At 37.2% G+C, this 72,089-nt stretch overlaps 2 protein-coding genes across 4 annotated transcripts in view; one reads left to right on the forward strand and one right to left on the reverse strand.

Annotated features, from left to right (window-relative positions):
* Window positions 1-4,415: 4,415 nt before the first annotated feature.
* Window positions 4,416-28,411, reverse strand: ATP6V1B2 (ATPase H+ transporting V1 subunit B2). The gene is made up of 14 exons (XM_045458068.1): window positions 28,205-28,411; window positions 21,601-21,656; window positions 16,660-16,758; window positions 15,817-15,910; window positions 15,616-15,693; window positions 15,026-15,165; window positions 14,394-14,495; window positions 13,945-14,042; window positions 12,966-13,089; window positions 11,216-11,366; window positions 9,264-9,346; window positions 7,942-8,046; window positions 6,730-6,859; window positions 4,416-4,691 (listed from the first exon to the last, which is right to left on the reverse strand). The coding sequence occupies exons 1-14, from the start codon at window positions 28,338-28,340 to the stop codon at window positions 4,552-4,554; spliced, it is 1,536 nt and encodes a 511-aa protein (XP_045314024.1). The 5' UTR covers window positions 28,341-28,411; the 3' UTR covers window positions 4,416-4,551.
* A 22,806-nt stretch (window positions 28,412-51,217) lies between these two features.
* Window positions 51,218-72,089, forward strand: part of SLC18A1 (solute carrier family 18 member A1) — a 21,893-nt gene continuing 1,021 nt past the window's right edge. Inside the window, exons 1-14 of one of the 3 annotated variants that reach the window (XM_045449189.1) lie at window positions 51,218-51,440; window positions 52,074-52,437; window positions 53,035-53,093; window positions 55,711-55,794; window positions 56,934-57,026; window positions 58,595-58,684; window positions 58,933-58,976; window positions 61,253-61,313; window positions 61,397-61,492; window positions 68,094-68,172; window positions 69,073-69,124; window positions 70,626-70,689; window positions 70,949-71,068; window positions 71,288-71,421. In XM_045449189.1, coding sequence (XP_045305145.1) covers window positions 51,317-51,440; window positions 52,074-52,437; window positions 53,035-53,093; window positions 55,711-55,794; window positions 56,934-57,026; window positions 58,595-58,684; window positions 58,933-58,976; window positions 61,253-61,313; window positions 61,397-61,492; window positions 68,094-68,172; window positions 69,073-69,124; window positions 70,626-70,689; window positions 70,949-71,068; window positions 71,288-71,421 — 1,464 coding nt within the window. In that variant the 5' untranslated portion in view covers window positions 51,218-51,316. The remainder of the gene's footprint in view (window positions 51,441-52,073; window positions 52,438-53,034; window positions 53,094-55,710; window positions 55,795-56,933; window positions 57,027-58,594; window positions 58,685-58,932; window positions 58,977-61,252; window positions 61,314-61,396; window positions 61,493-68,093; window positions 68,173-69,072; window positions 69,125-70,625; window positions 70,690-70,948; window positions 71,069-71,287; window positions 71,422-72,089) is intronic. The other 2 variants (XM_045449209.1, XM_045449199.1) reach the window with 2 other exon arrangements.

Below are 72,089 nucleotides of genomic sequence, written 5' to 3' on the forward strand. Positions count from 1 at the left end.
TTCAAGCCCCGTGTTGGGCTCTGTGCTGAGAGCTCAGAGCCTGGAACCTGCTTCGGATTCGGTGTCTCCCTCTCTCTCTGCTCCTCTCCTGCTCATGCTCTGTCTCTCAAAAATAAACATTAAAAAAAAATTTTTAGAAAGCAGCATAATGGAAAAGTTTCCTCAGACCTGACTATGGCCTTGATCAAAGGCACTGAAGGAGACAGAAGTAGTGGACCAATGAGAAGGGGCTTTTAAGAAGTACTGTGTTCATGGTAGTTGAAGAAATCTAAACAAAAGAACTTTATTTTGAAATTATTTTTGCTTTACGTGCCGTGTTATTTTAACCACTCAATTAAAATACATAGCTGTTTTGTAAGTGTATGTATTAAGAGTTTGTAGTTTAAACTCCCATAATCTGGTATACATAGTATCTAGGGTAAGAAGCCATAATTGTTAAGGGATTCTATATGACAAACTGTAAATAGTTTTTCTGAGTGGTAGGATTATAGGATTCTTATTTCTTTTTACTTACCTGTACTTTTTGAGTCTTATCTGTACAATGAGTATCTATTAGGTAAACCATTAATGAAATTCCCTAGTGCTTGGGTTCCACCTGAGTGCTACTGAATAAGCAGATCCTGGGGGAAAGTACAATAGAACCAGAGAACAGAATGTCTTAGTTCAGAGCATATTGAGATTTCCAGTAGCCTAAGCTTGAATCAGCATCCTAGCCTCAATGGGAGTTAGTCCAAAAAATCATGTTTAGTGTTTTCATGATTTCAGTTCCAGAGACTACTTGATTCTCATGGGCTGAGCCTCTTGGAGAAACTTCTTATTCTGGGGACAACATAAAGCTTAGAACAGAAGTACAAAGATTCCCGTTCTAGAAGATCAGATGCGGATCCTATTAAGTTACTGAAAAATTCCATCACCCATAAAGTGAGGGGTCAACTAGAAAAATTTGACTGAAGAAGACTTAAAATTGGCAACTATCTTCAGAGCAGTGTAGGGTTATCACATGGAAGAGCCCTGGTGGACAGGCCAAGATTTAAAAAAAGAAAAGGTAAAGTTATCCAGAGGCAGTTTACCTTGACTTGGGTGCACCCCAACCATCAGAGAGGCTAATCCTTGAAGTAGACTGCCTCCTGAGACAGTTCCATGTTCACCAGAACTGGGGTTTCCATGTTTCCGATGCTTAAAAGGGCCTTCAATTATCAGGAGAGAGTTGGACCATATAGGCTCTGCAATCTTTCTAATCTAGAACTTCTGAGTCCAGTCAGAAGTTGCTCTTTGCACCAATTTTGGTTTTGGTTTATTTTTATTACAGCATGTTTCCTTGTAGCCCCCAGGCTAAGGTGTAGCCCCTAAAACACCATTTGATTCAATGAGTCATTGATTGTCCTGCTGCTGCAGGTGAAAAGTGTCCCCATTTCTGGGGCTCAGTGTTTAGCCAGAGCATGGCTGTTGAAGAGCTGTTGCCCTCTTGTGGAAATGAAGAATATAACTGGTCAAAAGTAATGAAGATGGACTTGAGGTTCTTGTCAGCTCCTACAACCCCGTCTCACCTCCCCTCAAAAAGCTTAACTTTTGGTGTAAGCTCTGAAATTCCTAACTCTAGCCCTTCAGGGCCACTCCTGCTGAGGATACAAAGCTCTGTGAGTGATTAGTCACTGAAAGAGATTTCTCATTATTTCTAAACAGAGTCACCTCCTCAACTATTGCAGGGCTTCATATAGAGGATGAAGACACCACACAGTTCGCTTAAGCACTAGGTAGGTGTTCAGCCCCAACTTGGTAAAAGGATATGGAATAAAACTACAGTTGATAGTAAGTCACATAACTTTCATTTTTAAAACCTAACACACAATGCTTTGTTGACCTCAGACATTTGAAAATAAAACAGCTTAGTGAGGTATTAGTCTGAAAACATCTTTTTACTTCCATGAAATCTCGCAAAGCGAAATGACAATCAACTAAAAGCAATAAATGTTTAATGAGTCATCTAGTTAGCCTGGCCTTTGAGAATACTTTTTCTCTTCCCAGAAGTCGACTGAAATATTTCCTTTTTTAAATTACATAATCACAAGGGTCCATGTTAAAGTCTCATTTTTAACTGGTCCTTTAATTAGGTCTTATCACTGGTACAAAAAGGTACATTAAGGGGCACCTGACTGGCTCAGTCAGAAAAGCATACGACTCTTGATCTTGAGGTGGCGAGTTCAAGCCTGTGTTGGGTGTGATTACTTAATTAAACTTAAAAAAAGGTACATTAATGTTTCCACTAAAAAGTAAGTAACAAGAGTGGTACTAAGTCAATGTTTCCTAAGTATTATGTAAGAATACTCAGTCAAATCTGCCTCAGTAAGAGTTTGTTAATAAAAGTGGTCTACAACGAGTGCCTACCAGGGACCGGGCACTGGCCATAGTCCTTTTAACAACCCTAAAAGGAACACAGGCAGAGTCAAATTTTTTAAAGACTACACAAGGTCCCATGAATACTGGCAGAACCAGAATTAGAACACAGGTCTACCTAGTTCTTGCATGATTGGGTCCCTTCCTCCTCTATATCTCCTAACAACTGCTTTGAAGAAGGGAGAGAAATGGAAGCCTCCATGATGCCACACCTTTGTCCTTAACCACCATGTTTTCTTTATATTCTGGATGTCTATTTAAGGTATTATTTGAAGCAAGTTTTGGCATGCTTCAATATGTGTTTCGTTTTCTATTTATCATCCTCTTTCATCCATTGCAGATAGGTTCTAGAGGTCTTGAAAAATGTTTTAACAATGCTGTAAAACACTTGTAGTAACTCTCAAGCTTGAATCAAAACACAGTATGTTGGAAGATATATTACTGTGGAAAGAGCTTGGAAGGTAGAAAGGTCAGCCTGAAGACAGGATATAAAACATGGGCCATATCCCTATAACACAGGAGGCTGGTGTACAACACTAGTTATGATGTTCAAATCTAGGGGCGCCTGGGTGGCGCAGTCGGTTAAGCGTCCGACTTCAGCCAGGTCACGATCTCGCGGTCCGTGAGTTCGAGCCCCGCGTCGGGCTCTGGGCTGATGGCTCAGAGCCTGGAGCCTGTTTCCGATTCTGTGTCTCCCTCTCTCTCTGCCCCTCCCCCGTTCATGCTCTGTCTCTCTCTGTCCCAAAAATAAAATAAAAATGTTAAAAAAAAAAAAAAAAAAAAAACTAAATCAAAGAGGTGATTATATATTATATATCCACTTGTTATTATTGTTTTTCTGATTAGAAGATACAGAGTCACTCTAGGTAACTTCCATTTAATTTAACATTTATTTTCATTTTATATCCAGATGTCACATTTTCTACATTAAAATATAATCATGCTGACTCCCCCCACCCCTACACCCTCAGAGAAAAAAGAACTTTACACAACTTGAAAGATGGAATGCACAGAGAAGTTGCTATTGCACCCAAGTAACAAAGAACACAAAGAGACTAAACAGTAGACATGGCAAAAGTGCATAGAAGACAGCTCAGGGCTCACAATAGGAAGGAGCGAGAATTAAAAGGCGAAAGCTTTTAAATGCTATCACTTGTATCACAAGATTAACCTGAAAAGGCAGAGATGGGTCAGAAAACAGGACCAAATAGGGGGTCTTCCAAAGGCTGCTGTCAACAGAGTTTAAAATATCCATACACAGAAAAGCTTTCTCTTCCCCACCTTGCCCTCAGCATCTGGTAAACACTTTAGAAATTTAAGCCACTGTCAGCATGTCAGAATGTAGAATGGATATGGGTTTTTCCTTCTTTTATTATACCCCAACTCTTTCCAAGCAACAGTTCTATTAGTTATTTTAATTATGATTCCTCTGCAGGGAAACCCAGTAAGGATCATTAAGACAAGGCATCTCACTACTATCAGACTGATGCCAGCTGTGCAAAAGCTGCAGGATTCTGTGTCACTCAGAGGGAGGGAGAACAGTAAAACACAGGATTCCCAACTCATATGGACTAAAGAGAAAAAGGAAACTCCTTTTCTAATTTAGTCATTAAGTAGGAAAAAGCAGGTGGACAGTTAAAACCATCTGCTTAGAGCAGCAGCACATACCTACGAGCACAGCAACAATCCAAAAACAAATACTCAGGGAAAAGGCTCTTGGCTCTTCAGACAGGAGGCTTCTTTTAGACCTGATCCTGGCCCTAACTTGGAGATCAAAGCGTTATAATTTCAGACAGTGATACTCTTGAGGGGGCTGAGAGATAAGCTAGAGGAGACCCAAATAATGAAGACATTATTAGGCAACTAACTGTACCACTATGTACAAACACACATCAGTAAGAAAAATTCACCTCCATCCCTGAAGCTACTTTAAAAAGAGCACTGATGACCTGGGTTTTCTCAACAGGGGATATTTTAAAGTCTGTTAGAAGTTTAAAACATTGCAACACTGGCACAGCATGTTACCTATTCTTTGTTTTTAATTACAGGGTAACAAGGCAAACTCCAACACAGAGATGGGGGATTAGGGAGTGCAAAAGGAATAAAGAAAACAGAACACTATTTCACAAGTGTATCGAGCCAGCGATAAAGTAGCAGCTAATGCTTTGCAGAGTCTCGAGGATAAAATTCACTCAGGGTGCTCTGAGGGATTCTCTTCAGCATTTCTTTGGGGAAGATTCGGAGCAGTTGCCAGCCAATGTCCAAAGTCTCATAGACAGTGCGGTTTTCATAAGGTCCTTAGAAAAAAATGAGATTGAATGAGTAACGGTAAACTACTTACCACTTATCAGTGTTATTCATTATTTATGCCACAGTAGGGCTGTGAGCATCGAGTATAAACAAAAAAAAAAAAACAAAAACAAAACCAGAAACAAAGCAGTTAGGTCTCCTAAGACTGAAAGCAACCGAATGTGTAAATGAGGATACAGTTAAGTACCATCAGGAATCAGAGAAAAGGGAGAGAGGCCTGCAGGCCAGAGAGGGCAGTCTGGTGTGTGGGGGGACATCTTTTTGGATAACTGGGTAGGATCCTAAATACCTGGAGCAATGGAAACTAGACCCAGTATTCTGTCCAGAGATTACAAGAAAGGCACTTTTCTAGAAACAGAGGATGAATTTGAGGGAGGGTTGTACACAATGAGAAACCTTAAATGTCAACTAAATACCCTGAATAGGTCAGTCATTTTCAAAGTTGTTACTAATTATTTTAATAGCAGAATCACTCTTATCCTCAAATAAATTTCATTTCTTGCCTGAAGAATCAGAGTGGCAGAAATTCTGGGTTCTTTTCTCTACTAAAATAACTTCATTTTAATCTTTCTAAGGTACTATGATTCTGCATTAAAAAATTATCCACATTTTTTTGGGTTTAATGTTAATAAAAAATGCATCACATACATAGAAGAGTGCACGGGTCCTAAGTGTATAGCGTGATGCATTATTCCAAAGAAAACACATTTGTTGTAAGTACCACTGAGGTCAAATGTAGAGTATTAGCAGCATTAGCAGGTGGCAAAGGAGAGACCAATCAAACAGCTTGAAAACCCTACATGTGCTATTTGATGAAAACCATTATAGAGCCTTTTTTACTAGAGGGACAATCAATAAAATTAGTAATAAATTTATTCTAGCAATGAGACGTAGAGAGTCAGGAAAAGTGATGAAAAAGCTGGCACTGATGACTAGGATGATGGGAAACGGGTATGGACTAGGCCTTAAGATGCAAAGTGTGGTCAGAGATCAGTAGCATCCACATTACCCAAGAAGTTGTCCAGATACAGAATCTCTAGCTCCATCCAGAACTACTGAATCAGAATGTCTAATTTAACAAGATCCCAGTTGATTCAAAAGTGTATTAAAATTTGAGAAACATTGGACTAATGTACTGTAATGGAAATGAAACCAGAATAGGATATCTTATTTATTGTTTATTTCCATTTATTTTGAAAGACCATGCACAAGCAGGGGAGGGGCAGAGAGAAAGGGAGAGAGAGAACTCCAAGCAGGCTCCGTGCTTAGGATATTTTAAATAAGAACACCACAAATTAATAAATATTTGGTCACTGGAGAATAAATGAATAAAAGTGAAGAATAATGCCTAATTACTGAGCTTGGGCTCAGTAGGACAATGCTCATGCAAGAGATAGATAAACTGAAAAGAGAACTGCTAGGCAGGTGTTCAGCAAAAAAACAAAAAACCCCAAAAAACTCTGGGTTCTGACCATGCTAAGCCTGAGGAGATGGCAGCATAAACAAAAGTATCCTAGTTGGTGATGTGGGATTAGAGCTTTAGAAAGAGGATGAGGATCCTACATAGCAATTTAGTCAACAGCATAAGAAAAAAGTTAAATCTAGAGGGAAAAAACAGCTCAGAAAGAACAGGAAGCTAAGCCTCTGAGAAGGAAGAGGAAGATAAGATATCAGAAAAAGAGATGAAAATAAGTGAATCAGAAAAGCCCCAAACCCCCAAAGCAAGAGGAGATCATTGCAGAGGGGTTAAGAGGAAGGAGAACCAGCAGTGGAGGCAGCAGAACAGAAAGCCAGGTGAAAGAGAAGGGAAAATTCAGATGGGAGCTGAATGGATAATGGAGTTGAAGGCAAAGGAGAAGGAGCTTGAGGGCTAAGTGCAAAAAGACATGATAGACAATTGGAAGAACCTCTTCTCTACTCAGAAGGAAAATCATGTAGAGACCAATGTAAATTGTCCAGACTGGGAAAGAAGTCTTCAAAACTATATATGAGGTTTTTATATTTGTGAGAAAACAGTCATCTTACCCTGAGCAATAAAGTTCCTCTCAAACTTCTGCAGAAATTCCAAGTAAAGAAGGTCATCTGAGGTAAGGGCTTCTTCTCCAACTACGGCTTTCATGGCTTGTACATCCTTACCAATAGCATAACATGCATACTAAAGAGAAGAAACGCTTATATGAATAGGGATAAGATTTTATAAATGTTAACAGTAATCTGGGCTATATATTTAGGAGTATTTCTATACCTATCTTCATGTAAGAGACCACAGAAGGAATTTCACATTATTTACAAACATAATTCACATAAAGTTCATATGAAAGTATAAGAAAAATTTTATTATAGTCTCACTGAGAAAGGAGTCTTCTGGCATGCAGTCCATAGGCACTACTAATATTCTCTAAAACATACACTTCCTCAACATTCAATGAGCTTACATTTTAATAGCGTGTGAAGTCAGAACTCATACCACAAAGAAATCCATCTCAAAGTTCAGAAAAACTATTTGCGGTATGAGGTTTGCTTTTTTTTTTTTTAAAGTTCACTTGTTCATTTTGAGAGAGAAAGTGTGATCAGAGGAAAGAAAGAGAGAGAGAAGTCCAAGCAGGCTCCATGCTGTCAGCACAGAGCCCAATGTGGGGCCCGAACCCACAAACCACGAGATCATGACCTAAGCCAAAATCAAGAATCAGACGCTCAACTGGCTGAGTCATCCAGGTGCTCCTAGGCTTACCATTTCTACTTTAAGGTCAAAAGTATTTTTCTTTATGGTGCTTGGTGTACAATCTCATACAACTACAAAAACCAAGGACTTCACAGAATATACAAGCTGTATCCCTTAGTGTTCTGGTGATTGCTTAAGATCTTAAGTAAGAAATTACAGTATCATTCAGGAATACTCTAATTATTACTAAGGTTACTAATAATAACTGAAAATGGACTTATGTTGTTGTTGTTGTTTTTTTTTAATTTAGAACTATCTTGTATAGCATTAGACATGGGTATCAAGCATATGAGTTTTAAATTTGGCTATCAGCATCTGTCCTTAATGGGGGAAAAAAAAAAGACTTGGTTCTAATGAATGATTATATATTCTACACAGGCAACCTTTATTAAAGTTCTACTTGGATTGGGAGATAAGTACAGTGATATGGGAGAAAGACAAGAGGCGTAAGACAGCAAATGGACTAAGAAAGGTATTCGTTTCTTTAAACACCATTCTTAAGATGACATACATACCAGCTGGTTAGATACATCAGCATGATCCTTTCTGGTCATACCTTCTCCAATAGCAGACTTCATTAACCGTGATAAAGAGGGCAGCACATTAATAGGCGGGTAAATCTTGCACAGAACATGAGGAAAAAAAGTACATTTAAATACAAAATTCAAGATTTACTGGTAGTAAAGAAGCATTTTGAAACTCATTATTATCCCTTAAATTATATAAAACTGCATTATTTGTTTCCTAGTTAAGTTCTAATATCTTTTCCTAGCAAGAAAAGGAAGTGAGACTTTATGGCATAGTATTTTTGAGAATCAAACTCAAAATGAAACCTACAAAAAAAAGTACAAGAGCATATTGAAAAACTAGAATTTTCAACATCTGCCTACAGTATCAAATGTAAATAGCCTTCTGAGCTCTATGTGATTCATATAATCACATATGAAATAAAAAGATTAACTAACAGTAATTCCACCCAAAAGCTGGTATTAGAAGCCATATCTATTACAAAACCATCAATCTTTTTTTGATTATTCAACCATTAAAAAAAAATCTTGCCATTTACAACATGGATGGGCCTTGAAGGCGTTATGCTAAGTGAAATAAGTCAGGCAGAAAAAGATAAATACTTTTATGTTCTCACTTATATGTGGAACCTAAAAAATCCAAACCCAAAAAACTGTGAGCTTACAGATATAGAAAGGAGACTGGTGGCTGCCTGAGATGGGCACTGGATGAAGGGAGTCAAAAGGTACAAATTTCCAGTTATAAAACGAGTAAGTCATAAAGATGTAATCCAGAGCGTGGTGACTACAGTGTGTATAATACTGCATTGCATATTTGAAAGTAGCCAGGTGGGTGGATTTGAAAGTTCTCATCATAAAGAAAAAGTGTTTTGTAACTATATGTATTGATGGATGGTAACTGGATTTACTGTCATCACCTTGCAATACATATAAATATCAAGTCATTACTTGGCACACCTAAAACTAATAAAATGTACTGTCACTGATACTGCAATAAAAAATAGAAAAAAATATTTTTTGTATTAATAATAAGACTGGTAGATTATACTATTATGGAATAGAATACCCAAGAAAGTTCTTTGAGACCTCTGACTCCATTTTAAGAAAAGTGGAAACTTCATTCTTAGTATTGGCATTCTTGTCCACAATAGGATTTAAGTATACAGAAATGACAATTTTATAGCTGTATTATAAACAATTCAAGTTGACATTTTCTGACAAAATAATTCCTAAAAGAAAAGTCAAAGTCACTAAAGAGAAACTGAAGAATAGATTTGTAAGATTTACAGCACTGCTCAAATGTCAAATACCTGTCTATTGTGCAGCTGTCTGTCCACATAGATCTGTCCCTCTGTAATATATCCAGTCAAGTCAGGGATGGGGTGAGTGATATCTACCAGAGGAAAACATCTGACATTAAAGTGTCCATATCATATGAACAAACCCACAAGAAGTGAGAGTACATTACCTATAGCATTACATAAAATGGTGCTCTTTAGAATAATTTTTCTGTGATAGAAAAGTTCTGTATCTGTGCTGTCCAATATGGTAGTCACCAGCCTAATGTGGCTATTGAGCACTTGAACTGTGGCTAATGTAAGCAAAAAACTTGATTTCAAATTTTACCTAATTTTAATTAACTTTAGAGTTTAAGCAGCCAAATGTAGCTAGAGGTTATCATATTGGCTGGCGTTATTTAGAGTTGCAGCACAGTTAGACATGTACTGGGCATTTAAGGTCAATTAGCTGCATTCAGAAAAAGTACCATGTCTCCTAGTTATTTCTCTCCAAAATATAAATAAAATTCCATTTTAAACACAAAGTTCCCTGGCAGAGGTTTACCAATTTAATATATACTGAGAGAACATGCTTCGTTCATAAGCTATTTCAAGTGGATACACACCATTTCAACACAGAAAGTATAGGAATGTTAGACAAGCAAACCACCACTATGCAGGCAGCACCAATAAAGTTCCACAAAGCAAGACGTTTTTAAGTTGGTTAAATGAGTAAGTAATTTTGTAGGTACTTTCTTGGAACAAGTATTTTCATGTGAGAGGCAGTATAGTGTGAATTATAAATTCAGACTGTCTGGGTTCTAAAGCTATCACTTCTTAACTTTAATAGGTTACTTTACCTCCCTGTGCCTCAGAGTAGAACATTTACCTCAAAACTGCTATGAGGATCAAATGAGGTAATATTTATAAAACACTGAAAACAGTGCTTACAGTGAGTTATTACTGATTCTGAAAATACTTTGTAAAAGTGCTTTTTAAGCACGGAGGTAAGGACAAAAAGGCAGTAACAGAAGAGGACTACTGAATGGTTTCACTCCCAAGCATACACTCACACAGGCATTGCACTGTGTACTTTCACAAAATAAGAGTCCTTTTTTTAATATTTAAATTCTAGTTAGTTAACATATAGTGTGGTATTGGTTTCAGGAGTAGAATTTAGTGATTTATCACTTACATATAACACCCAGTGTTCATCCCAACAAGTGCCCTCCTTAATGTCCATCACCCATCTACTCTGTCCCCTCACCCACCCCCCTTCCATTAAGAGTCTCCTATGGTTTGCCTCCTCCTCTAAAACAGAGTCATTTTTAAGCAGCCTTTGGTGATCACTCTGTCTCTAAAGTCTTGTGGCATTTCTTATTTGTGCTCTTCATTTGGCACTTAAGCTACCTTACTAGTACACATACATAAAAAATATCCAACTAGATCAAGTAACTTACATTAAAGAGAGACTGAATTAAAAACACAAAAGGAATTCCTTATATCTAGATCTGTGTCCCCAATAATAGCAGTCACCCAGTAGTAATTTAATAAATGAAAATTGAAAATTTTAATTATAAAGAAAATTGTTTTTCTTCTTCCACAAAAGGATGATTATTATAGGCAGTTATCAAATGAAAAATTTTATTTAGATACAAATCACTAAACTCTTGGAAGGATAAACTCTCAAAAGGATTTCAACTCCAAAACAAATGAACACAGGGGAAAAAGGCTAACCAAGAAACAAACTCTTAACTATAGAAAACAAACTGATGGTTATGGGAGGGGAGGTGGGGAGTGGGGGGAAATGGGTAAATTCTACACCTGAAAGTAACATTGCACTGTATGTTAACTAGCTGGAATTTAAATAAAAACTTTTTGAGGGGGTGGGCAGAATTTCAACTCAAAAAGGTAAATGTTCTTCTGTCTTAGAATCAAGTCCTTACAGTGATTAGGTGTGCTATAATCCAAAGACCAAAACTTACCATCATTAGGCATGGTGAGAATAGGGATTTGAGTAATGGAGCCATTTCTACCTTCCACTCGACCAGCACGTTCATATATTGTGGCTAAATCGGTGTACATGTAACCTGGGAAACCTCTTCGACCAGGAACCTCTTCCCTGGCTGCTGAAACCTGACAGTAAGTCAAGAAGGAGAATATCACATACCAGAATATGAAAAGTAAGCTTAGTTAGAACGTGTTTTCTTAAACATGACCAATTACAATGTGGGAAGTATCCTCTTTTAATTTTAAATAGTCTCTAGAAGATGACTTAAAAACCTAGCAACACAAGTTCAGATTATTCTGTAACAAAAATGTTGAAGGGGGGGCAGAAGTTTTTCTTTTTTCTTTTTTTTTTTTGCTACAATCATATCACCATAATGCAAATCTTCAAATATGTTGCTAGAAAAAAAATCTGCTTGTAATTCTATAAATCAAAGGAAGTTATTTTAAAACTAAGAGAACATTCTTAGTTCACAAGATTTATTTCATGCCACGGATCTTGCCATATTTATGTAAGCTAACTAATGCTGAAAAGGTCAAAAGGAAAGGAAATACATACCAGGGATCATTTGATGCAGCTTACATATTTAATTTAATCCTCACAACAATCCTGTGAGGAAGGTAATGCTGTTAACTCCAACTTACAGTTGGAATCAAGGGTTGGCTAAATAATTTTCCAAGATAACAGAGCCAGGAGTCCATTCATTACACAAAATAAGAATAGTTATAGTCTTTCTCTTAGAGACATGCACACTACAATATAGGCATATATATTAACCTACAACCACCAAGAATTCTAAAGTATTAAGCCCAACTTTTAGGTGTTACTTTGGCACCTCCAAAAGAGTGTGCTACAGTAGTGGTACTCAAAGCATGGTCTGCAGACCAGCTTTTATCAATGTGTAATGAGAGAACACAGAAAGTAGAATAAGTATTTAAAAAACTCTGATGGCAATCTGACATCTGTTGAATCTAGTAAAAGTAAAATTCCAGGCTTGTAAGTTTATACCTTCTTTAAAATTTGCTAATAACTCATTTTAACTGTACTTTAAAAAAGTACTGGTCTGTGATGGGTGGAAAAAAAAACTCCTATGCTGAAAAAGCACTGCAATAGAATGAGATATGGTGATGGATCATAGGGAGTTTTAAGAAGCTGGGTATTTATACAGCATGTCTCTTCAGAAGTCCTTTTTCCCTTTTTACATGTTTAAAAGAGTAACTTACTCAAAATTTCAGTAACTTGTATTAGAACAAACACCCCAAACTTCTGGGTGGTAACTACGAAAATCTTAACATTGTTCCTAAAAAAACACTGAGTTTTCTGAAGGAAAAAGTTCTAAAGAGGGTGCTATCAGAGTATGCTGTTTTATTTAAATACTAACATTATTAAGAATGAAATTCCGAAAAGGGTTAAAAATTGACAATCTGGACAAAGAACATCCTAGGAGAATAACTGAATAAACAACTTGCATCATTTGCTCTCTTTTAGAATCAAGTCTTAAATGCATGGAGCTGGTGACAGTATGATAACTAGGCTAATAATTTAAATCTTATCCTATAATAATTTCAACTAGGTTAACAAAAAAAAAAGTTGTGTTTTCCTTTCCAATTAAGGTATTTTACTAATATATGAGTGATGAAGCTTAAAAAAAATGATTAAAGAAAAATAAAAACTTGTAAAGAGACAAGATAACTCTGAAAAATAATCCATTTTTAGAAAAAAGTTACCTCTCGAAGTGCTTCAGCATAAGAACTCATATCTGTTAGGATAACCAATACATGTTTTTCACATTGATAGGCCAGAAATTCGGCTGTGGTTAGAGCCAAGCGAGGAGTGATAATTCGCTCAATACTGAAATGGAACATTAAGTCCTTTGTTACTCAAATTAAAAGGCCAAAGACTAAACAACATGATTCTGGAAATAACAGTACAGTTTCCCTTCAAAGTTTTAAATAGATTGCAGAGGATAAAGCAACTTTAAAAGTTCTTAAGTAAGCAGTAATTTTATATATTTTTATAGTAAGAATTACTTAATGATACAAAGTTAGATTATTTTAGAAACGGGCCCCTAATTTCTCAGAACTACATTGTTCTTAAAACAGAGAGAGAGAGAGGGGCGCCTGGGTGGCGCAGTCGGTTAAGCGTCCGACTTCAGCCAGGTCACGATCTCGCGGTCCGTGAGTTCGAGCCCCGCGTCGGGCTCTGGGCTGATGGCTCAGAGCCTGGAGCCTGTTTCCGATTCTGTGTCTCCCTCTCTCTCTGCCCCTCCCCCGTTCATGCTCTGTCTCTCTCTGTCCCAAAAATAAATAAACATTGAAAAAAAAAATTAAAAAAAAAAAAAAAAAAACAAACAGAGAGAGAGAAACAGGGAGGGAAGAAACAGGCAAGGGGCTAGGTTTCTCAAATAAGAGGAAAAGATCATTTACTAGGTACTAGGTAATTTATATGTATTATCTCACTTAAAATGCACAACAGTATGAGACAAGTATTATTTGTCATATTTTATGAGAGAGACAACTGAACTTCAGAGCCAAGGTGATTAACCCAAAGCCAATTAGCCAGCAAGAAGAGCTGAATTTAATTAAACACAGCTCTGCCATTCCTATCCCCATGTTGCTTTCACTGTAACGTTTTACTTCCCTTGGCTTAGTAACATTTTTGATCTAAAGCTTGAATGAGCAGAAAGAAATAGCTCTATTTACTTACGTTGGGTCATTAGCCAAGTTCAAAAAGAGGCAGACATTGTCCATTGAGCCATTTTCTTCAAAGTCAGATTTGAAGAACCGTGCAGTTTCCATGTTTACCTAAATAACAATAACTTCATCAGTGCAGGGAGAAGAAAAATTCTCAGTATTTATTTCTGATGAAGGCTAAGCTATGGATCTACACTGTTCCTTCTTTTAAAGTTTCAAGTACTCCCCCAAATTTCACAAAAGCCAACAGAGTAAAAACAGCCTGCTTTGGGCATAGAGAAAATTATTCTTAAATTTTGCAGTCAAGTGCTAAATTTTAATCCTGAGTTTACCCCAAAATGCCAAATTGCAACTTCTCTACCTAGAAATAAATCCAACAATGTATGTGTTGTTTCTGCACTGTTTTAATAACATAAACAATTAATTTTATATGTCATATTAAAACAAAAAAATTATACTTACACCCATAGCAGCAAATACAATTGCAAAATTTTCCTCACTGTAGTCCACTACATCTTTGGATTTCTTTACCAAACCAGCCTGGCGACAGATTTGAGCTGCAATCTGATGACAAGTATAAACGAACTGAGTTGAAATCTAAAATTTTTACAACAAAATCGTTTTTATCCTAAACTTTTTGAAATTGGAATTATAAATGAAACGATGTTCTAAAGGACTTTACCCAAAAAAGTTTTTGTACTTTTTGCAAAGATTTGTAAGAGTAAGCAAGATAAACCTCATGCATGAAAAACACAATACTGTTGAAATGGGCAATGGGTACAAGTGAGTATTGCTGAAAACCCTTTATTTGGTTTCCTACTAACAGTGAAGCATTTGAAAATTCTCCCTTGTGATGAAGCGCCTGGGTAGCTCAGTTGGTTGAACGTTCGGTTCGGGTCATGATCTTATAGTTTGTAGGATCGAGCCCCGCATTGGGCTCTGCACTGACAGTGTGGATAGATCCTGTTTGCGATTCTCTTTCTTCCCCTCTGCTGTTCCCCCCACTCGCAATAACAAGCTCTCAAAATAAATACAACATTAAAAAAAAAAATCTCCCTTGTTAAATTTCACACAAAACAGATCCTAGTTCTCACCTCATTGTGTGGTAAGCCAGCAGCAGAGAAGATTGGAATTTTCTGCCCCCTAGCAATACTGTTCATGCCATCTATGGCTGAAATGCCAGTTTGAATCATCTCCTCTGGGTAGATTCGACACTGAGGATTGATAGGCTGGCCTAAAGTAGTTCCAAAAGATAACATTTAATACATTAAGACTATAGCCATATAAATAATTTCTTTCTACTCTTATAGAATCAGTTATTTTTAAAAATCTGAAATTGTTTAAGTAACTTTTCCATTAAGTAATATTTCCAGTCTTTTGTAGACACAAAATACATGGTAGCAGAACTCAAGTTCCTAAAACAAAATAAATAAGAGAGAAATCCTAATTTCAAAATCCTTTACATTTCAAAGCTATTTATATTTCAGATATACCCTAGTGATATTTTATAATCTTAAAATATTTTATATAAAATTTTAAGATTTCTAGAAAAAAATTAAATAATACAATATGTACCACATTGTTTGTCTACTTAAACTATCAAAAAAAAATCACTCTCTGACAAAGATATTATAAAATAGAGGCTATTTTCTTCAAAACACAGAAATCCATTTATTGCTCCTACCCATGATGTCAAGGAAGTCTTCAGCCAGTACAACAGGACCTCTATCGATAGGTTTTCCTGATCCATTGAATACCCTACCTGTAAAGCAGTAACAAGACAGTACAGAGTGGACTATGACTCAGTCATAATTTTTAAGAAACTCCATGGAAATATGTTTAAAAGAAAACAGATCTCTGCTCACAACGCATAGCATCCATTTACCAAGCATATCCTCGGACACTGGTGTTCGGAGAATATCCCCAGTAAACTCACAAGATGTTTTTTTGGCATCTATACCTGAAGTCCCTTCAAATACCTATTGAGAAAGAAAAAGTAATCAGAAGAGTAAAAGGGATTTAGATCATAAGTACTTAAAAATTATTTTTGTTAAACAGCCTATATAAAGTAAAATACATCAATGCATACTATTTTCATAATAAACAGAGAAATGTCCCTGGTGATGAACCAAACTGCCAACCTCTAAACCAAGGATTGTGCCTCTAGGCCAACTCCATTAAGCTAAGAATGTTGTTTACATTTTTAAAGTGTTTAAAAACAAAAAAAAAGGAAAAGAAAGGAAAAGAATATGCATCACAGACCTTAGGTGGCCCCACAAAGCCTAAAAATTTACTATGTAGTCCTTTACAGAAATTTTGCTGATCCTTGCTCTATAGTACTTTTTAGAGGAACATGTTATTTGAGAAAACTGGCATTTCTCATAATTGGTAACATTAAAAACTAGGTATTATACAAGACAATGAAATAAACAAACTCAGATCTTGTTTTGGATTCATCCCATAAGCTATAAATTCTGTCTTTTCATCTTTCTCTTTCCATGTGATTATCTGCTTTGTTTTATTAAAAAAAAAAAAAAAAAGTCATTTATCAGTGGAGCTATTGGGCTAGAATGAATATAGATGCTGACATTTGGCAAGACAACAAGAAAAAATTTTTTCTACCAATAGCCAGTAATCAAGATATACTTACTCAATAATTGCTAGAAAAGACAAGAAGTGTCCCTTAATGTTTTTGTTCAACTGGCCAGGTTTTGAAAATGATGCTTACCTGAACCACTGCTTTGGAACCACTAACTTCTAGAACTTGCCCACTTCTCTTCGTGCCATCCGGTAATGTCAAGTGGACAATCTCAGCGTATCTGGGAAACTGTATAAGAAAAAATAAAAGATCAATAACCAACTTTTAAAAGCTCCCCAAATTCCTCTGTATGCTCTATCTCCATCATAGCATGTATGCATGTAAAATCTTCCCCAAAGGTATATACTGAGAGTTTATAACATCGTCAGGTAGTTTACATTCTTTAAACACTTAGCACCTGGTACATATACTGGTAAACACAGCATAAGGTACAGAGAAAGGTCTTAAATCCATAAAAACGCAGCAATTAAATTTTTCTTCTCTGTGTATATGTCTTAAACTTTGAAACTAAAGAAAGGCACAAAACTTACAAATGATCACATTCCCAGTACTCAGAACTGATGTTTATTTCTGGGTTGTGTGTGTACTCACCCTTATACTTTGTGGGGAGGGGATAAAAATGCCAACTGAAAATAAGAAGATAAATGTTCCCCCTCAAACTCTCCTAACCAAGTATGTATGCCTCTTCTGTTTTTAATATTTTATTTTTTTTAAGTTAATTTATTTTTGAGAGATAGAAAGAATGCATGCATGAGTAGGGGGCACAGAGAGAGGGAGAGAGACAATCCCAAGCAGGCTCCACATTGTCAGCATAGAGCCACAGAGCCTGCTGAAGGACTCCAGCTCATGAACTGAGATCATAACCTGAGCCAAAACGAAGAGTCAGATGCTTAACCAACTGAGTCACCCAGGCACCCCCCACCACTTTTAATATTTTAAAATGCAGATTTCCCAGAAATATATTTTAGTGTTTTATTTACATAAATGGCAACATATTATATGTATCATCCTGAAGCTTTTCTTTTTCTTCACTTGGTCTTATGTTTTAGATCTGTCATGGTAATACTTACCTCTTTTATCAACACAATCTATTGCAAAGTGCATCGCTCCCTGTGTGATGTGAAGGAAAACATCTCTCCATTAAACAATGGTGCATCACTGATTTTAAAACACTCTTTAAAATATTTTATTTATTTTAATGTTTTTATTTTTGAGAGAGAAGAGAGAGCACATGCGAGTGGGGGGACAGAGAGAGAGGGAGGCAGAGGATCTGAAGCGAGCTCTGTGCTGAGAGCAGAGCCTGATGTGGGGCTTGAAATCACAACCCATGAGATTATGACCTGAGCCCAACTTAGACACTTAACTGACTGAGCCACGCAGGTACCCATAACACACCTGGGGATGCTAACATGTGAATAAATGGGCATCCCCAAATTAATGTTAAAACAAAACAAATGTAGTTAAAATCAAATGACACATTTTATTCAAGGTTATTCCAAATTTACACTATTACAAATATGCTACAAGAGCATTCTTGCATGCAGCTCCTCATGCAAGTGGGTTTTCCATAAGGTATTTGGTTACCAAGTGATGGGCTAGAGGTTGTGCCCATTTTCTCTAAATTTTCATACTACTCTACAAAGGAACTGTATTTTTTTAAGATCTCCCTAGCAGTATACAAAACTATCTTTTCCCTATATTTGTGCCAATCTTTTATTATTTGAACTTTAACTTTTGCCATTTTAATGAAGTAAAAAATAGCATCTTTTCAATATGTATTTTCCAGATTCTCCTGATATGGAACAGCTTTTCATTTCCATTGACAATTAAGACTTCATTACCTATGATTGGCTTATATCTCTTCACTTTTCAAATGGATCTGTTTTTTCTTTGTCTTATAGGTACTGGATATTAATCCTTCTGTAAGTATGTGGTTCTACTGTTTCTTGTCTTTTAATTTTCTTTATGGTATCATATCAAAACTTTTTATGTAAGAAAATGACTTGTCTTCCTTTATGTTGGTGCCTTTTGTGTCTGGTTTAGGAAAGAAAACCATCTAATCTAAGTCATACAAATAGTCTTCAATTTTGTCTTCTAGTAAGTTTTTCAGGTTTAGGCTAACTTTAATCCAATTGCCTTTGTTTGTGGTATCCATTTTTTTTCTCATTTTTATTCTTTTTTTCACATAGAAAGCCAATTACCCCAAAAATATTTATGCAGCACAAAATGTCCCCCATTGACTTGCAATGCTGCTTTTATCATTTACCAAGTCACAATCTGCACTGTGACAAGAGTTGGTTTCAGGGAGCTTAATTTTGCTCCACTGATAACAATTGCTTATGCCTGCACCAAATCTTTATTTGTAATTATTCTCTGATTCTGTTGCCTGAGAAGAATCAGTATCTTGCCTATTCTGAGTCTTTTCATTAATGAACACGGAATCTCCACTTATTTTAAGTCTTCCTTTTTGTCTTCCAACAAAGTTTTAAGGTTTTCTGTAAATAAGGAGTTCTGCCACATACAACACTCCTGATTTCTATAGACTGATTCTTGTATCCAGCAACTCTGTGTTACACCATTGTTTCTAGTAGTTTGCCTACTGAATGACTTGGGTTTTAGTTAAGGGTATTACCAAGAAATAATGACACCTGTGCCTTTCCCCTAATACCTTTATACTCTTCTTTCTTTTAGCCACAGCACTGGTCAGGTTCCAAGTACAAAGATAGATAATGGTGGTGACAACCAGGCATCCTCAGCTTTTTCCTGATTTAAATGGGAATGTTATTCGAGTCTCTCCTTAAGTATGTTGTTTGCTGTAGGTTATGGTAAATATCCTTTAAGAGGTTAAAACCTTTTGTTTTTGTAGAAATGAGTAACTTTATCACCTTTTCTTTATTAATTTAGAGGAGCACAAGCACTTTCTAGTTTAATCCATAAATGAGCTGAATTAAGCTAAATGACTGATATATTTCCTAACATTAAATTATCTTTGTATTAATGGGACAAACTCTACTTTGTCACAATTCTATTGATTTTTTACATACTCATTTTTGCTAATCTCCAATACATGACTATTAAAAATTTATTAAAAATTTTGGAATCCGTATTTATAAGCGAGGATAGTTGTCTTTTTTTTCTTTTCCACTACTACCTTTTGTCTGGTATGGAAACCAAAGATGTGTCAATTTCATAAAATGAATTGAGCAGTCTCCATCTTCTTCTTTTCTGACACAATTTGCATAAAATTATCTGTTCCTTAACCTTTAAATTCTAAAAGCTACTCTAAATGTGGTGTTATAAAGCCATTTCTACAACTACATATATTTACCAGTTTTTCCTCAGCTGGAGCAAACATCAATGAAACTTTTTGATCACTCTTAAAATTACTTCCTGAAAGATATTTTCTAAAGTCCTTCTCAGGGCACCTGAGTGGCTCAGTCACTTAAGCATCTGACTCAATTTCGACTCAGGTCCTATCTCACAGTTCATGAGATCGAATCCCAAGTCAGGCTCTATGCTGACAGTGGAGTCTGCTTGGGATTTTCTCTCTCCATCTGTCTCTGCCTCTCCTCAGCTTGTGTACGTACATGTGCTCTCTCTCAAAATAAATACACTTAAAAATAAAAATCCTTTTTGTTACTGACTCTTATAGCATCCCACACTTAGCCTTCACAGCAATACTAACTACATATTTATATATATATGTATTATATTTGCTTCTCCACTACATGATGCTCCATGGGGGAGGGCCCATTGTTCACGATCATATCTTCTGTTCTGAGCTCAGTGCTTAATATAATTGAAATGTGAATATTTTTAATTGTTTTCAATAACATATTTATAATGAGTCAAAAATGTTATCTAACATAGAAAAAAAAAGGAGAAATAAAGGATTAAAAAAAAAAAAAAGAAAGCATCCAATCTTTTCCTCAAAAATAAACGTGTAGGCTCCACCTCACAAAACATTAATGGGCACCTGCCTACACCCTGCACAAACTGAGTGCAATAAATTAAGGCTTTAAATCAAATTGCAGACTAGCATGAGACTGTGGCCAGAAGATGCGTTTGTTATGCTTAATCTTAAGGTTAAAATTTGTAAAGGAAACTTGTCATGCATAAAAATATAATCTTAGTGATAAAGCTAAAGAGACAATGCACTTTGCCCTTTCTTTGAGGAAACGTTTTTCGATTTATTTTCTGCTTCCAGAGAGGTCACATGTCAAACATATTTCCACCATTACTTCTCCCAACAAACTAATAATTGTGTGCTTCTCCCCTAATCCACCCCAACACCAACCAATACAGAATTACTGTTCTAGAGAGTATACTATATAAATTATTTTCTTGGAAAATATTTTGATCATAGAGCTCAGGTAGGAGGCTTTCCCTAGGATATTCAATTACAGTCTATATCCTATGCCTCTTTTTCTATAATAACAGTAATAGTGTTTTTAATTCTTAAGCATAGGTGTAGCTAAATAACCAATATGTAACTAAAGATCCTTACAACAGACTAAGTAAAAACTGTTCTTTAGAGTTTCAGTCACTGCTGAGATAACCTGTTCTTGTTTATTATTACTTGAAAACCAGTGTCAGGCCCTCAAAGATAAAAGTAACTTTGTTTATTCACTCAAAGACCTTAAAATTTAGTAAAGAAGACAAATACTATTAACAAATAAGTATAACACATGGCAGTCTATGACAACAGCCAAAAGATATCACATAGCTAATAATAATCTATAGGTTATAAAACACATTCATAGATTACTGTTGTTTTTCCTCAATAAACCTATGAGGTAGGATTGACACTGCTCCCCAATTTTCTCTTTCTTCTTTTTTTTTTTAATTTTGCAAATGAGGAATTCTAGGCCATAAACAGAATCCACAGTAGATCCACTACTGGAATCCAATATTCTGTCTTTTGATTTTAAAACTAGTCTCCTAGATAGCACTGACATTCAGACCAAAGAATGGCTTAAAAACAGTAACACAAAATTTAAAGTGTGAACAGGACTTAATGCCATGTCTTTAATTACATAAATGCTTAAATGATAATCATAGTGGTATTACCTTAACATGATCTAAGATCACTAGTGGACCATTGACTCCTGATACTGTCTTGTACGCTGGAAAGAAACACAGAAGAGTCAGCTTTAGTCAAAGAGGACAACAACCTACAATTGTCTCTGTAGTATTACCAAAAAGCTCCTCTCTCTACTGCACCTATTATAATATGGAGCAGTGAAACAGTTAAAGACTTTTCATTGAATTTGTGAAATATGCCTGTGCCTGTACAACTTTTCATAATCCATCCTCATCCAACCAAAAACATTTTGTGTTCTTACTGTAAGTCACTTTATTTTATGGACCCAGGACACAAAAACAAAGATGGCACAGAGGGGCAGAGCTCTTTCACAAGTTCCCAGTTTTATATGGAGAAGGGGGGAGAGTTAAGGGCTATAACAGACATAGAAGGTTTGTGGGAGCACAGGAAAAACCTAGCAGTTCTTACTTCAAAGAGAAAAGATAATGCTTTAAATAAGAGGTGGCACTTAGCAAAGTAGATAAGGAAGGGAAAGGAAGGCCTCAACAACTTTAAACACAAATGACAAAACTCACAAAGGAAATTTGAGAAAATGTAATCTGTGAGGTAAAAAGCCATAATTAAATGATGTCATAAAAATTACAGGGAAAAGAACTTTAGGAAGTGGGGAGTAGGCAATGGAAGAGGTCAAATAAGACCTTTTTTTTTTTTTTCTTAGAAAAAGTAAAATGTTACTGTCGGTTTAGAGGCTTGTATTTTTCTACTGCAAATTATTCTCTAGGAATAAACTACCAGCCAATAAGGTACTACCCAAATCCTTCATTTCAGAAAGGAGCCAGCTATCCTACACCGACAAACATGTCAAATGTAACGCTATTTAGGTATAAAACAGAACACTCAGGAGACAATAATTCTAATCTCAGAATTAACTAAATTTCATAATCAGAACAGCTGAAAAAATGAAATAAGTGAAGAAAACTTAATACAAGGCTTAAAATACATTTTAAGAAATTGTCATCTGAGAATTTTTCATTTGCTTCATTTCTTGTGAGGTCTTGGGATAGAGATTTTTGGCACAAATATAGACTTCCAAGAATGAGGAAACCATTTAATATAACTAGTCTGTCCACTCAAGGGGCTTAAAAACTTGAAAACAATTTCTTCAACCAGAAAGCAAGCACCCTGGGACAAATGCTGGAAGCAGGAAAGCACTATCAGGGGCATTTGTCTTTCATGCTCATAGGACATTTAAACCTGATACCAGATATTTGCTTGAATATCTGTAATTGTAATTATCTCAACAGAGGGCCCCAGATGACTTTTTTAACCTTGGATAATAAAAACCAAGTCACAAATTTAAAAAGCTAAGTTACTTGAATGGATGGTAATGTAAAACAATTAATCCAATTCTCTTTAAATTACAGAAACAGAAAAAAAAAAACAGAGGCTTTTTATGAAAATCCTCCCCACTATATGAAAATAATCTGATACTCTTAAAAATAATTCCTACTCCTAAAAAAAATTAATTTTTCTCATTTTGAGTGAATTTGAACATTCAGTTTTTCAATGACTTTCTAAAACTGCTATGTAGAAATGCAAAGGGAGCTACATCTGAAACATGTTTTCCTAGAACACAGCTTTTAAAAATATAGGAACAACACATTTTCAAAACCTTCACTTAGTCAGGGATAAGAGGAGGGTGTCAGCTGGTGGGGTGGGGGTGAGGATCTAGTTTTGAGATTTATAGGCAACTATGTTTTAACTTTATTTTTTTAATGTTTATTTTAGAGAGAGAGAGAGAGAGAGAGCGAGCAAGTGAGCACACAAGCAGGGCAGGGGCAGAGAGTCGGGGACACAGAATCCAAAGCAGGCTCCAGGCTCCGTGCTGTCAGTGCAGAGCCCCAACGCAAGGCTAGAACCCACCAACTGTGAGATCATGACCTGAGCCAAAGTCAGAAAGAAGCTTAACCAACTGGGCCATCCAGGTGCTCCTAGAGGCAACCGTTTTGAATAAAATGTAACCAACAAAATTCTTCAGATTCTGAAAATTCTCTCTACTTTTTCACCAAGATTGGCATCTTCTCTGAACTTTTAGCCTCCGCAACCAGATCCTTCAGAATCTCACGTTTAAATTCAAGCTCATTTCAAATTATGAAGTTTTGCCAGTCACAAGCAAAAGCCTGACCAAGAAAAAGAAACACTAGTCATTGTTTTTGCTGGAAACAATGAATCAAGTTGACTTCTATTACAGAAAATTCTATTTCATCAAAAGCACTCTCTAAATTTGCAACAATGTACATACTTTAAAAAGTCTATAAATAACCATTCAAATTAATTGTTTAATACCAACACCACCAATATACAGTTAATAAGTAATTGTCAGGAATTCTCACTTAATCTCCATTAACAGATCAGAATTAACTAATATTATTCCAAGTTTTAGAAGAGAAAAAGGACTCTCAGATAAGTAGTCAAGTAACTTGACAAGGATCTGAACTTTTTTTTTAAGTTTATTTAGTTTGAGAGAGGGGGAGAGAGAGAGATTGAATCCTAAGCAGGCTCTGTGCTAACAGTTCAGAGCTGGAACCCAGGATCCCTGAGATCATGAGCTGAAACAAAATCAAGAGTTGAATGCTTAACCGACTGAGCCACCCAGGCGCCCCAAGAATCTGAACTTATATATAGCCTGGACCCAGAGCCACTTGTTCTTTTAACTCTGTACTGCAGCTCAAATTCCAAAACTGAATTGGTTGTTTTCCGTGGTCTGGTACACTCTTGTAATTATCAGTAAGACTTAAGTAGCTATACCACTCAAAACAATTTCACAAGTCTGCAACTTTAACTATGAAAAAGTTAAGTTATTGTTGCTATTTAATGCACTGGACAATACTTCTCTTGTGTCTAAATTTTGTCACTACTGCTACACAGTCTTTCTACAATGGTATATAGCCACTGGCAGAGTGGGAGAATCTAATGGAGATGCTTACTTCTTTCCCCTCACTGGAAAGCTTAAAAAAATGCAAGGAGACTACTTCAGATACAAATCAGAGCTTAAGCAACATCTTGATTTAAATTAAACTGACATATACAAACCGAACAAATAAAAGCTATAACCCAAACTAAATAAAAATATTACCAAACTTTACATTTAGAGAGTGTTTCACACTATACAGTGTGTCGTCAGAGAAGTTACCTCATTTCAGATTCACAAAATGCTGGGAGATCAGTAAGGCTGATAAAGCCACTCTACACTTAAACTAAGGCTCTGATAAATTTGTTACTAAATGTAAGAACTGGACTTAGAATTGGATTTTTGGTTTGTTTGGCTTTTTCTCCCCCTAATTCTAAGGTTGGTATTCTATGACCCTGTATTTCTGAACTTAGTCTCCTATATAATTTAATAAATATAGAGGTGACACAGTTCCTAGCATTTTGACTACAAACAGGTACTGTAAGACAGTTTATATATACCAACTATAGCTCTTTTCCATAATAAAACTATTTTAAAAAAATACAAGCAGAGAAAATGATACCAAACACTACTTTTTACCTCTCAACAGTGTTTACCCAGCCTTCCTCACAATTACTATTAACAGCCCAAAGCAGAGAGAAAAGTTTAGAGTAAGGCTGCCAAAGACATTAAGCTGCTCTACGAAAAGTCAAAACCTGTTCACAAATTATATAAACGTTTGTATTTACCAAAATAATGACCACTCTTATGAAAATTCCCAGATGAGTAAGTTGAGTCTGCAGGGGATATTCAGAACTTCTGACAACATAGATACATGTTTACATTACATGTTGAACACATTACATCTTTGATCCTTAACTATCAAGCAAGTACTATCAAGTAATATTTATGGAGTAATATTTTAAAATCAAAATTTACAAAGGTTTTAAGAAGCACTTATTTTGTCAGATGACATCCTCTTCCTCCTGCAGGATATGATATTGTTCAACACTAGTAACGCCACTCAATGATTGTGAAATTTTCAGAGAAAATTAGACAGTCATTGCATAATACCAGATCCAGTGCTCTAGCCTCCACCTTATTAGCAAAACAAAAACCCCAAGCAATCATCTTCAATTATGCAAGAATAGTAGAGACCCACACCCTGACAGGTGGGTACTGAGAGGTTCTAAAAAAAGGCAAACTGATAATTCCTTTACTTGACTTTTCACTGAGGCTAACTCTGCTCTATGAAATAGGAAACATAAGGTTAGTTCTGAGGCTAACTCTGCACTATGAAATAAGAAACTTAAGGTTAGCTCTGATCTAAGTAAGGTCTTAAGAACAGAGATCATCTAATTCAAAATGTTCAATGTATAAAAGTTCTATATGTATTACTGAATTTTGCTCACAATTTAAAAGAAAATTAAGTTTTCTTTCCTTGTGATTAGAAATTCAACTAAAATGCTCATGATTACTTCAAGGCTGTATATCTCATTTTCCATTTCTCGTTAACAGACCCATAATTGTGATGCTGTTTTAAAACAGGATCGAATTTTTACAGTGGAACTGCCAAATTAGTTCCACTCCTTTATTCAAAAAGCACACATTAAATTACTATAATAACATATCACCTAAGGTGGTATAATCAATCTTTAGAAAAATTAAGAAGTTAATCAATATTTATTCAGAAGCAATTAAAACTGTGGGACTAGAATCAAGAATATGGCAATATAAGAAAAGGATGATATTCAAATATAGTTAACTGTTAGCCTAAATTCAGTATCATTTATGCTTTTCAGAATAACCCAGACACAGAAGGGCAACTCAAATAAGTGTCCCAACTCCCTACTCTGATTCCACCCACATTAAGAATCTCCTAAACTATTAAAACAAGGGGTTTAAATGCAGGTTATCAAACAATTACAAGACACCTTCTATGTGTCAAGCACCTTGCTACACTGAGGACACAAAAAGGATTCCTGAGGTTCAGTTTTAAGCATTATATTGTAACAATTCTGTCAGGAGGCATCTCCTCTGGAGTTCTTTTGCCGCTGGCTAAGCACACAAAGAATAGTGAAAAACCATACTCCTCTCTCTTAAGGATTAACAACCATGTTTTAAACAATTTTATTATTTCAGTTGATACTCTCTGAATTAACACTGAAAGAAAGATTATATGGAAACTATTGCACCCTTATAATCTTTTCCTACAAGTCACTAATGTTTACCTGCTCTACCCAGAAAAGCAAAGCATGCAAATGCAATTCATAAAATAAAATGTGTAATTGTTGCGTATAAATTTATTGTCAAAATCTATATAAGAATGCAATATCTGTCAATTTCTTGAAACATTCATTTATATAAACCTCCAACAGGCATTTTCTAATTCAGATAATTCTCAATGTAAAAAGCACATTTTAGTAAACCATGGAATCAACTGTGTTTTCCCTCTTCCTCTCACTGCAGTGCTGTCATATGACCTAGTGATAGATCAGGATAGGATTAGTCAGACTGGAGAGCCCTAGACTGGAACCCTTCATTTGAAATTTTTTTTAACCAATGAGCCGCCCACAAACAGGCATTCTGGCAATTAACCAGCGCAAATACTGTCTCACCACCTGGGGAAACATCAGGTGCTTCCCCAGGTTTTAAAAAGAGTCAATTTCCAGGGCTGATCCCTAATTCCTAAGGAAGCTGTGAAGACATCTGATGCTACACAGCTGTACTGTTTAGTAATAAAAATAAATAAATAAACATTTCTTTTGGTAGTCCACTTAAAACATGGTTTATTAAGGCAGGTTTTTTTTTTTTTTTTTTACAGTCACAACAACACTTAAACGTGCATATGTATGATATGCTTTGCACATAGACTATATAATGCCGGCAAAGCTGCTTGGCTTCCCCAGGATATCCTTGCACTCAATCGTGTTAGGTTTAACTCATCAGTAAATGAAGAGACAATGGTAGAAAAGGGTCCAGAGAAAATTAAGAAACGGAATTTTAATTCCTGCTCTGCCAATCATTTAAGCGTTTAAAGTCTGGAAGTCGTGTACTACCCAGACTGTAAGCTTCACACTGTAAAATGAGAGCGTTAGACTAGATGACCTGCAGAATACTTTTCAGCTGTAGCATTCTCTGATATCAAGGTGTCCTCCCGTGGAGCAGCCCTTCCACAAAACATCTCCCCTCTGGCTGCGGGCCTGACCTCCATCAAGTAAAGCCAGACCACGTCAGCGATGGCATTACAGAGTCTCCCTAGGCAGGAACTCCAGACTACCCCTAAAGGTCTATACCAGAGGGAGGAGAGGGTACATATCCAAATGATATGGGGCGGGGGCAGCTAAAGACTGAAGTCACAAGAAGCGGCCTTGCCTCAGAGACAGGAAGCAAGTGCCTGTTAAAGCTCCAGTCTAGGGAAGTTGGAGAGGGCGGGGCAAATAGCCTGGAGCCCACCACCCCCAGGAAAAAGTTCCTGGCGGTTCTCTTGCCCTTGGCCTACCTATGTTACGAAAACGTTAGGTACACTCATATCTCCTTCTAAGAACAGACTTTTGGGTCAGTGTAGGGGCGGTGAGAGAGGGAAAAATAAATCCCCCCTCCCCCGCTAAGCAGGTGAATGAGAGCACGGGACTGGGTAAGGAGCAAAAACAAGATTCGTCTTGTTCTCTGATACTCACTGAGGCGAGGCTGGGAAAGGTAGTTCCGGCTAACTGCCAGCGCTTGCTCCCGAGATCCCACCACCGGCCCGCTGGTGGGCATGGGTAGCTCGGGTGCGGCCCCGTTCACGATTCCCCGCATCGCCCGCAGCGCCATCTTGTCTCCTCCGTCCCGACTGGCCCCGCAGCTGCCCAGCGCAGGCGCAGATATAGCAAGGGCGGACGGTGTGCCTGGCTCCGCCCACGCGCGCTGCGGAGCCGGGGCCTCGCTCCGGCCTCGCCCCGCCCGCTAAGCCGCCTGCTTCGTAGCTCACCGCCCGCAGACTCGTGACTCCGGCTCCGTGTGGGCGGGTGTGAGTCCGCCTACCAGCGAGAGGAGCTGACCAGCGTGCTGTGAGGGAAGGCGCCGGGCCAGGGAGAGGGAAGGAGAAGCGGAAGTGGGTCCCAGAAAGAAAGGCTAGATTTAAGAGACAGAGAAGAAATGAACACGAAAGGGATCCACATGAAGGGAAGGAGGGGGAAGAAAGGCGAGCATGTACAAGAAAAGGTCACCCATTTTCATGACACTGAATGAGGAAAACTCAAGTTCTGAAAAAGCACTTTGAAAAACGGAAAAGATATTAAATCTATTCCGTGATTAACATAGGGCACTATGTGCCATTATTTATTGCACTTTACTGTCTTCCTGTCCGATTTATTCCCTCATGTATCTATTTAAAAAAACATTTGGTGGAATGTTTAGGGTGGTGATAGCAGTGTGAGACACGTGTAACATATTCCAGTACTATTTCAGAAATAGAAGGTCACCTGACTCAGTTGGTTAAAAGTTAGAGTTTGGCTTGGGTCATGATGTCACAACTCCTGAGTTCCAGTCCTGTGTCTAGCTCTGTGCTGAGACCTCAGAGCCTGGAGCCTGCTTTGAATTTTGTGTCTCCCTCTCTCTCTCTCCGCCCCCCACCCCCACCCCCATCTCTCTCTCAAAAATCAGTAAACATTTTTTAAAAATTAAAAGATAGAACTGATACAAGAACGACTAGCTAGTTGTGGGAGGTGACCGTCCAGGCTTAGGGTCTGAGCGATTGAATTGATTGTGGTGCTGTTTATAGTGCAGAGAATAGAGAAGAAAGTGTGGAACTTTGCAGATGGTGGTGAAGGAAAAGATAAAAGCTAATCGGGAATCTGTTTAGTTGTTTCCAGTGGAATATTCTGAATGAGATTTCTACAGAATTGTATAGGTAAATATCCCACAAGAATATATACAGGCTGAATTGAGATAAAAATTTGTGGCATCACCATGTAGGTAATATGGAAATAAAAGAAAGTAAGTCAGTGTGTGTACTGTGGGGAAATGCTAAAGACCAACTTTAAGGGTTCACTAAGATTAGGGGCTGAACAAACAAAGAATATCTTGCAATCAAATTTGGAATGATATTAGAGTTGGAGAAAACATAAAGCACATGTCTTAGAAGGAAAAGGAAGAGAAAATCTTTAGGAAGGATTATTGTATAATACCAAAAACTGAAGAGAAGGCAAAGGATAGAAGTACTACAAATATACATTGTATGTAGCCTCTAGAAAACCATTGTGATATAATGAGAGATAGATACTTAACGGAGAACAATAAACTTTTTCACATATGTGAAAATTTTAGAGTTTGAACTACATACCTGATCATATATTACAAATTAAGTGAACATTACTTGGTTATTTAGTCTATTTTAGGTGAATCTCATTTCCATGCCTTTGGTATAAATACCCACAGCTTTTTCGAACTATAACACTGAAGCAAGCATTCCTTAATTTTGAGTGAGATTGAGTATCATTTAGTATGTCTTAATAATTAAAGAAAAGAAAGGGAAAACAATATGAGACACCATTTTGTTTTAATTTGTGAGAATGACAGCAATTTTGAACTAATGTCCAAAGTTGGTAAGAGCATAAGGAAACAAGAATTTTCATATTCTATTGCTAAAAGCATAATTGGTATGATATCTAGAAAAGCAATTTGGTGGTGTCAGACTCATCTATTTATCTTTCTGTATATCTATCTGTCTATCTATCTATCATCTATCTCAGTATATGTGATAAATATTTTAAATTGCATATATACATCATGTATATTATTATATGATATGTAATCTATATTGATCTATATGCATGTACATGGATATATACAGACATATTCATTGAAACATTTTGAAATAGGAAAAATCTAGAAATAATCTAGATGCCCATTCCTAAATTACAGCCTACCCAGCCAAAGGTATTCCTTAACCTTTGAAGAATTCAGTATAGCCTTAAGTGTTAAGAAATGCTTCAAAATAAATTATAAGATTTTTAAAAGCAATTACCAAATGGTAGGTAGAGTGGATTAATTTGTATACATTTTAAGTATACAAATATATAGTATTTTAAGTATATATGTATATATTTATATAAGTATAGATGTATGTATATATGCATATATCTCCATATATATGCATAAATACATATATAAAATGTATGCACATATGTGTGATAAAATTCTACTTTTTTTTTTTAATTTTTTTTAATGTTGATTTATTCTTGAGAGAGTGAGAGAGAGACGGAGCATGAGCGGGGAAGGGACAGAGAGAGAGGGAGACACAGAATCCGAAGCAGGCTCCAGGCTCCAAGCTGTCAGCACAGAGCCCGACGCGGGGCTCAAACTCACAGGCTGTGAGATCATGACCTCAGCCGAAGTCAGACGCTTAACCGACTGAGCCACCCAGGCACCCCAAGAAAATTCTACTTTTAATTTAATAATCTTTCTGTGTGATTTCAATCCTTTATTAGGTGTTTGCACTGATTTTCTTTTCAAAATACAATGTATGACAGCTTTTTTTTTTAATAAAAATTACAATTAGGTCTTCTCATGCTAATTTTTCACAATAGTAGGTATGTTTCAAATATGAATATCAGACTATTAGCTATTGCCATACCTGTTTTTCTTGTTTTCTAAAATTTATTTTCAATCAAACAAGTAATACAGTAATTTATTCTTGTTTCATGTTTTTTTCCTGTTTTGGTTTTTTAATGTGCACAATACAAATATGTCAAAAGTTCCTCTTGATTCCCACCCAGTTCCACCCAGGGGGAGCCACTTTTGTTAATTTGATAGGTATCTATCTAGATTTGGGGCAAAGTGTGTGTGTATTTAATATGAATAAGATCATGTTGTGCACACCATTCTGTGTTCTGTAACTTGCTCTTTTCATTTAATAATAAATCCTGGGCATCATTCTATATCAATAAATAAAAGTTTATTTCATTGTTTTGAAACTTTACACAATATTTCCATAGTAGAATCTACAGTAGTTGATTTAGCATCTCCTATTAATGGACATTTAGGCTGACTCTACATTTTGAATAACAAAAAAAAATACATGTGAATTAATATAATTACACTTTTTTTCTTTTTATCTTAGGAGTAGTTTAAAATTTTTACTTTTTTTTCCAGTTTATTCATTTATTTCGAGAGAGAGACAGTGCAAGTAGAGTAGGGGCAGAGAGAAAAGGGAGAGAGAATCCCAAACAGGCTCTGTGCTGTCAGTGCAGAACCTGACATGGGGCACAAACTCACAAACTGTGAGATATGACCTGAGCTGAGATCAAGAGTTGGACACTTAACTGACTAAGCCACCCAGGCACTCCTCAAATTTTTACTTTTTAAAAAGTTTTCTTTTATTGTTTATGTGCAAGACTCAATTATGGTCTACAGTGCATGAACAAAGTATTAACCTCAACACTTATTTAACAAATATTTGAACAATTTATCATCTGTACTGGATACTGTTCTAAGCCCTAGAGATACACCAGTGAATAAGCAAAGTCTCTGTCTTCATGGCACTTATAAGAGTGAGAAAATCAGAAAACAAACAACACATTAATGAAGTGCTTAGTAACAAGTGTGATGAAAAATAGCAAAACAGGGTGAAGGACAGATTTGAAGTAGTGTGGTCAGGATCTCAGCCACCTGAGGCCTAAATAAAGAGAGAAAGACAGTCATGGTCAAAAGATGTGTGATACAGGCAGAGACAAAAGTTAAGTGGAAAGTCCTGAGGCAGAATGAAAGTGGAGCTAGAATGAATTAAGCTAAGCAGACAGCAGTAGGAGAAAGGGCTGGGCCAGATCAGATAGAGCCTTGAACATATGAATAGGGGGTTTGAATTTTATTAGTGTGAGTAGAGAGGTTTTTGAAGGAATAATGTGATCTTGTTATGCTTTAAAAAGACATCTTGTTCTACCAGGCAAAAAATGAACTGAAACAGAAGGCAAGAGCAAAAAATGAACTGAGACAGAAAGCAAGAGAGAAATTGAGAGATCAGTTAGGGTGCTGTTGTAATTGGGTGAGCAATGATAGCTTGTGGCTCTCCTCCAATACCTCCACAGTTCTCTGGCCTTATCTTTGTCACAGAACTCAGTGCTGTAATGACAACACTGACAAGTGTCCATTTATATTTTTCTCCTCTACCGTTCCTCTCTGTAACCTCATACAGAACAAGGGGATTGGCAGGAGGATGTAGATAAGAGCATAGTTAGGAATATTTTGAAGGGAAAAATGATAGAGATAAGTCTAAGACTACTGTAAAACAGGTGTCATTATCTGGGAATACATGGAAATCTGTGAATCCTTATGCAAAAAGAATATTATGCATATGGGCATTTTCCAGGGAGATGACCAATAGAGTTTTATCCGATTCTTAAAGAAAACTAAAACTCTTGTTTATAATTATTTGTTTATTTATTTATTTTGAGAGAGAGAGAAAGAGCATGAGCAGGGGAAGGAGCAGAGAGAGAGGAGAGAGAATTCTAAGCACACTCCATGCTGTCAGTGCAGAGCTTGATGAGGTGCTTGATCTTACAAACTGTGAGATCATGACCTGAACCAAAATCAGAAATTGGACACTCAATGGACTGAACTACCCAGGAACTCCAGAACCAAAACTCTTAAAGAAAAGAAATAAGTAAGCATAACTGAGTAATTAGATAAGTGGTATATCCATTTATAGAATCATAGGTGTTAAATTTCCATATGGTAGTGTCAGATAGTATCACTTGGCATCTTCTCTAATGTCTTGGATAATTATAATTATTTTTATTTTATAATTTATTAGGGTTTTATGATGATATCTCAAAATATGACTCCATCGAAATTGAACATGAGAGTTTCTCAGTTGCTTAGAGCATTAATATTTAAACCCTTTAAACATGTTTTAAAAATATTTTTAAAATATTTTCTTTTTAAAAATTTATTTCTTTAAATTCAAGTTAGTTAACACACAGTGTAGTATTGGTTTCAGGAGCAGAATATTTTTTTTAATATATAAAAAGACAAAGGTTAAAACAAATATTTTATGTATAGAAAAATGAAAGTAGGAAATTATGGAAAAATTTTAGTTTTCCTAATAATGAAAAAATTCAAACTGAGAAAACCATAAAGTTCTATTGCATCTGTTAAAATTAAGAAAACTAACCAAATGATTTTTTTTTTTTAAGTATTGGCAGGATCAGGGACTAAGAAGTGCACCAAAACATTTCTCCTAGCTTTGTAAATTTACCAGTCCTATGGGTTAGGGATCACAAAACTGTTTATAGTGTGTGATCCAATAATTTGTCTTGGTAATCTCAAGAACAGGATTATGAACCTAAGGAATATGTTTATAGGTTGTTATAACAATACTGCTATTCATCATAGCAAAAATGAAGTAATAACCTAAATAATAGTAGTGAACTGGACAAGGAGTTTGTATCTGTATCTATATATGGCTTTTAACAATTTTATTTTTAACTTAATTTTTAAAAACTGAAGTATAGTTGACACACAGTGTTACATTAGTTTCAGGTGTACAACATTGAGATTTGACAATTTTGTACATTATGCTATGTTCACCACAAGTGTAGCTACCATCTGTCACCATACAATGCTATTACAGTACCATTGACTATATTCTCTATGCTGTAGCTTGCATCACCATCATTTATTCTTCCCATAACTGGAAACCTGTACCTCTTACTCCCTTTCACCCATTTTGATCATCCTTGAACCCCTTTTGCCTCTGGCAACCACCAGAGGGGTTTCTGGTTTTTTTGTTTGTCTGTTTTGTCTTGTTTTGTTTTAGATTCCACATATAAATGAAATCATATGATATTTGTTTTCTCAGCCTGACTTAGTTCACTTAGCATAATACCCTCTAGGTCCACCCATGTTGCAAGTGGATCTCATTCTTTTTTATGGTCGAGTAATATTCCATCACACACATGCCACATCACATCACATCACATCACATCACATCACATCACATCACATCTCTATATCCATTCATTACAAATGGACACTTAGCCTGCTTCCATATCTTGGCTATCGTATACAATGCTGCAATAACCATAGAGATGCATGTATCTTTTTGAATTAGTGGTTTTGTTTTCTTTGGGTAAATAAAATAGCCAGTAGTAGAATTACCAGATTGTATGGTATTTCTAGTTTTAATTTTTTTAAGAACTTACATATTGTTTTCCACAGTAGCTGTACCATTTATATTCCTACAAAGAATGCATAGGGTTTAGTTTTTCTCCATATCCTTACCAACACTTAGTTATTTCTTTTCTTCTTGATACTAGCTATTCTGACTGGTGTGAGGTGATACCTCATTATGGCTTTGATTTGCATTTCCCTGATGATTAGTAATGTTGAGTATCTTTTCATGTGTCTGTTGACCATCTGTATGCATTCTTTGAGAAAGTATCTATTCAGGTCCTCTGCCCATTTTTAATTGGATTATTAGGGGGTTTTTTGGTGTTGAGTTGTATAATTTCTTTGTATAGTTTGGATATTAACCCTTTGTTGGATATACCATTTGCAAATATCTTCTCCCAAGTTAGTAGGTTGTCTTTTGTTTTGTTGATGGCTTCCTTTGCTGTGCAAAAGCTTTTTGTTTTCTTGTAGTCCTAATAGTTTATTTTTGCTTTTGTTTCCCTTACCTCAAGAGACAGATCCATGATTATGCTGCTAAAGCTGCTGTCAAAGAGATGACGGCCTATGTTTTCTTCTAGGAATTTAATGGTTCCAACTTTCACATTTAGATCTTTAATCCTTTCAAGTTTATTTTTCTGCATGGTGTAAGAAAGTGATCCAGTTTCATTCTTTTGCATATAGCTGTTCAGTTTTCCCAGCACCGTTTATTGAAAACACTGTCTTTCCCCCATTGGATATTCTTGCTTTCCTTGTTGTAGATTAATTGATCTCATAAGTGTGGGTTTGTTTTTGCACTCTCTATTTTATTCTATTGATCTATGTGTCTATTTTTATGTCAGCACCATACTATTTTGATTACTATAGTGTTGTAGTATATCTTGAAATCTGGGATTGTGATACTGCCATCTTTGTTCTTCTTTCTCAAGACTGCTTTGGTTATTTGGGTCTTTGTACCTCCCTACAAATTTTAGTATTATTTGTTCTAGTTCTGTGAAAAATGTTATTGGTATTTTTATAGGATTGCATTGAATCTGTAGATTGCTTTGGGTGGTATGGACATTTTAACAACATTAATTCTTCCAATCTATGAGCATAGGATATCTTTTCATTTGTTTGTGTTATTTTATTTTTTTCATCAGTGTCTTATAGTTTTTAAAGTACAGGTCTTTGACCTCTGTGGCTAAGTTTATTCCTGGGTACAGTTGTAAACAGAGTTGTTTTCTTAATTTCTCTTTCTGCTACTTCATTATTAGTATATAGAAATGCAACAGATTTCTATATACTAATTTTATGTTCTAAATTTAGTGAATCCATTTATTACTTCTAATAGATTTTTGGTAGAAGGATTCTACATTTAATGGATATTGGTATGCATATAATATATAGCTAGTAGACTTTTTTTTAAGTTTATTTATTTATTTTGAGAGAGAGAGAGAGAGAGAGAGAGTAAGGTAGGGGCTGAAAGAGAGGGAGAGAATCCCAAGTAAGGTTCCATGCTATCAATGTGGAGCGTGACACAGGGTTCAATCTCACAAGCTATGAGATCAGGATCTGAGCCAAAATCAACAGTCTGATGCTTAACCAACTGAGTTATCCAGGGGCCCCTAGCTAGTGGATTTTAAGTATATGGAACTATTTGTACAAAATAATAGTAAAATGAGCTAAACACAGATATAGACCAATTGTAATAACATAAAACACCTTTGTACGTTGATAAAAATCAGGAGACATTGTGCAGTGATATAAATAATTGATATTGCAATTTTTTAGGAGGTATCATTATTTTCTTTTTAAATGGACATTAATAATCCAAACTCACATACACTCACACAAACAGCTTGACCTGAGGAAAGGGGTGAAATTCAGTATTAGGGTTAAGAGGCTCTGGAGCTACACAGATTTAATTTAAATCCTGATTTTATTAGTTCTATAACCTTGAACAAAAATTTGTTTATTTATTCTTTCTAGGTCTCATTTGCAAACTGAGAATCATAATACTACCTTCCTAATAAATACTCACCCTTATGCTGGTTATTGTCCTTTTCTTATTTGTTGAAATCCTGTCCTGACTTTACCCACAAGGAATGCAAGACCAGCTGGCCCTAGCAGTAGGGAATGTGGTCAGAACATGAGACTCAGAGTCACCAGCCCCAGATTCAGTGTGGACTATCTCCTAACGCACAGTGTAACTGTGGGCTGATCCTCAATTCCTTTTGTCTCTGAGTCTCCATATGTCAGTTGGGAAGATTTTATGTGATAGTTCTCAAGGATTTAAAAAGAGGGCTTTTAGAAATCAACATCTCAGAAAAAAAGGCAAAAGCTTATTCTTTTATTACAAAAGATTATTGTGGAAGAAAATCAGAGAAGGGAAGTAAAAAAAAAAAAAATGCTCATGCTAGTGACCTAATTTTCCCCATAGAAGGTGTGTCTCTTTTCATTTGCTGGAAAATTTTGATCAAGGAAAGCATTATAAAGACAAACCACAACAGAGTATAAAACAGAGCTGTACATTTCCAGGCAACAAGGCAAAAACTAGGATGAGATCATCAATATAGAATTTTGGGCATCAGATGGGAAATTAATTCCTGCATAGGTGTGTGTATTTTCTCTTTCTTGTTGTTAATGTTGGTTATTTTGTAATTCTGACCGTCAGATGCAAAGTGAACTTTATAGGCTGAAAACTGTATTGACTTCCTGAAAACAGATCTCTGGTTCTATTCTATATTATTTTCATTGTCACTAAGATCACTGATGTGTTGTGGAAAGAGAGGGAACAATAGAGGGCCCCCTACAATCAGAATAATGACTAATGAGCAAATGGTGCAAATATTTAAACTTACAAATCCGAGACAAAGACAATGATTGGAAGTTCCTTTATCAGGTGCTGCTTGCATCATTGCTTAGCAGTGTGAAATGGGAAGAGGTTTGAAACTCTAGGTAACTTTTGTCAAGCCTTTCTTTTGTTGCCAGATCAAAACGGCCTTTTCTCATCCCAAATGTATCCATCCGTTTATCCATCAGTCGGATAAATGCTGATGTGTCTATTTGATGGAGTATTATTCAGACACCAAGGCAGATAGAAAAATATTTTAAGCATGGGAAATTTTTCACAATACAGTATTAAGTCAAAATTCTATATGGAATGGCATATACAGTATAATGTCTATTATCTGTATGTGAATACATACCCTCAGAGAAAATATTGGAAAGGAATACATACACATATTAACAGTGACAATCTCTGAGTTATGGAAGGTTTTGTATTCTGTCAATATACGGTATATATATACATATATATACTATATGTATATACTATATATACTATATATACACATGTATACATGTATATATATACACACATATATACATATATATACAGTATATATATATATATATATATATATATATATATATATAGCATGAGCCTCCATTGCATTTTTTAATCTGCAATAAAATTAAGAATGTTAAGATGCTTCTGTTTAAAATGGTACAGTTTTTGTTTTAACAGACAGATTTGACTAGTGGTAAATAAGCATACAATCAGGCAAATGAAAAGTTTTATATTATAGAGATTTGAGAGGAAGCTGGGTCAAAGAAAGTAGTGACAGATGACACAGAGTCAGCATTTGATGAGAACTCATTGTTTTACCTCAAAGACTAGAGGTCTTGGGATAGACCTTACAAATCAACTAGACTTAACTCTCTAATTTACAGGTTAAGAAACTCAGGGAAGTAAAGTGATTTTTCCAAGTTCCAGAAGCAAGGTTGTAGAAGGGCTAAGACCTTCTACTTCACTAGACTTTAGATCTTAGAACTTCCTAGACCTTAGGTCATCCTTTTTGGTTTGTTTGTTTGTTTGTTTGTTTGTTTTTGCTCCATAGCTTCCATAGCTGCCCAGTTCTGGCTCTATCACCTGTGTATACATTTCTTTTAAGTCTGGCAGATTCCTTCTGATGCAGGGCAAATATAGGGTCTGTTCTATCCCTATTTAGGAGACTTTTGGAAGACCAAATTAATTCTAAGAGAGGTGGGGTTTCTGATTCTTTGAAATAAGAATCCAAGGCCCAGGCACTGACCTGGTGTCTGTCTGAAACCTCTACTCTGGTTGCAAAGATGACCTGGGGACAAGCTACACTTAGAACATCTGGGATTCTCAGGAAAAAACCTAGGGACTTATTCTGCTCTGGATCAACTCTAATTTACCAATAGTTGTCATGGCAGTGTGCCTGTACTATCTCAATGTCTGAATCTGACCATCACTAGGAAGGCCTTATGTCCCAGCTTACTTACAACATACTTATTAAAGAAGTACGGTTAAAACTTGAATGATATTTTCTATCAACAAGTGCATAAGTGAATACTGATAATGAACTCAGCATGGTTCTAGGCACCGGAAAACCTTGGAAACACTGAAGGACATGTTTCTGCTCCCAAGTGTAAGTGCATTGGGCTGAGCTTTGTGCTTTTAGCCAAACAGTTTCTTTAAGCCTGTAACAAATTGTTAAAGCAAAGGTGACATATTTGTAAAATGTTATTTATAAGAATCTAAAGGTTAAATTGTGGAGACAAGATTAGCACACTTGATCCAACAAAAACAACATGCAAAACAGCATGAAATGTCATGCTGATTGTCTAACTAGTAAGAGAAAAGTCAGCTAAGATTTGCTTAGGTTAGGGTGGTCTCCACAGAAAGGCAGATCTTTGAGAGGATTTGGATTAGAAGAATGTTAATCAGGTGTCTGATGTGAGTCTTGAGCAAGGCACATAAATTCTCATGGTAAGCAAGAAGTAATAGCTCTGGAGCAGTTCATGGTAGATATTCAATTTAGAACAGAAATTTATTTTAGGGAACTTAGTGTTTGTAAATTCCATCCCAAAACAGAGTTTAGTTGGAGCAAAGTCAATGTTTTACTGTTTCTTTGATAAATAAATTCATGGAATCTAATATTATGTGTCTACTATGTGACAGGCACTCTTACAGGCACTTATTGCTAATCTACTCATTGAACCTCCACCACAAACTCTATAAGTTGGCAAACCAAGGCACAAAAAAAAAAAAAAAAACAAAAAACAAAAAACAAAAAACAAAAAACAAAAAACAAAAAACAGGTAGTTTGTGCAAAGTCTCATAGCTAGTGAATAGCAGAACCAGGACCCAAACCTTGCTAATTCAGGTGCTTCTTTTCTTTTCTTTTTTTTTTTTTAATTTTTTAAATGTTTTTACTTATTTTTGAGAGAGAGAAGGACAGACAGAGCACAAACTGGAGAGGGGGCAGAGAGAGGGAGACACAGAATCTGAAGCAGGTTCCAGGCTCTGAGCTGTCAGCACAGAGCCCGATGTGGGGGTCGAACTCACAAACCGTGAGATCATAACCTGAGCTAAAGTCAGATGCTTAACTGAGTAAGCCACCCAGGTGCCCCACAGGTGCTTCTTTTAGACTTCCTGGTGTTTATAGAAAGATATTTACGAAAATATGGCCCTTGTTTTTAAGATAGTACCACTGGCCTTTCATACCCTTCTGAAGTCATGGATATTTCTACAGACTCTTTGATCCAGTGCAATGGTGCATGAGATAATAGATTTTTCATCTCTGGTCTATGAATTAAAGTTAATAAGGAACCAATGCTAAGGCCAAGATCCCAAGGGTCAATGGTGGATTTCAAAACTCTCACCTCTGCTTGCTGAATTCTGCTCACACAGTCAAGATGGGTGGGAGCTGAATTCCATATAGAAAGTGGAATTTTCTTATGTTTACACACACACACACACACACACACACATATATATATATATATATATATATCTTTTTTTTTTTTTTTTTGAGAGAAAGCTGGGGAGAGGCAGAAAGGAAAAGAGAAATCCCCAGCAGGCTCTGGGCTGTCAGCACAGAATCACACATGGAGATTGAACTCATGAACCTTGAGATCATGACTGGAGTGGAAACCAAGAGTCAGATGCTTAACAGCTTAACCAACAGAGACACCCAGGCACCCCTCCTTATTCCCATTGTTAAGCAACGAGGCTCTGGAAAGTGCAAGTGTCCTTCAGGGTATCTAATACCTTGCCAGTCTTATGTGATGCTCAGTGAAGCAAAAAAGTTCATCAGCATCTCATCATCATTATCACCAACAGCAACAACAAATAGTTATATTGAGTACTTCAACTGGGGAAGATGCCAGATGCTATGTAGAATGCAAAGATAAGGAAGATAAACCCCTCCCCTTAAGTAGTATACGTTCTAGGAGCAGATAATTGCAATGCAAAGAAAAATGCCACAAGTGGAATAAAGTATTATATCTCTGCTTCTGGCTTTTGGCCAGTCTTGTTCTTAACCAATTCCTGCATGGCAGTGGGCACTAAAGAAAAGGAGATGGAAAAGTGCTCACTGGTAACTGTACTGGGGCTTCATTTCCTAAGCACGGTGGGTCACACTGGGCTTGAGTCACACTGGGCAGAGATGATACACACTGATAATTTGGGGGAAACACCCAGGCTGAAACTTGATAACAAGGGGGGATTTTTGAAGTGACATACTGAGAGGCAATAAAAAACTAGAAAGAAGGGAGGGACTTTACCAGGTTAAGTTAGAAGAATGTAGAAAGTATAAGATAGACAGTCATGTAGAGAAAAGAGGCTTAGGTCTCTACCAAGGAAACAAAGGACTGAGGTAGCAGATGAGAAGCAACAGCCAGAAAAGCCTCTTAAGGGCAAATTCTGCAAAGACAATCTACCACTTAGTTTTGCCTTGTAATGGGACAGATGCAGGCTTCTCCTGGTAGCCCTGGCTAAAGGAAATCCAGACTGAGTTTGAAGACACCTTGCTCTAAAGATGAGAAAGCTGGTTTCACAGAGGCAGATTTTATACCTTCTTTGGTCTTAAACATTTCTAAGTCTGCTGTCTCTATAGGAAAGGCTATCTTCTCAAGAGCACTAGGGATCAAGAGATGTTGGTTGGGAGTGGGGGAGTGCTGAATTTCCCTAGCTCCAGTGTACTTATTTATTTACTATCCAGTTTGTCACCAAGGTCCCTACAATACAGTTATTCAATGAAGTTCCAGCTTGTTTTAGGTTTGGTTTTAAACCACCTTGTGTCCCTTGATCTGAAACAAACTCTTTCCTTACTTCACCAGGCATAGCAATTCCCGACAGTTTTGGACACAAATCCACCCCTACAGAGTCAACAATGCCATGTAGATCATAGCCATAAAGTAACATCTTCCTGGCCTTCTTTTCAGAAGCCCATGACCGAAACCAAAAGCTTCTAGTCTGAGGCTGGAACTCTGACATATACTTGGTATAAGAGGAAGTCTGAACTGATTGTTAAGTATTTCAACAGCAAGAAAAACAGGAAGCAATGAAAAACAAAAGCACCCTCTAGGTCTGAGCTAGAGGACTATCTGCTCTGGCAGGCCATGTCAGTCACAATTAAAGGTAAGTATAATTAGGTTATGCATGTTATTTGTCTGGAGAAAGAGCTGTCTTTTCTGATGATGCTGTGTGCTAGCCACTTTAACTGGAGTGATAACCACTCTCAAAGAGCCTCAAACATTCATCTCCATCCCAAATTGCTCTCAATAACCTGCTCTGGCTAGAAATCATTAGTTTGTATCAAGGATTCAGAGTTCACCAGCTCAAATGCATATAGACTGGTGACTTTTTATCTTTACATTTTCTATTAATTTAGATAATAAATAATCACCCATAATTTGCCACTTAGCATAACCACTAATATAATTTAAATATATTTATCCTATGATATGGAGTTTTTATAGGTATATAATTACAATATACATAAAATTTTGAACACTTTTTGGTCATGGCAAAATATGCATAAAATTCATTATCTTAACATTTTTTGGACATGAAGTTCAGTAGTATTAAGTATACTCACATTATTGTGCAACCAATCTTATTCTTCATCTTGTAAGACTGAAACTCTCTATATAAATTAAACACCAATTCTTCATTTCCTCCTCTTCCCCAGACCCTGGAAACTACCATTCTACTTTCTGTTTTTATGAATTTTGACACTCTAGATACCTCCTATAAGTGGAGTCATACAGTATATGTCTTTTTGTGACTGGCTTATTTTACTTGTTAGCATAAGGTCCTCAAGATTCACCCTTAAGATCAGCGTGTGTCAGAATTGCCTTCCTTTTAAAGGGTGAATAATAGCCCACTATATGGATATACCATATATGTTTATCCATTCACACATCAATGAATATTGGGGTTAGGCCTACCTTTTGGAAATTGTGCATAATCCTGTCATGAATTTACATAAAGTGTTATGTCCTACCTTTCACTTCCCATTATATCTAGGCATAAACATAGATAAATTTTTCTAGATTGACATATATAGTTTTCATAATAATCTTTTCTTTCTGTTTTAATAGCAACATGATAGTTCTTCAATCCCATGTACTTAAACATCTAAAAATTCTTTTAACATTTATTTATTTTTGAGAGACAGAGACAGAGTGCTAGTGGGGTACAGGCAGAGAGAGAGGGAGGGAGACACAGACCCTGAAGCCAGCTCCAGCCAGCCCAGAGCCCAAAACCGGGCTCAAACCCACCAGCTGTGAGATCATGACCTGAGCCAAAGCTGGATGTTTAACCAACTAAGCTACCCAGATGGCCCTTAAGCATTTTTTATAGTTGAATATTTGATGTTTGACATGTCCAATTTTCCCCTAAATGCTATGGTAAAAGTTTTGTAGTTATCATGTTCTTTCCATATTTTAGCTTATGTTTTTTAGAATAGATTTCTTAGAAGTGAAATTTTGGGTCAAAAGATATGAATATTTTATGACTTAAATGACAAAAGTTAGAAACCCACATTGCTTTCTAAAGAATTGTATCTGTTTGCATAGCTTCTAATAGTATATATGAATTTCTATTTCATTATACACACATCAGCTTTATTTTTTTTACATTAAGAAATTAAACAGGAGAATGAAAAAAATACTAGAAGTGATAAATGAATTCAGTAAAGTCACAGGATACAAAATCAATGTACAGAAATCCATTTAATTTCTATACACTAATAATGAAGCAGCAGAAAGAGAAATTAAGTGAATAATTCCATTTACAATTGCACCAAAAATAATATATCTAAGAATAAACTTAACCAAAGAGGTGAAAGACCTGTACTTTGAAAACTATGAAACACTGGTGAAAGAAATTGAAGATGACACAAAGAAAAAGAAAGACATTCCATGCTCATGGATCAGAAAAACAAGTATTGTTAAAATGTCTATACTACCCAAAGCAATCTACACATTTAACGCAATTCTTATCAAATTACCAACAGCTTTTTACACAGTACTAAAACAAACAATCCTAAAATTTGTATGGAACCACAAAAGACTCTGAATAGTCAAAGCAATCTTGAAAACAAAACAAAACAAAACAAAACAAAACAAAACAAAACAAAACCTAGAGGTAAAACAATTCCAGACTTCAAGTTACGTTACAAAGCTATAGTGATCAAAACAGTATGGTACAATCACAAAAACAGAGACCTAGATAAATAGAACAAAATAGAAAACCCAAAAATAAACCTACAATTATAAGGTCAATTAATCTTTGACAAAGGAGGCAAGAATATGCAATAGGAAAAAGACAGTCTCTTCAACAAATGGTAGTGGAAAACTGGACAGCTACATGTAAAAGAGTGAACCTGGGCCACTTTTTATTCCATACACAAAAATAAACTCAAAATGGGTTGAGGACCTAAAATGTGAGACCTGAAACCACAAAAATTCTAGAAGAGAGCATAGGCAGTAAATTCTCTGACATTGGTTGTAGCAACATCCTTCTAGATACGTCTCTTGAGGCAGGGGAAACAAAAGCAAAAACACACTATTGGGACTACATTAAAATAAAAAACTTCTGCACAGTGAAGAAAACAATCACTAAAATTAAAAGGGAACCTACTGGATGGGGGAAAATATTTGCAAGTCAGAGACAGACAAACACCACATGATTTCAGTTAAATGGGGAATTTAAGAAACAAAAAAATGAACAAAGAAAAAAATGATACAAACCAAAAAAAGAAAGAAAAAGAAAAGAAAAATAGACTCTTAAGTATAGAGAACAAAATGATGGTTACCAAAGGGCAGATGGGTGGGGAATGGGTGAAATAAATTAAAGGGGATTAAGAGTATATTGTCTTGATGAGCACTGAGTAATGTATGGAATTTTTGAATCACTATATTGTACACATGAAACTAATATAACACTGTATGTTATCTACATTGGAATTAAAATGAATAAAATTAAACAGGAGGAAGATAAAAGCTCATTCCTATTTACTAGACAAAACTCTGACTGTTAACAATGATGAGTCTTTGTGAGAATACCCCAGATTTGGCTAGCCTATAAATGCTAATATGGTCACAGTCAATCCATATAAATATAAACATATATATGTATTGGAAACATGACTTACATAATGGGTGCTCAATAAATGGTAGCTATTATTATTGTCGCTGTTGTTTCTATTAATGCCCCAAGTATGATGATTTTCAGTCTGTATCTGGTCTCTCAGGCCCTCAGCTCCTGTAAACCATAGTTTTCTGGTTATGTGGGGCATTCCCAGTTCTAAAGTATCTCAGAACAGCTTTTTCTTACTGCAAAGATGCTTCATCTGAGCCCTCTGCTGTTGGTGCTCACTACTAGTCATAGCTTTGCTTTGCTGGTGGTTTCCCTAAGCTCCCAGAGTTCCAGAACCACACTAAGGGTAGACAGCATGATGACAGAAGTGTCACATGGGCTTCAAATAGGACATCACCTTATGAGTGTCTATATTAATAAGGCTCCTCCATCTTTTGGCCCCAACCCCCTCTCTTCACAAAGGCTCAGCCCACAGGGTATGTAAGGGGGGAAGTATATCATGCTCCCTGCAGTAGGCAGAATAATACCTCCGGAGATGTCCACATTCTAATCCTGGAACTTGTGAATATGTTACCTTACATGGTAAAGAGCCTTTATGGATGTGATTAAATTCAGGATCTTGAGATGGAGGAAATTATTTTGGATTATCTGGATGGGCTTAGTGCAATTACATGAGTTCTTAAAAGTTAAGGGAATAGACAGAAGCTAAGAATTGAGGGACAGAGAGAGAGAGAGAGAGTTAAATGAGTTAGTGCCTTGTTGCTGACTTTGAAGGTGGAAAGGAGCTGCAAGCCAAGAAACTCAGGCCATCTCTAGAAGCTAAAAAAGTCAAAGGAACAGAGCTTCTCCTAAAGCTTCAAGAAGAACTGCATTTCTGCCAACACCTCGATTTTTAGCCCAATAAAGCCTGTTTTGAAGTTTTGACCTTTATATCTCTAAGATAATAAATATGTGTTGTTTTAAGTCATTAAATTTGTGGTTATTTGTTATAGCAGCAACAGGAAACTCATATGCTCCCTTAAATATCCTTGCCTCTTCACCTTATTTCTCTTTCTAGATTTCCTTTAAAGCTCTTTCCTTATTTTTTGCCCCTAAATTGAAAGTCTTCAAGTTATTTAAAACAATTAGGAGAAACCATAAGGTGGAAACTACTGTTGCTACTCTTGCTCTTTTGTAAACTGTTAATGTTCTTTGACCCACTGATGACTCTTAGTGTCAGAAAAATATAAATCTGTAGTGCCACTCCAAGACCCCACAGTGAGTCAAACTCTATCATGTAGCCATTCATTCAGTCATCCATCCAAGAAATATTTACTGAAGGCCAATATGTGCCTGGCAATCAGCTAGCACCTTTATGCAAAAAATGGCAGCATGAACTATGTCTTTACAGAAGCCATAGAAGTTGGATTTTTATGATTTGAGAACAACTTACATAGTTTTTGTTTTTTTGTTTGTTTGTTTGTTTGTTTGTTTTGATCCTGTGGGTGTTCCAGGATTTGTTTCTTTCCAGAAAGCAATTGGGGTATATGGAGTCTCTTTGACTAGGTAGCAAGGGACAGGAGCTGTACTGTGGCTTCATTCTATCTTCCAATTTAGATTCAGATCCAGGCAAGAGTTAATTAGTTCAATGATAGATAAGCACAGAGGAAAAACAACACAGCCCAGTCCATCTTCGCATGGGATAATTTCCCCTTCACTTTATCCTCTCTAGTCCTGCCTTCCTGCTTCTGACTGCAGGGAACAAAGGGTCTAAATGAAACCTGTTGGAGGTTCCAATTAAATCTTTGTGGACAAAGGGCTCACATGACATCCTCAGATAACAGGTGGCAATAAATACATCAGCACATCTACTCAGAGAACAGAGTCCCTGCTGAACAGCAAACAGCTGCCAATAACTCCTTGAGTACCTCACAAAAGATGGGCTTTAAGGTAAGATGTTTCTCTTCCTGAACACATTTAATCCTTCCTTATAATTTGTGTCCTCAACAAAGAATTTTGACTAAAATTCCCTAGTAAACTAAGTTTACTACGATTGGTTGGCAAATTCTTGATTTGGTTTTGTTGGTTTCGTTATATATTTTTTGATCTGTCCGTATAGTACTTATTCCATTTTACATGTAGTTTTCTATTGCTTTTTTTTCCTAGTCTCTTATTTTCTTCCTTATGTATCCCAGGTTAAATTTGTATTTAGAAATACCTTATTTATATAGAGAAATGAAGGATCTTAAATGATTGCATGCATTTTCTGGTTAAAACTTATCTGGGAATTTGGTTCAGTGGGGGAACCTCTTGGTCAATTAGAACTGTCATATGGATGATGTTTTTCTCTCAGCTCTGGTCTTAGAACAGAACAGAGTAGCTGAGTACTTAGGATACTCCCAACATTTGAGGCCCACTGTTGAACTCCAGTGATAATCATTTAAATTATTTACTTCTTATATTATGAAAATAGTTTAAAATATTTAGAAATTATAGAAAAGCAAAAAGAAAATAATTTAAGCAGTGATTATAATAGCTGACACTGGGTGTGTATCTTTCTAATCTTTCAAAATATGCACATTTTTTATTTTTTATGTACTTAATATCAAGCTGCAAATACAGTTTGTTTTTTAACTGTATTTCTAAGTCATTAAAATCATTTGAAAAAAAATGATTTTAAAAGCTGTTTATATTCCACCATTAAAATGTTTTATTTTTTCACTGATATCAATAATTTGGCAATTAATAATTTTAAACATAAATCTTTGGGTGCACTTTTGATCTTTTCTTTAAGATAGGCTCTTAGAAGTGGGGTGACCAAATCAAAGGTTACATAATTTTAGAGCCTGATATATTTCATGACAGTAATATATTTTAAAATTTATATAATTGTCATTGTTGATACCACAACAGAAGCCACACACACAAAAATAAAAGTATTCCCAGAAACTGTTATTACCTGAAGTTTAAAAAAAATACTGTGACTTAATGCTGATTAATGATATGAAATCCTAAGGAAAGAACTAGCCATGACAGTATTTTATTTACACATAGTAACACACCTTTCTGAGCAGGGATTTATAGCTCAGACAAAATAGAAGTGCTTCAAGTACCACAGAGCAAGGGAAGATGGTGGAACATAATCCTGCAAGTTAAAAAGCTTGGAGCATTATTACAGTTTAATACTAATTGTGTCACCTGAGACAGATGTCCTAACTTCCTGAGTCTCAGATTTCTCATCTGTGAGATGACAGTGTTGGTCTAGGTCAGGTTGAGGCACATGAGATATTTTGGGGTGGTACAGACCATAGGCTATAATTTTGGGTTGGTACATAGGCATAAACCAAATTTTTTTTCAAATGTTTATTTTTGAGAGAGAAAGAGAGAGGGAGAGAAGGATAGAGGATCCAAAGTGGGCTCTGTCCTGTCAGCAGAAAGCCCTATGTGGAGCTCAAACCCACAAACAGTGAGATCATGACCTGAGTCGAAGTCTGATGCTTAACTGACTGAGCCATCCAGGAACCCCACCATACTTTTTTCTTTTCTTTTGTATGGCATATTTATTTCTTAAAACAACAGTATTTTGATTTTTAAAAAGAGTTGATTTAGAGAAAAAGATTAAACAAGTGATAATACAAGTAGTCCTCAGATATTAACATAAACCATTGAAGTGATAGGCAAATATCTGACATGTGACAAAGAGAGTTAGGTGAATAGAGCTAGAGTCTGCTTAATGTGCTAGGTAGAATTCCAAACAAATGAAGCAACAACAACAAAAAAAAAAGAAATCAAGTAATTGATACCATTAACAATTGCACCCCAAACCATAAGATACCTAGGAATAAACCTACCTGAAGAAGGAAAATATTTGTACTCTGAACACTATAGAACACTTATGAAAGAAGTTGAAGAGGATACAAAGAAATGGAACAAATTCTGAGCTCATGGATTGGAAGGACAAACATGTTAAAACGTATATACTACTCCAAGTAATCTATTTAATGCAATCCATATCCTAAAATTTATGTGGAAACACGAAAGACTCTGACTAGCCAAAGCAACCCTGAAAAAGAAAAGCAAAGCTGGAGGCATCATGATTCTGGATTTCTAGTTATGTTACAAAGCTGTAGTCATCAAGACAACATGGTACTGGCACAAAAACACATAGATCAATGCAACATAAGAAAACCCAGAAATAGACCCACAACCACATGGTCAACTAATATTCAACAGGTAGGAAAGAATATCCAATGGAAAAAAGTCAGTCTCTTTGACAAATGATGTTGGAAAAACTGGACAGTGAAGTGCAGAAGAATGACACTGGACCACTTTCTTACAGCATACACAAAAGTAAATTCAAAATGGATGAACAACCTAAATGTGAGACAGGAAATATCAAAATCCTAGAGAAGAGTACAGGCAGCAACCTCTCTGACCTCAGCCATGGCAACTGCTTACTAGACATGTCTCCAGAGACAAGGGAAACAAAAGCAAAAATGAATTGCTGGAACTTAAGATAAAAAGCTTCTGCAAAGCAAAAAGAAATAATCAACAAAACTAAAAGGTAGCCTATGGAATGAGAGAGGATATTTGCAAATGACATATGTGATAAAGGGTTAGTATCCAAAATCTATAAAGAACTTCTCAAACCCAACACCCAAAAAACAAAAATCCAATTAGAAATTGGGCAGAGACATGAATAGACATTTTTCCAAAGAAGATATCCAGATAGCTAACAGACACATGAAAAGATGTTCAATGTCACTCATCATCAGGGAAATACAAATCAAAACCATGATGAGATACCACCTCACACCTATCAGAATGCCTAAAGTTAATAACACAAGAAGCAATAGGTGTTTGTGAGGCTATCGGGAAAGAGGAACCCTCTTGCATTTTTGGCAGGAATGCAAACTGGTGCAGCCATTCTGGAAAACAGTATGGAAGTTCCTCAAAATTTAAAAACAGAACTACCCTATGATCCAGCAATTGCAGTACTAGGTATTTATCCAAAGGATATAAAAATACAGATTCAAAGGGGGCACATGCACCCTGATGTTTATAGCAGCATTATCAACAGTAGCCAAACTATGGAAAGAGCCCAAATATCCATAAACTGATAAATGGATAAAGAAGATGTGATACTCTCTCTCTCTCTCTCTCTCTCTCTCTCTCTCTCTCTCTCTCTCACACACACACACACACACACACACACACACACACTGGATTATTACACAGAATTCAAAAAGAATGAAATTTTGGGGCACCTGGGTGGCTCAGTTTGACATTTGGTTAAGCGTTTGACTTTGGCTCAGGTGATGATCTCACAGTTTGTGAGTTTGAGCCCTGCATCAGGCTCTGCCCTGGTGTTGCACTGGTAGTGCAGAGACTGCTGGGGATTCTCTCTCTCCATCTCTCTCTGTCTCTCCTCTGCTTGTGGTCTCTCTCTCAAAGTAAATAAATAAACCTAAAAAAAATTTTTAAAAAGAATTTAATCTTGCCATTTGCAACAGCATGGATGGGGCTAGAAAGTATTATGCTAAGTGAAATAAGTCAGTCAGAGAAAGACAAATACCATGATTTCACTCATCCGTGGAATTTAAGAAACAAAAAGATGAACATATGGGAAAGGGGAAAAAAGGAGGGGGAATGAACCATAACAGATTCTTTCTCATAGAGAACAAACTGAGAGTTGATGGAAGGAGGTGGGTGGGGGATGAGCTAGAAGGATGATGGGTATTAAGAAGGGCACTTGTTATGATGAGCACTGGGTGTTGTATGTAAGTGATGAACCACTGGATTGTACTCCTGAAGCCAACATTGCACTGTATTTAGTGCAACTAAGTAGAATTTAAATAAAATAATATTTATATTTTTAATATATTATATATTTAAATATGTATATATATGTATATATATAAAGAATTCAAATAAAAATTTAAATAAAAATTTGAAAAAAAGAAAAAAAATATGCTAGGTAGAATTCCAGATATAAAAAGCTGGTAAGCAGTGCTTTCTTATAAGGCATTCCAGGAACCCAGTAGAATTGTTGAGATGTATAAGTGAACAGAGACACAGGCATGGAAATGGTTCAAATACCATTCTAGTATCTGCAACTATTTGCACTTTTTTATTTTAATAGTGAGTTCCACTTGTCTGGGCAGGATTTCTCCCCTCTTCTGTAAAGGCTGCAGAAGACCTATAGCTGTAAGAGGACCTTCCATAAGAAACTGGAGAAGACACCTTCAGCCCAGCTCTCACCATGCTCAGGAGAGTTTGGGATGCTCCTCAGCAGTTGCTAAAGGAGAGGAGAGAGTCCCGGAAGCTGGTACTGGTGGTGGTGTTTGTTGCTCTGCTCCTGGACAACATGCTACTTACTGTAGTGGGTATGTTTGGATGTCTCTGCCCTGGGGGTTAATTTGCTCTGGGCTCCAGCAGGGAGCACACACCCTGCTAAAATTTAGCAGTGAGTGGACTTGAAAAACACAAAAGGTAAATGAGGTTCAGAAGTGTTCTGTGACTTTCCTACTAATAGATGCTAAGTTGGGGTTCAAGCTCTGTCCAACTGATCCCAGAGCTAGACCTTCTTGCACTATACTTCCCTGACCCTACCATCTCCATTCTTTGCCATCTCTGTATGAAAGCTGAAACAGTAAGACAAAACTTGCCTTGTTCAACCTCAGCTGTGAAAGTGAGCATCTGGTGAGTTGAAAATTTCCCCACTCTCTGTATGTATGTTTGAGAAAAATTGTGAAAACTCCATAAATAATGATTTTGTGATTAAAAATAAATGTTAGTGAGTACGTGATTGGCCCATACAGAATCCAGGAGTAATGTGACCAATTTTATGTTAGTTGGAATTTACTTAATCTAAAAGGATAATTTGGATGGCACAGTCTTTTAGTAGGCTTCAGATCATGTCACATGGAGCATGATATAGAGCCTATAGTAATGTCTTTGAACCAATTAGCATTAAAAAGTATCCTTAGCCCTCATCACTTGTCCTTCTTGACTTTCAGTGCCCATTTTACCCAACTTCCTATATGCCACAGAGTTCAAAGAAATCAACACTCCTCTGCACCTTGGCACCACCACGGTTTCCCAGCATGTCCTTACTCCTCGTGCCTTTTCCACAATCTTCTCCTTCTTTGGAAATGACACCATGGCTATTAAAGAAAGTGCACCCAGTGGCACAGCATGGACAGATCGCACTTCTGGTACCATCCCTCCTCTAGTCACTGAAGCCATCCCAGCACAACAAAACAACTGCTTGCAAGGCACAGAGTTTTTGGAGGAAGAGAACATACGGGTTGGGGTTCTGTTTGCTTCAAAGGCTCTGATGCAACTTCTGGCCAACCCATTTGTGGGACCTTTCATCAACAGGTATCTCAATAAGTTCAGTGCTCTACATGGTATTCACTGGCTCAGAAGTAAGAGGATGGGCTGTGGTATCATAAAGGTAGTTAGAGGAAGAAAAGAACTCACTTGTCTATCTCTGGGGAGTCAGCTGTTTACCCAAAGGATAACATGGTATTGATGAAATGCCATGGAGCTCAAATTTTCTTAATGATGTAATGACTATTGAGTACCAAGAAAAGAACCAGTGGTCAGAAGTATACTGTTGATGTTATTTCAGTGCTCTGGAACATATCTCAAAGGCAGGACTACTGCAATCTAGAACACTGGTTTGTTAGAAGTGTTTGGGATTACCCTGATGTTTCAAAGGGATATATACTCTGACTAGGGCATCCTTCCTGGAAAAAAAAGATTTTGGCCCTGGTCTCTGGGTAAATTTGCATATTTGTTTATTTGCTTATACACATTCATATGTCATATTCATCTCTAAACTTGCATTCAGAGACATGTTTTCCATGTACTCAATAACTGCATTTCTATTCCCAATTATAAGAAAAAAATATATAGTCCAAGTATATGGATGCCTATTGGGACTGTATCTTTTTCTTTTTAATTCTCTTTTAGGATTGGATATCACATCCCCATGTTTGTTGGCTTTGTTATCCTGTTTCTCTCCACAGTTAGTAAGTAATTTGCTTCATCTTTTATTTCATTCATTGATTACCTTTGATTTTATCACATGCACTACAATAAAGAGAGTAGGGTCAAGCTAGCTAGGTAGTATCTAAATAGCCTGACACTGATTTAAATACTTTGCTACTTTTGATATGGGGACTAGAGCAGTAGTGGCAAATCATTCTACTTGGAATTTGTATATTCTGCTATAGAAGAAAAGACACTTTGCTTCCATCAGCTGGGGAAAATTGTAAATACTTTTTAAATAGGTGGGCTATAGTGTGTGTGTGTGTGTGTGTGTGTGTGTGTGTGTGTGTGTGTGTGTATCAGTAGTCCCTTGAATGAGTTTAGCACAAACCTCCCATATTTGGGGAAAGGTTGTATTATTTTGATACACAAAGGTAAAGGGCCACCAGCAAAGAATCTAAATTGGACAATAGCAACTGGATAATACCAAAGAGTCTACTGCCTTCAAGTAAAGACATTAAAGGTTACAGCTTAGAGAAATAATTTTGTTTAAAAAAAAAACAAGAAAAATAAAGACAGTCTATCCAGTATAATATAAATGTTCTAATAAAATAGAGATGGAATAAAAACAGTAAGTGAACAAAATATGTCTGGAAATTGACCATGAGAATTAAAATAAGAAGGAATGAAGGGGGGTGGGAGGTTAATACAGGAGAAGGTAGCTTGCCTCTGCTTACTCTGCTTCCAGTAACATTACTTCCTTCTCTCTCCTGTTTTTCTTATCACCTTTTTGTTACTTTTCTGCTTTTTCTATTGCCCCTCTTCAAGTTTTCTTCCCTTTCAGCATAGGGCTTAACTCTTATCAACCAATGCTTAACGGGAATTTGTTGCATTCAGGGTTGGAAAGCTGCAAAGAGCAGAAGCTTGATGTGTGAAGTTCTGAGAACTGCAGCTTACTTGTGAAAATTCTAGCTAAATAAAAGAAAATGAGGAAATTCAAGTTAGAAATGTTTATTGAACTTGTAGAATCTCAGTCCATGCCACATAATAGATTAAAAATGAATAGGATTCTGTTTTATCAAATGAGACCATAATTCTCACCAAAAAACTTTGTAGAGCACACATATTATGTCTTAATGGCAAAAGCCATTGAGGGGAGTTAAAGAATGAAATGACATGGTTCCAGTCCAGAGGTTTATGATGTGTGTCTGGGGAGATAAAACAAGCACCCTGCAAAATAAGATAATGCTATAGTATCCCAAACTCTTTAGTATAAGGTCCTTGCTTGATTCTCTGCAATTAAATAATAATTATTGTTTCCATGTTATAACCAGTGTTGCTATACTGAATTGGCCTAATTCTAGCAAATGTTTGGTCTTTACAGAATTTTATGTGGCATCTCTTTAGGGTTTTTTAAATACTGAAAAGAGGTTGCTGATGCCCATTATTACCCTTAAGGGCCTCCAGCTGAGACCTATGCTTAATGTAATTAGGAGTGAAATGGCAGACCATGTTTGGGGGCAAAGTGAGAAAGAAATTGTTTTGGTTTTCCTACATAGAGTTACCAACCATTCTATTTTGCCTGAGATTCAGGGGCCTTCCAGAATGCAAAGTCTTTGGCAAACTGTAGCAAGTTGGTAACTCCATTCTCAAAGAAAATAGGAATAGCCAACCTTGAACAGACTGAAAATCAGAAAGCTTAGGAGAAGGCATTAGAAAGCCAGCAAAGAGAAACCAAGTCCATGCATGTTTGAGAGACTGTGATCACGTCAGAAAATAATGGGAGAAAATTATAAGACAGCAAACAACCAAACACATCTGTAATGAAAGGGTAAATGGATTCAAATTCTGCTGATTCAAATACTTTGGGAGAGAGTCTTCTTTCTTTCAGGGACATTATCCTGAAATGGAGGTGAGACATGTCTAGATTTACCAAGCTTACCACCAACACCCTGTAATTTAGTTTTTGATAATGTATTTCTATTTGGTACTCAGTTTTTTGTATGCTAGTCTTGAGTAGGCTGAACCTCTTAAAGGGCATGAACTGGATGTTTTCTTTATTTCACATCTGCTACAGAGTCTGTATATGATAGATGTGTGTTTGGTATTACTTAACACATACTCACTGATTTGATTTGGTTAAAAGATCTTCCAGGTAAAATAAGAGGAAATACCTGATTGGATCACAAGATATTATTTTCTACCCAATGCCAATGGTCCTTCAATTACACATAGCTTTTGTCCCCTCACTTTAGATGACCCAATGGAGCCCAACAATGGCAAATGTCAAATGTGGGTGTTGAATATAAAGGATTGAGAAGTAGGATCTAAAGGCATTAAAGTTTTTGGACAGCCATGATTCCAATGGACAGGATGTTGAGCTTTGGACAGGAAATGTGGAAATCCAGCCTTCCATCCACTGTGTGGTGAATTGGTTTATGTCTCTGTGGTTTCTCAGTTTTCATGTCAATGAAAATTAAATCCTAAATAAAGCATAGGAGATTAGAAAGACAACTCCAAAAACAGAGAGCAGTGATCATGCTTTATTAAAACATATATTTAGTGGCTTATATCTATAATATCATGGGCATATTTTCTGGTGGCCAGGGATAAAGACAATTTGCTAACTGGAGCATTCTTGCTGTTCTCTTTACTCAGTGTTTGCTTTTTCTGGTACCTATACCCTACTTTTTGTGGCTCGAACCCTTCAAGGCATTGGATCCTCATTTTCTTCCATTGCAGGTAATACTGACATCTTATGCACACACACACAGACACACACACACACACACACACACACACACACACACCCATACATCTCTTACCATCTTCAGACCCTATAAGATTTATATGAATAGATAAGAAAGTATCCTAGTAGGAAGAAATTATGATTCAAAAACAAGACAATTGGGGGCACCTGGGTGACTCAATTAGTTGTGTCCAACTCTAGATTCTGGCTCAGGTCATGATCTCACAGTTGTAGTATCAAGCCCTGCATCAGGTTCCATGCTGACAAACGTGGAGCCTTCTTGGGATTCTCTATTCCCAACCCCCCCCCACCTCCCCCTCCTCTCAAAAATAAAATAAATAAACATTAAAAGAATAAACAAAAACAATATAATTGTAGTTATTGGCAGTGTTATAAATACCTAAGCCTGACATAACTTCCTCTGATAATATTTGGATATAGCCATCTTAGGTCCAAGTAAGCTCAGTAAGACCATGCAGTAGGCCAGGTTTGTATTTAATGCTACTCTATGGTCTTTTCTCTGTCCCCCTCTTAACATTTTATAGAAAGAATAATGTGAATACTACCAGTAACCCTATCACACTTTGCAAAGTATCATCAAATACAACATTTAATGTAATCCTATGAAGTAGATATTTTATGCCATTTTTCACATGAATAACTGACCTGAAAGCCCAACCCATGCTGTCTTCCAGATACTCTGTTTATGTCTTCCTTGAGCACCTCCATTGAATAGAATAGTGTTCTGTGTTTATAGATTTTTTTCCTTTTTTGACCTACTTCATATACATTCCTTCAGGAAAATAAGGTAGGGAATGATAAAATGCAATGAAATGCAGAATCAATGGACAGTGGTATTCTGTATTACCCTTCCCAGAGACTTTTACACTTCCAACAATATTGTGAGCCAAAGGAGACAGCAATGTGAGAGTTTGGGGGACCAGTGAGGACAGTATTTATAAAGTACTATGCATTAAGTTTTATAAAAACCCTCAAACTGGAACTCTAGGTAAGATGATCCCTGAAGATATAATAGGGATAGAAGACTAAGAACTAATAGACCAAGAATTCAGTGAAAGAGGCAGACAGAGGGCTCCTGTATGCTAACTCCATTATGTAACTCTTCTTTCAGGTCTTGGGATGCTGGCAAGTGTCTACACTGATGACTATGAGAGAGGGCATGCCATGGGAATTGCCTTGGGGGGCCTGGCTTTGGGAGTGCTGAGTAAGCGTAACCTGGACCCAAATCTAGGTTCAGAGGGTAGGGTAGTGCATACTCTTTGAAGATGGCTCCAGGAGGCAGGTGTTTCTAAGTTCAAGGAAGACAGTATTTTTTTTCCCCTTTTCTGTCCAATTACATGTGGAGTCCTTCTGAAATGTTTCCCAAAAAAGGCAAAGTCTCTTTCCCCTTAAGAAGCTTAATAGCCCATGAGGGCCTGGGAATGGTCCAGAAACCTAGTCTATTCAAGTTGAGCAAATATACCTATGTTAGCAGCCACTGTCTCACCTCCATTTCCACACATGGCTAGTGCTCTCAAAATGAAAGGAGCTCCTTGACAGATTTTGTGCTAAATATATTGCAGACATAATCTCTCTTAGTCATCACACCACTATAAAGGAGGAATTATTGTCTTCATTATACAGATGAGAACTAAAAAGTTTAAGCAACCATCCAAGATTACACATACAGAAAATGCCAGAGCCAGGATATAGACTCACATTTTCTGGCCTAAAAACCCAAGCTGTAACATACTTCCTTTGAGGTTCATCTCTCATATGATTCATTTGACTAGTCCAACAAGTCAAATATTTTATGGAGCACTTATTTCATGCCAAGCACAATGTTAGGACAGAGGGGATATGGGTAAGAATCCTCACACATTGTTTCTCCCCTCCTTGCAATCTAATTGAGGGAAAAACACCAAAGATCTGTTCCCTGGTCCATACCCCACCTCCCACCACAACCATGGGAGAAGAGGGAACAAAAACCCTGTTCTTTGTTAATATCCATTTTCCCACCCAAGCTAAAATTTTGGTTCATCTTGGTCTCCTTTATCACTTCTCACTCTCAAATGGATAAGCCCAGTATATTCTGTATAGCCACTTCCTCAAGGTTGGTTCCTCATCACATCTCAGTTGGAACCAGCCTACTGCCTGATCTCGTTCACCTTCCTTTCTTCCCCCAAGTTGCCACCAGAAAAAATGTCCTATGCCCAGAGCTGGTGGCATTTCTTCCCTGCTAAAAAACATGTTTCTCCATAGCTCACAAGGCCAAATACATGCTTTATCTGGATATATGGGGCACTTGACTATTTGGCATCAACATTCCCCACCTCTACTCTTTCTCTCCCAAATACTCACATTCTAGTGACTGAACACTGAACTGACTTCATTCTATTTCTTCTCCAACTACAGTCTCTTTTATGACACCTCAATGTTCTTCACTTATGCTTCTTCCCCACCTGTATTATCCACTTGACAAAGCCCTTGTGGCCACCTGAACTCACTGCACTGTGTTTACACAGCACTTTGTAGATTCAAACTTTCCTGTTGAACTTTACTTTTCACCATGTTCTAATTATTTGGGTCATCCCACCTCACCCCAATCACATGCATTTTCTCTATTTGAAAGTAAGCCCCTGGGAACCAGGTCTTCTTCATCTTTGAATCCCCAGAACCTCATGTGGAGCTCAGTGCCTAGTAGAGCTTTGGTAAATCTCATTGGATATATGTGGACAAATCACACCAACTAGGAATTGACCCTTACCTCTGAAATCTGTTTTTCCTTTCCAGTGGGAGCTCCTTTTGGAAGTGTGATGTATGTGTTTGTTGGGTGGTCTTCACCCTTCCTTATATTGGCCTTTTTGGCACTACTAAATGGAGGTAAGTCACCATAAGAGATCACCAGACAGATGATAGCTTAAATCAGGTTGGCAATGTATTCTGCTATGGTGTCAGTCTTGACATACTTGAAAAATCAAGGACTGCCCCATTCTTGGAAAGAAGGAAGAAATTCAGAGAGTTAGATCTCTACATGATAGGGTGATAATAGCAGTATGGCTGTTACTGGAGTTTCCAAATAATCAGTGGACAAACTAAACTATCTCTTTCTCTGCCTCTTTCTTTCTTAGCACTCCAGCTGTGTATCCTACAGCCTTCCAAAGTCTCTCCTGAGGTAAGAGGGCACCAAGCTCCATTGCCAAGGGATATATAGAGTGGTTAAGTGCTGAGACCCAGTCTCCCCTAGATCATCCCTGTCAACCCATAAGAAGAAAGGTGAAGAAGAGTGGAGTGATGGAAAGTGAGAACTATATCTGGATTCCAAGATAGTTCCATATTTAGGGTAATGTTGGGGATGGTGAGGGAGTCTGGTTTGATGTTGGACAAAGATGGAGGAAGGACCTTATGAAAAATGAAAGAAACATTACAGAATTTATATATATGAACTCAGAACAAGAGGCAATGACATTGGGACCTGTGAATTCATGGTTATAACACCTCAGAGCTAGAGAAGACTTTAGATGCTGTTCAATCTCTCCACCAAGAGCATCTTTGCACACTATCATCCTATCATGATTAAATATCAGAGTTGGTATTTGTCTGACCCCAAGCCAAACACGGCTCTGAGAAATTCATATCAAACCACATAGAATAAAAGACAAGTAAATACAGAAAATGTGGGAAAGTTTGATCTAAAAACCTTGATTTTATAGCCACATCAGACAGAAGTGTGGGTAATATGGGAACACACTACTTGCAATTGGGATCTGAAGTGGGGGCAGTCTTGCGGGACCAAGTTGTTAATCTGTGGGGTCTGTGCTAACTCCAAGTACTTAGTGTCAGAATTGAATTACATTCTAGGACAACCAATTGGTGCCCACAAAGAACTGAAGAGTTGCTTGGTGAAAGTTCCCACATTCAGTGTCAAAAGTGTTGTGAGAGGAGAAATTATTTTCCTTTAATATCTTTTTCAATAATTTTGACTTAGATGGTAATGTTACAGATATGCAAAAAATTCAATTATTATTTTTCTGGCTGTATGAAACGCCATTGTGCATGTACCATATTTTATTCAATCTCATAGATTTGAACATTTAGGTAGTTTCTAGTACTTTGCAATTATAAATAGTGCTACAATTAATAACTTTATGTATATGCATTTTTATTACATTGGAAGTAATCTATAGAATAAATTTCTAGAGGTAGAATTTTTGGGCCAAAGGGCTTGTTGGACTTCTTTATGTGTATTTTATGATTTAGGTTTGTCTCTTTAATTTGAATTATATATTTAGTTTTAATATCTCTGAATATTTCAATCCACCCCTGTGTGTATGCACAGATGATTATCATACCAAAACTATTCATTCTATTACAAGATAAGATGTAGTTAGCACCATGGATTAAGGCACAGAATTCAGGAAGTTTGAAAGTGGGAGAAGCTCCAGCTACTGAGTCATGGAATACTGTGGAAAAGAAGGAGCTATTTAAGATTGACTATGAAGAAGGGTAGAATTTGGATGATTTGGACCTGTAGAGAGAAGGAAGATAGTTTAGGCAAAAATAACCACGAAGTTAGTTAGGCAAAAATAACCCACTGAATGAATGGGAAGAAGATGGAATGACTGAGTTTAGCTGGAATAAAAATTTGCTGGGGGTAGACAGAAGTTAGAACTGAATATTTAAAACTCTATTTTATTTTTATTTTTATTTTTTAAAGTTTATTTTGGTATATAGAGAGAGCATGAGCAGAGGAGGGGCAGAGAGAAAGGGGGAGAGAGAATCCCAAGCAGGCTCTGCACCTCAGTGTGGAGTCTAACGCAGGGCTCAAACTCAAGAACCACAAAATCAGGACCTGAGCTAAAGCCAAGAGTTGGACGCTTAACAGGCTGAGCCACCCAGGTGCCCATAGGCTCACATTTTAATCTAGATATTCAAACACTTTCTGCTACACTTGTCTAGTATGGCTCAAAATGGTTAGAATAAAGCATTCAGAATGCTTGAGAAGCTTTCTAAGTTATCACCTCTGTGTTCACCTTTGGGATTCAGTAGTTTGCCTGTGGTTCTCCCAGGGCAAACATTAATGCCAGTGAGATCTAGTGGTAAGGCCCAAGACCAGAAGTCCAGACATCCATTGTCCAAAGCTGGTCTTGCTGACAATCCACTCTCATATGGTTGATGATCATTTGAAGGCAGGAATCATGTATGGAATATGTTGTCCTACTCTTTATGACTACTACATTGTCTGTCTTACACACAGGAGGTAAACTGCCAGGTGACTCTGTGACATTGGGCAAGTCACTTTATCTCCTTTAACTTGTGTGTCTGCTCTCTTCAGTAAAGGAGCTGACATAAATGGTCTCTAAGGTCCTGTCTGCATATTCTCAGATTCTATGAAAATAGGAGAGATGTACACTGTACAAATGGATGTTTTTTTGTTGTGCATGTTCTCAGAGTGCCAAGGGGACTCCACTCCTTACACTTCTCAAAGACCCTTATATCCTGGTGGCTGCAGGTAAGCTGACAATGCCTCCCTTTGGGATAGGAAGAGTCCGGGCTTCAGGGTAGCCATGGGGGCTCACAGAAATGTCTCTCCAGGCTCCCTCTGCTTTGCTAACATGGGAGTGGCCATGCTGGAGCCCACACTGCCCATCTGGATGATGCAGACCATGTGTTCCCCTGAGTGGCAGTTAGGTAAGTGACCTTATTCCCCAACTTGGGCTTGGCCAAATTCTCAGGTAATGTGTGCCATGGCCATTTCTCAGGTAATTGAGAAGCATTATCAGGTCCAGGTCTTCAGGGTCACAATGTGCTTCCTTTGTCACCACTTTTCTTTTTTTTATTATTTGTATTTTCTCTTTCCATACTTATAAATTGAGCCTGAGTGGCCAGGCAGTACCTCCAAGAAGCATCCTGAGATGGGCGGGGTGGGAGGGATTGAGAGGGGCTATGGAGAGTCAACATGCCCAGCTAAGTCATAGAATGATCAATAATTTTTAGTCAAAAGACCTCGGTTTTCGTTTCAGCTCCATTGATTGGCTATGCAAACTTATGCAAACCACATCAATTTTCTGAGAATAATTTTTTTCATCTCTGAAGTGGGCATCAGAATACTGTCTAGTTCAAAGGGTAATATGAGGAATACATGTTATAATTTGTAGAAATGCTTTGCACCTGTGGAATATTAATATGCACCACCATTAACATCCACACTTTTCTCTCTTCAACTCTCCTTCCCCTAGATTACCCTTTTGCTATCTTTTTACCTCTAACAAGGTGTTTATGGAGTATGTTGTTCTGTGAGAAAGGCCTCTAGCCTCCTCTGATTCATGGTGAGAGGTACTCATGACTCATCTGAGCTTAGATGAGCTTAGGTTCAGGAAGCCTAAGAAAAGGGAACATAGAAGGCTACATGTCATTCAGTCACTGTAGAGAGGAGAAGCTTATGGGACCAGAGGGGAAGTTGATATGAATCTGACAAAATTCAGTATACAATAAAAAGCACTAAATCTAATTTTTTAGGGGACAATTCTAAGCAAGGCTCCAAGCTGCACTCCTAGCCTCAAATTGAATTTTTCTGGGCTGCGACTACCTCTGACCATGAGAATTAATTGAATTGGTGCTTGTAATAGAAAAGTATCCTCTGCTCCCAGGCTCTGCTGGCTCAGGCTCTTGGTGCAGGTGGGCAAATACAGCTCAGAACAACTCCTCTTCAGCCTTTCTTCACCCTATAGGAGAGAAAAGCAAACCAGCCTTCAATAACTGCTGAATTGTTGACTTTGGGTTTAACTGTAATTGTCATGACAGTTTCTTTTAGGGACCACTATTTCCTCTAGGTACAGAAAAGCATAGAGAGGCTAGTGACACCAAAAGAAATTCACTGGGCTGATTCCACACAGTCCCTTATGGAGGTGAGGCTGCAGCAGAAAGCCCTCTGGAGAGTAAGTCAAAACACCAATAAGGCTTTGTCTCCCACCATCCTTTACAACTTTCCTCAATGCTATCTGCATCTGTAAGTCTAGCTTCAAAAAGTCTCACATCATCTGGAAAGCTTGTTAAAATTCTGAGTGTTGGGCCCCACCCAGAAATTCGACAGAATCAAGTTTGCGTTTTCATAAGTTTCCTGCTGATGCTGATGTGGTATCAGTGACCACACTGAAAAATATTGCACTAAATGGAGACAACCTCTCATGGTTGTTAGGAGTTGGAGACAGCAGTTTTGAGGGTGCTTTGTAGTCTGTGACCGGACACTTTTTAAGTGACCCAGCACTCTAAGTGGAGGAAACAGCGCAGGCTTTGGAAATAGGCCCACTTGGGTTTGAATCCTGATTACTTACTGGTTGTGACCTTGGATAAGTTATTTAACCTCTTCATACCACTTCACACCACTTTTTTTTTACATTTGTAAAAAGGGAGATGTTTTCAGGGTTGTTTTCAGGATTAAATAGATCTATGTACTCTAAAGGGATTAGCATAGTACATAGAATACAGGATAGTTATACTCAGCAAATAAAAATTATTATTTTCATCATTATTTTTCTAGAAATTATTTAGACAGTCACAGATATGTGTAATTTCATGCTCCTTTGAAAATATGCTGTGAAAAATATGTTTGTCTGTAGACATATAGTTTGTAACACCTATTTTGCACAAAATACTATTGAAATGCAACCTATACCCAGATCCTAAAGAACAAGCCACGTTAGTTGAGGAAAATCTCATTTAGAAAATTCCATGTCATTCAAAGCAATATTAAGGAGATGTATTTAAGTGGCTAGTGGGCTTCTTAGAGATGCTCATTTCCAGATCTCAGGTAAAAAATGGAGTAGGTATACTTTTAAATTTTTAAAAGCAATTAAAAATAAACAACTGGGTACAGTTTTGCTGCCCTGTACAAATAGACAAATACACTAAGATATGCTTCACTTTCACCCCATTGAAGAGAATATTAAAGTCAAACAAGCCATTGACCAGTAACTGGTGAATTGTTGTACTTTGGGTTTAATTGTAATCATCATGACAGTTTCCATCAGGCAACACTGCTTCATATAGCTACAGAAAGGCATAGAGAGCCTAGTGAGACTTGAAGAAACTCACACTGCATTCTCTACAGTCCCTTATGCCAGAGCCATCTGTGCTCTCACACCACTGGTATGGGTAGTGGAGACACAGGAAGTCAGAAGGAGAAGGGCTGGGTTCAAGTCCTGATCCTGCTACTCACTGGTTATGATGTTAACAGTTAAGGCTGGTGCTCTGAGAGCACTTATTGTGTCCCAGACACTGTGAAAAATGGTTGGCATACATTATCTCAAAGCTCACAACCAGCCCATCTGGTAGGAATTATTATTAACACCATATTTCATATGTGCAGTATGGAGGGCATTTTTTGGGATGAGCACTGGATGTCATATATAAGAGATGAATCACTGGGTTCTACTCCTGAAGCCAAGACTACATTGTATGTTAACTAACTTGAATTAAAAATAAATAAATTTCTTAATCTTACCCAATTTCCTATTTTCCCCTCCAAAAATTCCCTGGCTTTGTAGAACCTCCTGTCATTGACATGTGTCCCAGTGCCTTCATCTTCTTCTCCAAACACTTCCTTCATCATCTCTTTCCCTGAAACCCTAATGTTTCCTGAGAACACCCTTTCCCAGCCCTCTTGATGGAAGTCCACATTCCTCTAGACTTTGCTTACTTTTGCTGCTGCTGGATCATTTCTTCTTAATTCTCCTTCAAAGACCCAAACTCCCTTGAAGATCATGTCATCATATTATACCCCCCTCTACCTCTCTTCATTGCAATCATCTATTGACCCCTTACTTACCCATTCTATTCATTAAAGTTGTCAATACCTGGTTAATATTCTTTTATCCTTTACACCTATAGCTACTTTTGGTGGCTTCAATATCCAGGTGGAGAACTTTACCAACATCTTGGCCTATTCCTTAATCTACTTTCTTACAATAATCTTTTGCAATTTGTTTTCTCCTCTCCACCTCAACCAATCAAACCTTTAATGTATCACCTTTGAAATTTCAATTCCAAGCTTTCAGGTTATCAACTTACATATTCCCTGCTCAGGTATTCTAATATCTCCATATCAACAAATTTTGGCTACTCTAAGCTCACCAATCCATTGGCCTCAATTCTTTTCCTATTTCCATCATTTCTCATACCCTCACTTATTCATTTACTCAGTTTGGATTCCATCATGATGTTACTCCTTTGAAAGCATTGCTAATTCCTTTGCCTTTCTCTCCCTCTAGGGTTGTCAGCTGGCACAGCATTAATTCTGGTTAAGCCAATCTGGTTTCCCACTCCTTGTCTGCACATGAGTAGTGGATTGGGGCTGTAGGAAAACACACAACTAGGCTCTCAGTTTAACCTTATATTTATGGCTACAAATCTAAAGTAGGTTTTCATAGGAGCACCTGGGTTGTTCAGTTGGTTAAGTGTCTGACTCTTGATCTCAGCTCAGGATCATGAGTTCAAGCCCCGCATTGGGCTCACTGCTGGTTCTGGAGTCTACAAAAATTGAAGTAGGTTTTCATATTACCCAACAACATTTTTCTAAGTCCCCAGTTTTGTTCTTCCAACTTTCTGAAATGATAATTTTACACTTATCCACTCAAACTTCCTCTGTACCCTGATTCCTTTACCTTCATCCTTCTCATCTCCTATTCATTGAGAAAATAGAAGCAATGAGATAGGAACTCACATATTCCCTGCACTTGTACCCACATTCGTTGCCTTCTGTTTATGGTTGAAGCATCCCAACTCCTTCAGAGGCCAAGCTACTTCTACTGCTGCTATTTCTACAACCACAACAACTAATACTACTACTACTACCACCACCACTATCACCACCATCACCACCTTCACCCCCACCTGCCCCCAGCACCACTATTACTACTTTTTCTTCTTCTTCCTCCTCCCCCCATCTCCATCTCTTTCTTCTCCTCTTCCCTTGCTCAACTCCCTCTTCCACCTCCTTTTTTTCTTTTATCTTGTTCCTTCTCCTCCTCCTCCTTCTTCTCCTTCTCTTCCTCTTCTTTCTTCTTCTACTTCTTCCTTTTCTGCATTCCATCCCTTCTCAACCACTTCTTTGGCTACTTCTTATTACCTTTGTTAGCTCCTCTTCTTTTGCTAACTTTTAAAGTTAAAAGTCCCTGAAGGTTCAGACCTTGGATTTCTATTCTTCTCTATCTGATATTTCAGGGGTGATCCCAGCCCTCCCTATGGCTTTAAGAACCAGGTATAAACCAATGAGTCAAACATTTATATCTGTGCTTAGGATCTGTCCTTGGAAGTCTAGACTTGTATGGTCACAGCCTGACATCTCCAGTTGGATATTTAATACACATTTCAAACCTTTCCTTTTTCCCCCAAGCTCTTCCTCTACCAAATTAAGACAAAATTAAGTAGTACACCAAATTAAGTAAGACAAAAAAGAGTGATCCTTGATTTCTTTCTTTCCCTCACTCCCACTATGCCCACGCCCAATCCGACAGAAAATTCCACTGACTCTACCACCATAACACCTCTGATTTTATTCACTTCTTTCTATTGTGACCTCTAAGCTGAAGCATTGTCACTTTCCTCTTGGGTTCTACAAATAATCTTCTGACTTCCATGCTTGTCCTGTGATCCCATTCTTCTAACCACAACCAGAGGACTTTTTTTTTTTTTAACGTTTATTTATTTTTGAGACAGAGAGAGACACAGCATGAACGGGGGAGGGGCAGAGAGAGAGGGAGACACAGAATCGGAAGCAGGCTCCAGGCTATGAGCCATCAGCCCAGAGCCCCACGTGGGGCTCGAACCCGTGGACTGCGAGATCGTGACCTGAGCTGAAGTCGGACGCTCAACCGACTGAGCCACCCAGGCGCCCCCCAGAGGACTTTTAAAAATGTAAATTAAAATATGTCGTTTCCCTCCAAAGTTTCCCATTGCACTTGGAATAAATCTCAAATTCTAGGCCTACATTTTCTTTCTTTCTTTTTTTCTTTTTTTTTTTACTTAAATTCAAGTTAGTTAACATACAGTGTAGCCTTGGCTTCAGGAGTAGAACCCAGTAATTCATCTCTTACATATGACACCCAGTGCTCATCCTGAAAAGTGCCCTAATGCCCATTACCCATTTAACCCATTCCCCCATAGACCTACATTTTTTTTTTTTATCACTCTTCACTTTGCTCATTGTGTTTCAGCCACACAGACTTCCTTTTTTTTTTTTTTTTCCTATAACAGACAAATAGTTTCTTCTTTAAGGTATTTGCATTAGATGTGTTTTTTCCCCCTGCTTTGAATGCTCTGCTTTGATTCGCAAATCTCAGTTTAAATGTCATCTCCTCAAAAAAGCATTCAACTCCCAAACTGAAGTTAGCCTTGTTCCTGGTCACTTCCATGTCACCACATTAAATTTTCTTCACAGAACTTATCATTTTACAAAATTATCTTTTTTCATTCATTTGTTTGTGTGTTTATTATTTTCTGGCTCCCCTCTCTTGGAATGTAAACTCTCCAAAAGCTAAGATTTTGTCTATCTTATTTACCCCCTCTAATCCTAGAACACTTGAGACATAGTAAAAGCTCATTAAAAGTAAACTGAATGAATGAATGAGACTCAGAGAGGGTAAGTTGCCCAAAGTCACAGAGCTAAAAAGTAGTGAAACTAGTTTGAACCCAAAACTGTGTGGCTCCAAAGCCCATGATCTAAACCACCTGGCTCTACAGTGAGAGAAAGCAATGTAGCTGGTGCTTCAGTTTACAAAATACTTTTACATACATTATACAATTTACTTCTCAGTGTAAATTGGTATGATAGAGTCATAGCTTTGTTTTTGCCAGATGTATATACCAAAGCTCAGAAAGATTTAGTAACATACCCAAGATCATTACCAGAGCAATAGAAAGAAAGGTGAATAGCAAGGCAGGAATTTCACGTCCCAAGATATATTTATTTCTCTCTCTAATGCTGATAATCTTATGAGGATAATCAAAAGGATTTTATACATGAGAATGGCTCATTAGAGCCATTCTTCAAGAAGTTTAAGTGGGGAGCTTGGAACACATTGTATTAAAGCTAAACAAAGCCCTACTCCTGAGGAAAATGGAGGTGAGAGCTTTATGTCAACTTCTCTGGGTTTGCACAAGGATCTCCAAACCACAAAACAAAGTGGCTTGGGGTCCTTGAAGGTAATAGGGGGACTTAACTGTCTTGTAGGAAATAAATTATATAATAGTTAACTGGGAATGTCCTAAGATGAGGACCTTTGTCTTTCCACAGGTCTAGCTTTTTTGCCTGCCAGTGTGTCCTACCTCATTGGCACCAACCTCTTTGGTGTGTTGGCAAACAAGATGGGTCGGTATGTAACCTGGGAATCTGTGGAGAATAAAAAGAATGTAGGATGAGAGAGCCTTTTGAGGTTGTCCCTGAGCTTAGGATAATGAACAGCTTCTCTGATATTTAAAGTTTAGAACAAGTACACATAGATAAAAGCTGCCCACAGGGAGGATGAGGGTGGGTAGTTGGTGAGGACAATATAGAGAAAGGATGGCCCTGAGCTGGTTGTGAGGGATAAGCTTTATTTCCAGTTGTTTGTTGTCTAGTTGAAGTGCTAAAATAACCCCACAGAGAACAGTCATGAGAAAGCTCAGTACTTTGGGGGCAGTGGTTATCAGATTGTGTTCCATAGATCCCTAGAGAGTTCTAGAGGGACCTCAGAGGCCATCAAGTGGAAAAGGTTGAGGGCTAAAAATATGAGTATGGTTTCTGTTCAACTACAGTGAGAACAGCTTTAATTTTATATTTGGAGCTCAGCATAAAGATTTAAAAAATAATTTCTTAAAACCCCTGCTATAGGAAGTCAGAAAAGGAAAGAAGTATGGTATTTTCTGTGGCTTTTGAGATGAACCTTGAAGACCAGAAAAAATATGAATAGGGGAGATATAGTGTGAACTGGGAGTAGCATGAATTAAGTTTGAGGGTTACTACCAAGGGGCAAGTACATTCTGAGTAAGTTGATTCCTCTTCTAGAGGAAGAAATAATATGTTCCGTTGCACCTCCTCTGCTTCTACTATGGAAAGAGATATGGAGCCTGGAATAGATGAGGGCAATGAAAAAACAGGGAAAGATCTCTCACCTGGTTATAAACAAGTCATATAGAGATGTCTTCATCTTCTCACATCCTAAGGGATTCCTGGAATTAGGGGTGGTAGGAATATCTCCCTTTGGCACTATTTGCTGATGGCTTTTTTCTTCCAGGTGGCTCTGCTCCATGATTGGGATGATGGTTATAGGTACCAGCTTGCTTTGTGTAAGTATAAGTCTAGGAGAGAGAGAGAGAGAGAGAGAGAGAGAGAGACATTTAAAGACCATTTTCTTTAAAATGAACGGAGGGTTAACTTGGCAATGATTGTTGGAAGGACTGTTTCTACATAGGTAGGAATTGAGAACTGAGAGAGATACCATCAGGCATCCCATTAAAGGAGGAGGGAAGGAGGGAGGAAGTGTAATTGGGGCAGCTGTAGCCAGAGGTCTGAGGTCCTATGTATGGGCACATGAAACTATCCAAGTTGGTATCTATTTCTGGGGCCAACAGAGTGATGAATTTTATGACTTAATTTATTCATCCCACCATGACAGGACCCTAGAGGAACCATCATCTGAGTTGCAGGCTCTGGTGCCAGAATATTTGGTATAAAAAGAAAGAAAGAAGAGCTTTCCTATTTTCAAGAGCCCCCTTCAAGCTCTCTAAACCTTCATTTTCTCCTCTCCATAATGGGAATCATCAGCACAATTGTCTCCTAGGCTTGAGGGAGATGAGACTAGAGCTGTAAAGCACTGAATACAGTGTTCAAGAAAAGCTGGAGGTCCTGATCAGGAACACAAGCTCCACATTCATTCTCAGATTTTCCACTTGCTGCTTGTGTGACTTTGAGCTAGATATGTCACCTCTTTTTGCTCAGTATCCCCATCTGTGTAGAGAGGATTCTGTTAGCATTTCATAGGGCTGTCCATATAAATAGCAACGGTGTCTGACAAATAGTGAGCCCACAGTAAATCTTAAGACAACTGCTGGTAAAATATAAATACCCCTTGGGAATAATCCTTAAAATTGTGTTTAGCCACTAACATCTAAGTGGTATTTTAAACCTCTGAGGGGTAAATGTTTTGGGGCAGGTGTAGGTAACAGATGCTCAAGGAGAGAGGGAGGTAAGGAATCAGCAAAAGAGGAAAGGAAGGCTCTCAGTGGAGCACTGGTAAGGCAAAATAATGAGTTTCACAAGCTTGCTGATATAGCACCCCAAACATGCCACCTGCCCCTCTAGATTATGGGTAATTCGTTGTTGGTGTATTTTGTCTTGCTCCAGTGGCTACCAAGTTAGAATTTAACTAAAACCTTTGAATGTTCCTAATAGAAAAGGGAGGAAACACTATTCAATGAATAGTGAGGACAGAAATGTATGTCTGGGGCAGGGGGGTGGGCAGTGGTTAAAGTAGGGGGAGGGCTCACTCAACAGAAGCTCAAGCATTGTTATAGTATAATGGAGTCAAATTTGAGGTTTAGACCTAATCTTGCCACTTATTAGATCTTAACTTTGGATAGGATGTTTAATCCAAATGGCACCAATCTAGCTTTCATATCTTTAAATTGGAGGTAAAGATTCTTCTTCATAAGGAGATGTGAAAATCCAGATAGATAATACATGTGGTACACAGCACATGGCTAATAAATGCATTTCATATGAAAACCCTTTGTTTCTGTGGTGATTCAGCTGGACTCCTGATGAACTCTTCTCCCTTCCCTGTTGCAGGTTCCTCTGGCTTATAATATTTTTGGTCTCATTGGCCCCAATGCAGGACTTGGCTTTTCCATAGGTAAGAGTACTTTTAAAGGAGATAAGAACCTCCTGAATTTTGGCTTTGGGTCAGATAAGAGGAGGTATATGAAAAGGCAGAAGGAGCAGGAGGGCAGCTGGCAAAGATGTGGACTTCTAACTCCTACCAGGAATAGGTGTCAGTGCTGAGTGGGAGGATAGCAGGCAAAAAGACTAAAGGAGAATAAGAAGGAAAGATGCCACAAAAAGGGAAGGGACTGTGAGTAGAGCTGACAGTGTCCTGTTTCCTCTGGCTACAGGTATGGTGGATTCCTCTGTGATGCCCATCATGGGACACCTGGTGGACCTGCGTCATACCTCGGTGTATGGGAGTGTCTATGCCATAGCTGATGTAGCTTTTTGCATGGGTTTTGCTATAGGTATGTTGGCAGGGGAGAAGGGAGCACCCAGGACCTTGTTCCCATTTTCTCTTGTTTACTGTTTACCAACTGGAAATAGAGTCAGAAGGCTGATTCTCCTAAGGTTCTGGAGATATTTGACTTCAGGACATCCTCTGGGTCACCTATTGCCCCTTGCATGGTGTCTTCTATGTGATCAAGGCTCAATAAATACTGGTAAATTTGGTTTATTCCTCACAGGCCCATCCACCGGGGGAGCCATTGTGCATGCCATTGGCTTCCCCTGGCTTATGGTCATCATTGGGGTCATCAACATCATGTATGCTCCTCTCTGTTACTACCTGAGAAACCCCCCAGCCAAGGAGGAAAAGCTGGTAAGGGGCTTTGACTGCTGCTAAAAAAAATAATAATCTGGGTGTTTTTTTCCCATATCTCTCTCACATTGTTTTTATCCTATGCCATTTCCTCCCTCTTTGAATGTTTTTCTGCTTTGCCATGTTTTCTGATCTAATTTTCACCTTTACCTTTCCTTTGTTTTCTTCCTTATTTTCCCTTTTCTATATAACCACTTTGCTTCTTACATCGGGTGGTTAAAAAGGGTCCTAAGTAAAGAAGAGCAATGAGAAGCTTAGGTGTGGGGGCCATCAAAAGCATCCTGTACTTTAGTTACTAGCAAAATATGAGTTACCAAATTATTTCCGCAAAGAAGGCAAAATTCCACCAGGCTAATTCATTCATTAATTCATGTCTGCCATTATATATACATATATATATATATATATATATATATATATATATATATATTTTTTTTTTTTTTTTTTTTTTGTCTGCCATTATCTTTACCAGGTCATCATTTAAAGTACAAAACCCAGGGAAGAGAACCACAACATATGATTTTAGTTAATAAGATACTTTCCTTTTATTGCAGCGTGAGCACCCTAAGGGTGCTTAGTGATGGATATGGGGGCTGCTCAAAGGGATGGAAGAAGACAGCGGGGTCTGATAGGGGATTGTTCCAGTTTCAGCTGACTCCCTGCTATAG

This window comes from Leopardus geoffroyi, chromosome B1 (genome assembly GCF_018350155.1).
Source record: "Leopardus geoffroyi isolate Oge1 chromosome B1, O.geoffroyi_Oge1_pat1.0, whole genome shotgun sequence".
NCBI lineage: Eukaryota > Metazoa > Chordata > Mammalia > Carnivora > Felidae > Leopardus > Leopardus geoffroyi.

What these genes read in the sequence shown, in the direction of transcription:
- ATP6V1B2 (XM_045458068.1), bottom strand. Translation starts at nt 28,340, where the DNA reads ATGGCGCTGCGGGCGATGCGGGGAATCGTGAACGGGGCCGCACCCGAG. An exon ending in CTGGCTTACCACACAATGAG is followed by an intron (nt 14,496 to 15,025) that starts GTGAGAACTAGG and finishes ACTTGTCATCAG; the next exon opens with ATTGCAGCTCAAATCTGTCG. An exon ending in CTGATGTATCTAACCAGCTG is followed by an intron (nt 6,860 to 7,941) that starts GTATGTATGTCA and finishes TCTTCTCTTTAG; the next exon opens with TATGCATGTTATGCTATTGG.